Raw genomic sequence first — 72,089 nt, forward strand, 5'->3', positions numbered from 1 at the left:
TTTCCGCAAACATTTTTCCGCAGTTTCCGCTAACCCTAACCCTCGAGTTTGTTTCAAATTGTTTGGGAAAACTCCGATCAGCGACTTCGGGTTTGTGCTATTAAACTGCGATCAGCGACTTCGGCTTTTTTTAATTTTTTCTCTGGATCTTTTCAGGGTACGAACTGACTGTACGAATGGTTCAAGGTACGAACTAGGTTGCACCCGGTTTCATTTAGCCTATGGTAATACCATTTATCGTATGATTTCATAGATAGCCTATAGTCACTTCCTACTTTAACTACCTACTGTATTTATTGCAGTACAATTCCAAATTCAATATTAGCCTAATACCATTTTTTCATAATGCAAGATATTTTAAAACATGTAATCTTTCTGGGATGCTTGGTTGTTGATGGCGTTCTCTCTGATATACTGACTTCAGATTTCTCGGTAAATGTTATTGATTAGGCCTATTGGGCTAACTGTCTTTATTGAACGTTACATATGTATTAAAAGTGCTGTACATAATCATACTTGAGTTGTGTATGCAATATTAATTTTTCAAAACTAGTTATGTGAACGTAGTTTTAGGGTCAATGTGCGTATTTGCAACCATCAAAGTAATTGCTTCCACTTTAGAAATTTAAAAATATTTGCAATTAAAAATAATTTGACAGAAAGAAATTTAACAGTTTGACTGCCAGAAAGAAGCTCTAGTAGGTCATACTTCGTTGCCGGAAAAATAAAAAAGTTTAGAGGCTTCTGAATAATATTTATTGTACATATGCATTAGGGTGGCCAAAAAAAATGGAAATTTTTTATTTTTGTTTGCACACCCTCTCATTTGAGGAGGATTCATGAAAAAATGACACTGTGAAAATTTGAAGTGAATCCGACAAGAGGAAGTGCTCTCCCACCGACCTCAAAGTTTGCTTTCTTTGGCATAATTCGTCAAAATTCCTTGAATATGTGACGTAATTCTTTTTTGACTTATTTACATTGCAGTTGCAGCATTTTTGTGTAAACCATTGTTTTACTCTGAATTTATGATATAATAAGTGTTTCCACATGCAGAAAAACAGAAATAATACACAAAATAGATCACATTAACAAGCGTTTGGTATGAAATAAAATGCACTAAACTTTAGCTAAAACCGCATAAAAGTACGTTCACCAGTCACGATCGCAACACTTCATGTGACAACACATTGCCCAGAAATTGCAAGAGAAATGTTTGTAAAGAGTCAAGCCATTGGTTGACTTTATTGCACTTGTTGGAAGCAGCTTTCTGTGGTGCTTGACCACTTGATAGAGGAGCTGGCGCTGTTGTTCATTTTTTGTATGGACTTCATTGAAGTCAGTAGCTAATTTGACTGCCCGCTCTGCACAATCATTGACGGCTTTGAGATGACGCCAAACTTTGCATGCTTCTTTATAATCATCACGATCACGCCATGTGTCAACAGAAGCAGTGACTCGAAAAGGTTAAGTGAACGCTATGTTACAAACTGTGCCAAAGAGAGACGTTAAAACTTGACAATTTTGTTCGGGGCAACACGACGAACATCTTCGGGAAATGGGTCTTTCTTAAGAGCATTAACGATTGCCTTCTTTTCATCATCTGTGTTATTATCACTGAATAAAGGCAGTGCAGCAAGATCCTCACTGATGTACCACAAGCGCAACCTCAACTTTTTTTTGCCACTTGAGAAATTGCATTGTCAACCTCTTTCTAATCCTCTGTGAGCTGTAACATTGCTAGGTCATTTGTAGGGGCAGATATTGATGAAGGTGCTGCAAACCAAAAAGTGGCATAGATGGTAGTAGTTAATATTACTTCATCTGCAACTGTACTGCATGCAAGTGGCAGTGTAATCTTATTGACCTTCATCTCGTAGTAGACGGCGAAGAACCACACCCCATACAGGCAGCTGACATGGCCCTCAAGAGAGTCAACAAATGGACACCCACTCTCTAGTGTTGACTCCCTTGAGGGGCTATGTCAGCTGCCTGTATGGGGTGTGGTTCTACGAGATGAAGATCAATAAGGTTACACTGCCACTTGCTTGCAGTACAGTTCTTGTGAGTGAAAGCTAATATCGCTACCACTGCAAAGACTCACGTTGTTACCAAACTAAAACGCATCCGTCAAGAGCATATAAGAGAATCAAAGCACAAAGGGAGGCGAAATTCAGCTTCCCAGCTGACCTCAGAAGCTGACTTCACCCAGAGCTTAAGTGCATTATTTGATATTGCACATGCTAACTGGGAATGCCGCATAACAATACCAGAAGATTGCCAGTTTTTGATAGACCAAGGTGGTGCATGACAGATACTGATGACAACAGAGGACCCAATGCATCGGCAAGCTGCTGCAAAGTATAGAAAGCGCAAAGATGATGAACAGAGACGCAACGGAAATCGCATTGATCCAGTACCATCAAGTGCTGCTGCTTTCTCATCTGAAAATGATTAGCAAATGATGAAGATTCTTCCAGTGACCCACTGTTTGCACCGTAAATCCAAATAACACCAAAACAAAACCCAGTAGGAGCAGCCATTACCAAAACGCTGCATTATCGATAATCCACTGTTTAATGCAGCACTGAACAGAACTATAACATCAAGTCGTCAAGCAATGATGATCGTCACTCCTGCTCTTGCTGCAGCTGGAATTGATATAAATGAATTGACAATGTCACATTCCTCTGTCATGAATGCTCGAAACACCTCATGTGAAAGCCTGGCAGCTGCAGTGCTGCAAAAATTTAAACCAACAGTTACAGTTCCACTTGTTGTTCATTTTCATGGTAAATATTTGACTAATGCCAATGGCACAAAGTGCGAATCTTTGGCCATTGTAGTTTCTGGTATGCATGTTGAGATACTGCTTGGCATTCCGAAGCTGCCTGTTGGAACGGGATCACTAATGGGCCAAAAAGTAGTGGAATTCATACACGAGTTGTAGCAGAGCACATAGCTGCACTTTGTTTTGACACGACATCAAGCAATACGGGAATCCACACTGGAGCTATCACTGTCATGCAGCAGGCATTTAATCGAAGGCTGCTAGTTCTTGCATGCCATGATCTCAAAGTCGTCAATGATTGTGCAGAGCGGGCACTGGGCAGTCAAATTAGCTACTGACTTCAATGAAGTCCTTACGGAAAATGAACAACAGCGCCAGCTCCTCTATCAGGTGATCGAGCACCACAGAAAGCTGCTTCCAACAAGTGCAAGTAAACGCCAACATGCCAACAGCTCCATTAAATAAAATCAATGGCTTGACTCTTTACAAACATTTCTTTTGCTTTTTCTGGGCAATGTGTTATCACCTGAAGCGTTGCGATTGTGACTGGTGAACGTACTTTTATACGGTTTTCGCTAAAGTTCAGTGCATGTAATTTCATTCCAAACGCTTGTTAATGTGATCTATTTTGTGCATTATTTATGTTTTTCTGCATGTGGAAACACTTATTATATCATAAATTCAGAGTAAAACAATGGTTAACACAAAAATGCTGCAACTGCAATGTAAATAAGTCAAAAAAGAATTACGTCACATATTCAAGGAATTTTGATGAATTATGCCAAAGAAAGCAAATTTAGAGGTCGGTGGGAGAGCACTTCCTCTTGTCGGATTCACTTCAAATTTTCACAGTGTCATTTTTTCATGAATCCTCCTCAAATGAGAGGGTGTGCAAACAAAAATAAAAAATTTCCATTTTTTTTGGCCACCCTAATATGCATAAATAACCTAGTACCGTACTCTAATGTTATAAGTATCATCAGTAACCTATTGGCTAGATGCATGTTAACTCATATGATGCAGAAACTTACGTGCAAAACATGTTGAGTGTTGCTCAATTGCTTGAAATACAGTGATAGGATGTGTGAATGAAGGCTCTTGTGTTAAGAGTTTTGAATTGTATTATGCAAAAAATAACAATTTATTCTATTTTTCATGTACTGTATTCAGAATGAAAAGAGGGAGGTGATGCCCCTAACTACGTTTGGATATTTGCAACGTGGATACTTCAACATGTCAATATCATTAACTCTGGCCAAGAGTGACTATACAGTATGACGTCTTGTTACGATTGATTCTGTTTTTAAAGTTTTGTTGACATAACTGTAAAATAGAGAATCAGTGTGGCCTGGCTGGCTTGTGTAATGTTGCAATAGCCAATATGTGGGCCTGTTTGGTCCTAATGTAGACCACATCTGACTACATTTCATTTATTTTATGACCTCATGCGACACATTTTATCTGTCCCAACTAATTACGGTCAAAAATTCGGGTCCAAGTCTATTAGGCGCAGACAGTTAGGCGCTGGTTAAATAGGCGCGCACACTGTGGCGTCTGGATATTTAGGTGCGGAGCACTGTGGCGCCTGTTCATTTAGGTGCTATTGTTAGTAAAGTCTGCAGATTGTATCAGCTCAGCTTTGGCAAAACCTGGTCGGGGTTTTGATGGAAAACTAAGTTACTCTTCACTCAAGCCTACCACCTGCTTGAATATAGGCTACGGTATATTTTTACTGATGTTTAGTGTTGTTATTATTTGACTTATATAACTAAAAGTGAACTCATTCATGTTCGGAAACTTGAATAATTTATTGATAAAGCTTTCACCAACGCAAACCTGGACTAGCAACAAATACCGTATTTATCCGTGTGTAAGTCGCAAAATTTTACACCAAATCTTGCCCAAAAAGGTTGGGGTGTGACTTATACACGAGGGTGCGATTTATACACAAGGTTCTGAACTTCTGACAAACAAATGCTACAGATCGCGCGTTAGCACTGCTATTAAGCGTTTGTATTTTGCGTGCGAGCATTTCCAACAATCTCGATGGGAGTGAAGAGGATTATCTGTGAGATCACCAGGATGATGATGAGGGTGAAGAAGAAAGTAACGAAGAAGACATCCCACCTTCATGGGATGCAGATGAAGAAATGCCCCAAGAACAATGGGACAAACTATTTGCAGTATTTGGCATCAGTGAAGATGAAAACGAGTTTGAAGGCTTTTAAAATTTTGATTGTTGTTTTTCAATAAAATTTGCTAAAAAAAATTTTGTACCAATATTTGAGCCAAATTTTGGGGTGCGAATTATACATGGATAAATACGGTAAATGCCAAACACGCCCATTAAAAAAACTATATATATATTTTCTGTTCAATATAAGATTTAGTGTGAAAAGCATTGCCGGTTTAAGCAGCATCACTCACCGAAGCCATGACATATTTTTTCTGGTCAATACAACATTTTGTAAGAAAAGCGTTGCCCGTTTAAGCAGCTTCATTCACTGAAGCCATGACTAACAACAAATAAATGCACGCGCATTAACAAAACAACATTTTGTGTGAAAAGCATTGCCAGGTACAGCAGCTTGACTCACTGAAGCCATGACTAACAACAAATAAATGCACGTGCAATGACAAAACAACATATTTTTCTGTTCAATATAACATTTTGCCCTCCCTGCCAAGCTGATACAATCTGCAGACTTTACTATGAATAGCACCTACTAAATGAACGGGCGCCACAGTGCTCCGCACCTAAATATCCAGACGGCACAGTGTGTGCACCTATTTGACCAGCGCCTAACTATCTGCCCCTAAAAGACTTGCTCCCAAAAATTCCCAGAGCTTTTAATGACTGGAAGGAAGTAATTTTATCTTGAAATATAGTTTGGTGTGTACTAAGTTTAAAGTCAGTGCTACAACATGCTTTTGTCTTTTTGGAAATCTATGATACTTAATATTAAAGTAATGAAAGTAAAGAATGTGTGATACCAGACAGCTTTACTAATCACATCATCAAGATGGTCTGCTATTTTGATCATGCCCGTTTTAGTTGTTTGGTAGTTATGACAATATCTCGCAATTTTGTTTGATTTTGAATCCACTCAGCAGATTTTTTTTCTCGCCATGTTAAACCCATCATGATTCAAACTAAGATTCAAAAATATGTCAAACATTTAGCAAATTTAAAGCTTTGGTAGAGAGTTTGCTTTCTTGAACCATAGACAAATAAAACAAAGTAACCTTAGCGGGTTTAACATGTTTTATGACTTGGAGATATAACATTATAATTAAAAAAAAATCGTGTCCTCATCAGAAATTACTTATATCTACAATATACATAAAATGAAAATTATAAGATAGATCTGACTATGCACTATATCTGTAATGCCACTCTGGACTGAAAAGCACAAACTGAACAAATGATACAGGAATGATAACGAGTAAATTATACGGTGGGAAACAGATCACATGAGGTGTAAACTACAGGCATATGACAAACAATTAGAACACACACAAAAGAAACGATGAGCCACAAGCAAATAACTGCTGGTTGAGAGACGGATTGTTACGTTTGATTCTTAAGGCTTTCATGATCTTAATTAGATATATATGTTATATCTTTGTGTAATAAAATATGTTAAACCCGCTAAGGTTACTTTGTTTTGTTTGTCTATGGTTCAATTTAGCAAATTAAAAAGAAATAGTGAGGTTGCTTGAGATATTGTTTGAACTTTTCAGATTGGACTAAGATTTGAAAAGTCGAACAGCGGTGGAAGAGTTGATTACATGGTAAGTGGGGTGCGAAAACTGGTTTAATATTTGTTGTGTTTTAAGTTAAAGCTTTTCAGTGTAAGTAAACTTTGGAAACTTAACATGATCATCAATTATCTTGAGCGACAATGGGGTTTTAAAGTAAGATGAGACATTTTAAGTCATTGATCATAGTTATTCATTACTAACGTGGTGCACATAGCTTGCTAGTTGTAACATCTCAGTATCTGACCTGAGAAACAGAGCATCCTACTAAACGTAGCAACTCGCCTTGATGTATGCGATATTTGAACATTGCACACGAGAAAGAGCAAGTTGTTCCTTTGCTAGGAGATAAAAATCGAAACATAATGTGACAGACAGTTAGTATGAGAAGAGATTGTATTCTCATTCCAAAACTTTTGTTCCATCCCAGGACTTGTACGGGAAATGTCCGTTGTCCATCATATCGGATGGTAGTTTGTCGAAGGCCGAGCTGGAGGTATCGCGATGTATCGTGCTGTTTCCCACAAAGGGTTCATCAAAAATACAGGTATACGGTACCAGTACTTCGTTTATTTTTTAGTTTCTTAATTATTTTCTTTTATATCATTGAAGAGCAACAGTCTTCAAACTGAAAGCATCTTTGCTTAATCCTGGCAGTTTCGCATGACCTGAAAAGCTTGAAGCACTGACGCAGGCCCGGTTGCCGAGTACGGTATGTCCTAACTGGTAATTTTATATCGAAATCCACTGATGAGTTGAGCTATGGTTGTCTGACTGAACTGATAGTTTTTTAACCTTTTACTTTGGAAATAGACAATTTGCGAACATTGCAGTTTTTATTTACAAATTTAGCCGTAAATGTTCGTTATTTTTATTCAGATTTATCAACACAAGTTTTCCGACCTTGTTTTCTACGCGAACGAGACTTCGTATAAAGCCAACACCAACACGACAGCGCCGTCTGAACTGAAGAAAAGTAATTGTTTTGTTTTCCACATTAGTTACGTACCGTATAACTGAATGTTTTGTGAAGGATAGTGTGGGAAGCTTTTCAACTTAGAGAGCGATGTTGAGATAGTTAGTTTGTTGCACCGTATATAGACTGTGCTTCAGCCATTTCACTTCCAGCTCGAGACTGTTTGAATGAAATGGCTATGAAACCAGTATCCGTACTTTTAGTGGCTGGTTGCATTGAATGAATACAATATTTTGCTTAGCTTGCTTGTTAGTGCGCCATGCTTTGTTCTATCAGTACAAAGCACTCACCTTTATCTCTGACTATTAAACGAGCTTCGCTAGTGGCCACATTACAAATCTCTGCATCAGGCGCATTGCTGTGATGAGCGACAAAACCATTCTTGTTGTTTTTGGTTTGCGTCGCTGCGGCCACACCATGAGCTCCATTCATGTTACTGGTTTGATATTTCTAAGGTTTGTCACCGCTTGTGTTCGCTTATAGATGGGCTGGGATTCACCATTATTTTGCAATAATTTAATTTCTGGAAGGATCTAATTTTGCTTCAATTGTGTGGAATAACATTGTTTAAAAAACAACAAATTGTTGGCCTGGTCATTGTTTTAATCGCATTAGAAAATTAGTGTTAATTAATTCGTGACGTGTTCCCAGATGTCACAAAAGATAGAGAAGATAAAGGTTTCGTAGAAGTAGGCAGCCTCCCTGCCACGCTGACCGAGAAAGAGGGCAAGATTACAGTCACCACCTCCATGTACTTTCAAATTGATAGTGAAGAACAAACTGGACTGTATGAGTTGTATTTGCACAACTGCAAGGAGACTAAGATCATCAAGGGGAAGGTAGGTAGTACGCCCTGCGCTTATTCAAGTCGGGTAACTATGCGCTTATTCAAGTCGGGTAACTATCGTATGCCGGAATGGCCCGTTTCGGTGGGTCCAATTCGGTGAGTCCGATTCGGTGAGGAGTCCGATTCGGTGATTTTTTCAATTTTTTTTTAAATTATTGGGTACCGTAGCCTAATTATCATTGCCGTTTTAGGGGTTAGAGCAGGGGTTCTTAACCTTTTTTGTCTCGTTTACCCCTTTCCGAATAAAAAAAGTCAAATTTACCCCCACCGTTTTGGTGGCTCCTTGTGATGTCATCGTGTCCAGTCAACCATGCGAAGAAATGCAAAACATTCTTTTTTGTCTGGATGTATCTTGGCAAATATCAAAAACAAGCTGTTTATTTGCCGAAGACACAATTGTTCTTGACGGGGTCCTGTGAAAATAATGTCTACTCAAATGTCCTAAATAACTATGATAAAAGCACACAAGAATGTAGGCCTAAGTGTTTTTCTTTTATCAATAACTGACACCTAATTTCAACAGTCAATCAGTGAGACTTTTGTGCTTGCTATCCACGAACAATTTTGGAGATTCTTGGAACAGTCGTTGAAAGAGCTACTCGCATGTCGTCTTTGAAAACTAAGCGAGACCGATGTAATGTTTTAATAATAGTTTTAATAACAATGAAGAGAACCCTGCTTCACACAGATAAGTAGTTGGAGTAGATATAATAACTTCAAATGCTCGCTTAGTCAGCGAAGGAAACTTTTCGACTAATCCACACCAAAACTTGAAAAAGTCACCATCGCACGATAGGAATTTGGAACAAAGCGTTGTTGAACATTGAAGATCAATCAATTCATCTTTGCAAATATCATGGTCAGCAATACTTTCTAACTTGGCTTCGAAGAGATGAGTTATCCAAAGAAAACTTTCACCTTCGAAGTAACCGCAAAAGTTGTTTTTTAAGGCGGCAAGGTGCTGGCATACTTCGACTTCAAGGTCAGAAATCTCGTTGCGACTTCTATTGACTTTCCAATCATCAAATGTTGGAAAATTTGCGTAAATTCCTTTTTGAACTCTTCTACTCCACAGATCTAATTTTGTCTGAAAGCCCTGAATTTTATCATGTAGGCTACATCTATAACGGTAACAACTTTTCCTTGCATTTGCATATTGAGCTGGTTCAAACTTGAAAAAATGTCTGTCAAGTAAGCCAATGCACCAATAACTTTGTTGTTGCCAAAGTGCTTACTCAACGGGGATTTGCGTTCTCGAAGATAAAATCTCGATTTCACCATGTAGTTCGAAAACTCGAGACAACGCAAGACCCTCAGAGAGCCACCGAACTTCAGTGTGATAAAGGAGATCAATTTGAATCAAATTCGAATGCAACATTACTAGTTTTTTATTAACTGAAAAAATGAAGTTTGCTTTAATTTATGATTCAGTAAATTTACCCCCTCGGTAGGTGAAATTTACCCCCGGTTAAGAACCCCTGGGTTAGAGGTTAGGAACTCACCAAATCGGACTTACCGACTAGTAGCAGACCCATCGTATGCTGTAGCTTGATAGGTATCGTCTTGAAAACATTGGTAGTGAAGAAATGTGATTACTGATCATCGTTCGAATGAACTTGGATAATTTTTAACGAATTGGGAAACTCTATTGACCATGACGGCTTCAAATGTCTAGTTTGGCGTGGCGAAGTGATTTGATTTGTAGCTGGCAGCTAGTTGTGGAGCATTGCTCATCATCGATGGATGCAGCGCCATATAAACGCACTCATATTATCATTATGTTGAATGTTGATGTGCGTGTACCAACAGCTGCTATGTTCTCGAACAAACTGTGTTCTTCTGACACCTCTCACCATTGATTTTGTTCATCTCTCCTTTAGATTGAAATCACCGAGAGAAACGCCGAAAGTTACCTCTCCGCCGGTGAAATCGCGCTGCCAGCCCTCTACGCCGTCATGGCCGTCGCTGCTTTCCTGACCAGCCTCGTTTGGTCTGTAGTTTTGTGGAGCAACAGAAGCAAAGTATTCGCTATCCACTATCTGATGGCAACGTTCATGTTCATCAAAGCTATTTCTATCACATTTCACTCAGTGAGTGACCAGCAAAAGCATCAAAACAATTTGTTTTTTTTGTGGTGTAGTTGAACTGTTACAATATATTCACAAGAATCCTAAGATACCTTTAATTGATAAATACTGGTAATTATTAAATTTCAGTAGTGGCAATGCTTTTACACTTATATGAATTTTCATCAAAAGCCTTGTACCTCTACCGGGCACGTCAAAGACTTTATGCATATACGACGTACCTGTGTGGCTGAGAGAATGTGTTGTTTAACGATTATAGAATTCTTGGCCCTTTTTCTATCATTCTAAATTGTTATTGTGAGTTGTGACCCTGCAAGATAATGAGTTGCAAACCTTTTGTGTAACTATTCACATCAGGTCGACTACTATTACATCAGCAAGGATGGCAAGCAGGAAGCGTGGGCGCTCATATTCTACATTGTTCATTTGTGAGTACAACATTTCCACGTTATCGTTTTGTTGGTGGCGTACAGTTGGCTTGCGAATATCATGGCTTGTTAACTTCAACCAATAATTAGATGATCATTCTTTTGCTGCGGTTCAACTTTGTAGCTTTTGCTTGATGAACAACGTACAAGTACATGTTTGCGTGGTCTTCATTATGTAGAAATGATTGAAGAGCTTTGATTGATTGATTTGTGAGGCAACTCCTTGCAATACATTGCTCGTGTGCGGTATGCTTGTATGGCGCACAGTCTCACATTCAATTTAAACGTCTATGTCGTCATCGAGCACAACAAACAACGCTTTGTTCGGACAAAGGCGAAGTTTACTATAAAAGCCTTTCATGTCACAATCAAGTGTTTGTTGCGTAGTGTCGGTCGTTTCTCTTGATTGTTCGCTCCATTTAGATTGAAGGGGATTCTATTGTTCATCTGCTTGCTGTTGATCGGCACTGGCTGGGCCTTCATCAAGTACGTGCTCACAGACAGAGAGAAGAAGTTGTTCATGATTGTCATCCCGTTGCAGGTTGGTTTGCAGGTTGGTTTGCAGGTTGGTTTGCGTTGGTGAAAACCTTTCATGAGTTTTAATTTTGTTCTATGGACATAGTGTTTCACGGACCACGATTGCGCAATGTATTGGTGCTACCAATCTACCAATACTGGTACATACGTAGTTGCTCCTTATTTTGCGTGCAGCAACCTCGATACACGTACAGCTACATAGCCGGCATGCAAACATGAGCAGGGGTGAAACACTTCACCTGATGTTTGATATCATGATGATACGTTTGCGTTACTTGTTTTGTTGTTGAATCAAGCTTTACACATGAGGAGTGTGCGATTGAAAAGCTTTTCTGCATGAGACACTGGTGGTTTGTTTGCTTGTTATTCCTTCAAATAAATATTCTTCTCGCTAGGTGGTAGCAAACATCGGCTACATGATTCGAGGGGAGGAGCAGGGGATGATGACCTTTAACGCCATCACGTGGACGGAAGTAATGTTCCTCATCGACATCCTTTGCTTCGGAGTCATCCTGATATCAGTTGTGTGGTACGATACCAACCTAATCTCTTGTGATCACTCGGGAAGTGACCTCTAAGAGCCTCGAACCGTCATTCCTCATGCTTGCAGAACCTCTCAACTTCAGACGGGCCACAGATCACAGTATTGGTCACACTGTGGTTATGTTAACGCATAATTGTATCCTGTATGCTTGAAACTTGATGAGGTGATACTTCTTGAACACCCCCCCTCCCCCCGAGAAAGTATTTGTCAAAACATTTTGTCGGCTGTGTAAAAAAGTGGTGCGAGCGTTTACACGACTTTTAAAAGGATGCCGGTTCACCACCGCTCCAGGGCACGTAACTGTGTCTCGGTAAGACGTTTAACGCCCAACATAATTGGGAGCAGCTGACTTGACTGCATGTTCCTTCGTTGCTTCCAGTTGTCTGTTGTGTTACATGTGTGATTAGCAGTCTACTGTATGTTGTCATAATGGGTACAAAATAATACTTCACTGGTATACAAAAAAAGATTTTTTTTCTGCTATTTGGACTTTGAAAACTGATTGAAGGTAATTTTTGGGTGCTGAATCCGAATCTGAACTCAGATTTTCGCTATCACATCAGATTTTTGAGATATGATATAACAAAAATGCTTTATTTTGCCAAAAGTGGAAGATTTGAAGTTGTGTTTACCACCAGCATATACAGTGCTATAACGAAAGGTTAGTGTTAGACAGGCCAAAACAGCCTAAATAAGGTTACTGGACAAGCATTGCCATAGGCGTGCTTAAATCTTTGAGGTTTCATGCAAAACATTGACGGAGGAGGGGGGCGGGTGGTCAGTTATACCTTTAGCCTCCTTTTTAGCTTGTTTTTACTATCTAGTTAATAATGTTGCTTAGAAAACAAATTGGTATCAAAATTATAGTTTGTGGGTGTATTTCAGCTATTTATGCAAAACATGACCTGGATTTCGGGATATAGCACAATGTGTATGTGTGATAAACGCAATGTGAAATTTTCCACTTTTGACAAAAGTGACAATTTGTTGTTATCGTATCTCACAAACCTGACGTGATAGGATAAATCTGAGGTCAGATTCGGATTCAGCATCCCAAAATTACTCTAAATCAGTTCTAAAAGTTGATACAGCAAAAATCGTGTAGACCAGTGATTAGCACAAGTAGTACTTTCGAACGCGTCGTTGTCTTAAATATTTTAGTCCTTTTCGCGACGCAGACGTGAAGATATTTTAATCCTAGATTAAACACATAATCGAACCATTGAACCCCCAGGTCAGTGCGGCACTTACAGGAGGCCTCAGCTACCGATGGGAAAGCCGCTGTAAGTCTCACCAAGCTAAAGCTCTTCCAACATTTCTACGTCATGGTAAGTGGGAACGGAAAGAAGAAGTTGATCTCATGTGATGTTGGAAAATGAAATATTTTGTTCAGTTTGTCCATGTCCGCAGTCGTTGAGTCGATGTAAAAAGTTCTTATTTTGAGAGGTGGACCTGTTTCGTTTGCGTCTGCTTTATTTTATCCGTGGAAGCTTTCCTGCGTGCAAATTGAAGACTGTTTCTGTTACTCGACGTCACCCTTGCTCTTGAAGCTTTCTATTGACTGCTAGCTTTGTAGATGAGGCAAACTGCATCTGGATCTTCACTAGCATCGTCTTCATCACCCAATTAATCGATTATGTTGCTCTTAGGTGATCTGCTACCTCTACTTCCGCCGTGTCCTCGTCTACCTCCTCAAGATCACTCTTCCATTTCACTATTCCTGGTTGTATCATGTAAGCTCAGTGGTAGCGGTTTTTATAACTCTCGAAAATGGTCCGGTCCATTTGAAAAATCCATTCTTTTTTACATTAATTCAACGTCTAGTAACGTTGAATCGATGCAAAAAGAACGAGTTTTGCAGGCTGGGATGTTAGTGGACAAAGTATTTTCGAGTGATTGCTGATCAATGTTCATTAACTTTGTCCACAAGAAATGGTTTGGCCTCCTGCGATCGGTTTGTTCTGGCTGACTGCCGCCTACAATTCCGATCATCATATTGTAGTTATGCATAACCCAAATATCGTGATAGATCAAAACTAACATGTCGTGAGCGCAACTTGCAAAAGGTCAGGGATTCCTCAACAGCCTTTCATAGAATAATTAGGCCCGGTGTCAATGGGAACAACCAAGACAGTTTCATAGAAAAGAATGTGACTCCAAAAAATTGAGATATTTTCTTCTTTCCCCCCTAAAAAGATTCCTGGTTCAAAATTAATCCTTGCCAACGTTACTGACATTTTTTGCGCTGATATTTGTTTATCTTTTCATCCTTAGTTTTTTTACGAAGCTGTCTCCTTAATATTCTTCATCATCACTGGATACAAGTTCCGTCCTGGATGCGACAATCCTTACCTCTCTGTTCCTCAATATGATGAGGAGGCTCCCGAGAGCCAAGCGTGAGTGGATTGTTATTAAGATTCACCATGGCAACTGTTGCTATGACTAACGGCGATATAACAACTGGTATCCAACTACCGTACATAACTCCCCAGCCAGAAAGTCGGTCCTTTTTTTTACATTGATTCTGTTTGCAGACGTTGAATCAATGTAAAAAAAAGGCTTATGTGCTGACTGAGCCGCAGCTATGTTGCTGCAATGGGTTAATGCAGGGGTGTGCAACCTTTATTACAGGAGGGCCAGATGTAAATATCTGTGTGAAACCGCGGGCCGCACGTTTATTTAACATATGCTTGCTAGTAGTTGCAGGCACAAAAAAGTAGTTTTTTTGTTATTCATGTTATTCTTATGGTATTATTTGGGGTTATCTCCTTCCAAAAATAATAAGTTAACACGCATAAACGCATTTCTGAAAAAAAAACTGCTATTCAAGTTTATTGTCACACCGTCTTTATTGTAAACGAGTTCAGTGAGAAAATTGTAGCTGGCTTCTTTTCCCGACGACTTTTTTCAAATTTGCTTTAATGCAAGTGCTCGCCTTTTAAAGTCCATTTTCCAAGTGTTCGTCTGTTACGACGCCCGTTTTAGAAAAAAATTGTCGGCACAAATACGTTGAGCCAAAAAGAGCCATTTTTGAAGCCATGAATATTTTCAGATGTGGAGAGTCATCTTGGTTGAGATGTTTTCGATAAAAATCGCCAAGATTTATTTCAAACCCGTTTTCTCTTAAGGATCAATCAGTTCAAGTTGGATAACAGCTGCTGCTTTGTCAATATCTCTGTTGAATGGCGAAGAAAATTTATCAAACAAATGCTCATGAGATTTGAAGTCCTTGAAACGAGCCAAAAATTCATACAATAATTTTTAAGTTTGTCTGCAAATTCATTTTTCTTGTCATGATGCATTCCATTGTCTTTCAAAGTTGGAAAGTGGAAAAGATTTCATCGCATATCCAATTTTTGTCTTCCATTTCAGCTACTGGCTGCCCTTTAAGTTTCAAAATATCAGGACTTCTTTCCGCAGTTCGTAATATCGTCGCAACATGCAACCCTAATTGTTTTACCAACTCACCTCGGAAAAGTACAGTAGATCTTTATGTGCCGTGTTGAGATCATCCAGAAAGTTTTGAAACTGACGATGGTGGAGCCCTCGAGCTGGAATAAAATTTACTGCCTTAACAACCGGGATCAAGACGTGTTTAAACTTCAAGAATTTTGCGCACAGGTTTTTCTGGTGAATGATCCAATGAAAAATTACTATGTCATCATCGATTTTTCTCACCCTCAAGGCAGACTTCAAGAGACTTATGCATCCAATGCCATTTCCGGACATGGATCAAAGCACCATCAGTTGCGATTCCGCATAAGCTGGACAAGTCCAGTTCGAACTTGTCAAAAGAATTAATTACTTCAGTAAAGATGTCAGCCCCAGTTGTCGTGCCTTCATTGACTGTAGTGACAGAAGCTCTTCCGTTTCGTTCAAGTTTTTGTCCACTCCTTTTACAAATATGGCCAACTGTGCTATGTCCTTCTGGTCCGTACTTTCATCGATCGTAAAACTCCATGAAACAAAGTTCTTCACCTTATCCCTGAGAGTGTCACTGATATCACAAGCAAAATCATCGATACGCCTCGCTATCATCCACCGTAACAGACTTATTTTCTCGAACCCACTCTTCATTTCAGGGCACATCTTTTCTGCGACATCGATAAGACACTGCTTCACAAAATTACCGTCGGAATACGGTTTCTTAGTTTGAGCTATTCTTTGCGCAATTCTGTGCCTCTGATCTACTGACGTTCCAAATAATTAAATACAATCGGATTAGCTAGATTTTTAAAATGGTTAACAGAAGGTGCAAAATGTACAATGAATTGTTCTCACGTACCAGACTAAATAAATTATAAACACGCCGCACATAATTCAAAATCGCTACATCTTTGCGGGCCGCATTTGGCCCGCGGGCCGCACATTGCACACCCCTGGGTTAATGGTTTGACGTCAAATTGTGATGATGGGGGATTCCCTCAAGTGGGTACGGGTTCGAATCTAGGCTGGAATATTGATTTATAAAGTCACACCTCGTTGATCCGACCTACATTGTTTTGCGGAATGCTGCCCTTTTACTGGATACTTTACTTGAAGGATATTTGTGTCAAAAAGTGAGAAATAGATCGCGATCCATTGTTATCTTAGTCCATGCATTGCTCATTGACAGCTTTCGCTAGACCTCTGCTAAGTTTAAAACGTTTTGTTTTTGTTGTGATCGTCAGAAATTAAAACAAGATGAACAGGATATTTTGTTTCAGTTTAACGGAATCCGGTCTGACGGAGAACGTGACAAAGGTGAATCAGCATGAGAGGGACATCTCCTCAGATGAGGAGGGAGAACAAGTTGTTCTCTTGCAGAGGAACAAAACGTCTGTCATGTAATTGAAATCTTTCATCATATGCTCGTAATGGTTCCCTGTCGGTCCGGTAGTTTTGTGAAATCGTTCCGTCATGTTACGTTGAACCGACGTGGATCCTGCTTGTTACAGCATGCGGGAATAGGTGATGTTTAATTACAACACAACAATGAAGGTGCATGTTGTGATGCCTAGCGAAACGTGCAAACAGCACCTTGCCAATAATCCCTCAAAGCAATGGTTCAACCTTTTTGACCCACATTGTTTTAAATTGCTTTAGGTCCCCTACCACAGGGGTGGCCAGACCCGCTTCATGCTCGTCCGTTACAAAAAGAATCAACCAGAGTTTACTCTGAATGATAAAAATTTGCAATTTAGGTATTCGACAACGACACTTTTCTTGATAAAACTTTAATACCGTACTCTGCAATGATACTATTTTTTAGCTTTGAAAAGTTATGACGCAAAGTATTCAAATTATGTTGTTAGTTTTGGCCACCCTTGCTCTATCAGAACCATTTTATGTCGAGAATGTTACTTTTCGCATGCAATATCTGCATTTTGCGCAAAGTGTAACTGGAATTTATTTCTGTTGTTCATGATCTTCGTTCTCTGGTCTTTTTGTCACTCCAGAGTGTTGCAGTCAGGGCCGGATTTAGCTGATGGGGGGCCCGGGGCACTTTTAGATCGGGGGGCCCCCCTGCAAAAAAAAATTTTCGCGCCTACGGCGCGAAAAACCACCTCTGCGTCTACAGTAGCATCAATCCAGCACTGCACAGCATTTTGCAGAAACTTCAAAGGCTGAAAGGAAGAAAAAATCACATTTTTTCCACGTAAGGGGGCCCTTCAGAGTCGGGGGGCCCGGGGCACCTGCCCCCTCTGCCCCCCCCTAAATCCGGGCCTGGTTGCAGTTAACCTAACGTTAACTTCTGGTTATTTTTGTTCTTCAATTGTTTTTGTGAGAGCTCTTCTCCCGTTGCAGATTACACATTTATTTAAGCTAGTCTATCAAATCATTTGATTTCTAGTTGATTGTCTTAAACCAGAGTTCGCCAGCACACACGTGCATTTACAGTATTTCATTTAGATTTGACTGACGTCCCAGATTGAGCAAAATATTACAGTTATTGTGACGTAATTTAAATATAAAGCTGTTCTTGTCTGCAACATGAGAGCAACTCACCACCCGTGCTTCCTGCCAAGGTTGTTTCAGACGTCGCTTTGCAAACCTAAATTCGTTTTCTCTCCCCGTAACACACTGTGGCCATGACAATCTCTGACACCAACCAGGTATTGTCATCGCAAGCTGGGCAGCTTAACTAGCAGGAACGGGTTGTTGGTTCGAATCCCGCTTACCCAAAAACTTTTTCTTCCTCATGCCATGGTCAATGTAGTTGCTTCCAGTAGTGACAACTTTGTCGGTATCGAATGATTAGTAGGATATACAATTGAAGCAATGTTACGTATGAATGTGTTTGTGTCATTATTTATCAAGGATTGTTGCTCATAATGGGTTTAGTTTGTGGGGTGCTAGTTACTGGGTGACGTGGGGTTAGCTTGTACCCATACAGCAGATCAGTCACTTTTTACATTATTTAATTTGGGATGGTAGAAGCAGGGGATTGCTCACTCAAAAGAATTTGAACACTTGGAGAATCATGATATGACAAAATTTGGTGTAACTACAGCTTGAGGTCTACCGCCATATGTCGCATACCAGGTGCGGCTGTATGACCTGCGTACAAAGTGTGTATTGCCAAAATAAATGCATGAAAATTTGTCATATCATGTTTGTATAATAGCCTACTATTTAAGTCATGATGATGTAACGGTAGACGTCACGCTACAGTGGTGACGGTAGGTAGCCTCACACTGCTGCAGTATGGTTCTGCCAATGTTTTAACACCCAAAATTTCAAGCAAAATATAGCATTTCATTTGATGAAGATGAATTTACGTAAAAGAAAAAAAAGCTTTTGCATTTCTGGCAATTTCGCAGTGACCCTCCAGTTGTCCATATCGCCAGAAAAATCCGTAAAATTGTCCCTGTAGTTCAGTTCAGTTTATTTTTGTTTTGTTGGCGAAAAAGAAAGACACAAAAAGCAAAAACACAAATAATTCGCACAACAAGGATGGCAGCGAAAGACCAAAAGGTCACCAAAGTCAGCTGCCACCCAAACATTTAAACAAAAGACCCAAAATTAAGAACATTAACACATACGGTATATAATATATAGCACAATACCAGCACTTTAACTTGTAAAAATTAACAATGGAATTAACAATACATTAACAATGGAATAACACAGGGCAACATAAAAAAAACATTGTGCAGAGAAATAAGCGGATGATACGTTTCAGGAGTGATCATTGTACAAATTCCTTAATAAACATTTATATTTAAATTTAAAAACATTGTAAGACTTTTCTTTTATTTCTTTTGGTACTTGATTCCATAGTTTCACTCCATTAAAACATAGCATCTTCTTACCAGAGTTTGACGTTGTAGAAGGCAAATATAAATCATTTTTTTGGTTCTGACGGGTTTTATGATGGTGAATTTCATTTACAAAAATAAAGCAGCCAGCAAAGGCCCGGGGCAGCATTTTGTGCACATATTTGTACATAAATTTTGCAGTTTCTAATTTAATAATATCGTCAATTTTGAGCACATTTCCACTGTAGTCCACTGTCCCCAGATTCAACGCCTATTAACAATGTAAAAAGCGACTGATTTGCTGTCAGTGATAGTTTCTTTTGTTACACAAGATAGATCGTTGTTACTGGAGAACTTGTTTATGAATAAGCTTGTGTATTTATTAGTGTTTGTATTTTGTTCTAGAGAAATGTAATAATATTCCTATTAAGTTATGCTACGATTTTCAAAATACTTTTGCGTGGCGGTATTTAGATTGCCCATAAACGGTTTGTACGAATGTAGTTATGGCTACTATTTGTTTAAATATTATATGGTGGTTTCTGAGAGAGGAAAGCCAGAATCCCCTTAAAGGTAAACGCACATTATAGCACCATATGATGTTTAAATAGCATTTTCAAATGACCAGTTCGACCGTAATTTGTAACACTTCAGAGATATTCTACTTGATACGCTGGTCAAATTCATTTGCCCGTTACATACCGATTAGTCGCTACTTTATTTAACGCGGAGTTACCAAATGAAATATATCTGGTGAATAAAGTTTGAGAAGGCTCTTGGCTATCTGGTGCAATAAACGCTCATAAACAGAATTGGGTAGCTAGCCAGGTGCTGCTACGAGTTGGACAGTGTGTTCTGAGTAAAAAAGGTTGAATTAAATGATCGAAACATTCAACACATTTGAGAAATGCCACGTCTGCTGTTAATGCCACACTAACAATTTCGAACAATCTTTATGTGAACAGATGGGATGGCTTGTTGGTTTCAACTTCTAAAAAATGATTAGCCTTTCGTTGAAGGACGCAACACGGCTCTAGGAGGTTAACGCACGACGTTGGGCAGATTCTGTGTCGTTTAAGAGACGACAACACAAAGTATTGTGTCGGGTTGCTGTTCACGTTTGGTTTGTAGAAATAACGTAGACATCACGCACCGTATTTGGAAGCATTCATATAAAGTTTGTGTGCTGACATCAGTGCAACAAATAATCTGAATAAGGAGATCAATTGAACTTTTGTTTGAGTGATCTCCTCCGAATAAAAAAGCCCTTTTAAGTTTCATCCTGACAGCCCCGCATCTACGTCCATAGAGCCACTGACGAAGGCCCTGCCATTGGTTGGTTGCAATAATCATCCATCCACTGGATGAAGAGCGGTGCCAGCAGTGTTTTGCTCAGTTGATAAGCGAATGAAACGGCAAAATGATCAAGCCTCAACACGATCCAAGACCAGCTCTCCACTCATCACCTTTGGGATGAAGATATTGGCAAGAAAGCCAAGTCTTCACTCTGTTGCCTCGATGACCAGGTCTGCCTCACCAGTTCAAAGCCTCCACAATAGGGTGTACGGTTTTTTACAACCTATAGTAAAACCATTGTTTTTTGACGGAAAATAAGTAGTTATGACCACATGTGAAATATTTTTTCTTAACTCCATGGTTTCGAGGTCCAAACTGCCACTTTTCTACATTTAAACAAACCTTATCTACAGTGGGTAACAAAAAAATAAACGCATCTCTTCTTCTTCTTCGTTTGAACCTTCTTCGCCACTCCAAGGGTCGAGGGGCTCTGCCTTTTACCACCCTTGGGCAGTGGCGGCGACGCGGTCTAGATGTTTGGGCAGGTGTCGAGCAGCCATTCAATTGATTTGTCATCCAGTTCACGCAGACCACGCACACCATTTGGCGCATGGTAGATGGCGCAATTACAAATGGTGTGGTTTACGGTTTGTTCCTCCTTGCCACACTCACAAATCGCGGATGGAGCCATCCCCCATTTGTGCATGTTCGAGCGGAATAGTCCGACGCCAGTACGCAGGCGGTTGAGCCGCACCCAGGCCTTCCTTGGCAAATGCATTCCGGTTGGGTGGTTGCTGGTGTCGGAGATGAAACTTTGGAGTCTTGAGGAGTTCTTCTTCCACTCCGAGCTCCATTGATGGTCCGCCCAGGTAGCCGCACTGATGGATTGGTCTTCAGCAGTTTTCATCAGGAGTTGTGCGGCACGTACAAATGGGTGTCTCGATTTCAGTCGCTGAGGTTTCTCGTTCACAGACTCATGGAGACTTGAGTAGAGCAAGTGGTTGGGGTTCGTAGCGCGACGAGAAAGAGACAGGATAGCTTCTTCGCGACGAAGCTCAGCTGGTTGGATGCCTGCAAGGACAGGGAGATTTTCCGATGGTGTAGGTCGCAGGCATCCTGTCACGATACGCAAGGCGTCATTTATGGCAGTGTCGATTTGATGGCAGTGGGCACTGCGGCTCCAGACAGGTGCACAGTATTCTGCTGGAGCGTGAACTAGCGCGATGGTGGAAATGCGCAGGGTATCGACTCCGGCTCCCCAGCCTGAGCCGGCCAGACGCCTTAGCAAAGCTGTGCGTGTTGAGATCTTTTTTGCGTAGTGACTCCAAATGTTGACGGTAAGTGAGCGACCTGTCCAGGACTACCCCTAGATATTTAGGGTTTGGGCAGAAGGGCAGGGTTTTTCCATCGGTGTTGATCTTGAGCTCACGCTTCGCTTCCCGGTTGTTTAAGTGGAAGGCTGTCGTCACTGTTTTGATTTCGCTGAGCTTCAGTCTCCATCTCTGGAGGTATGCCGAAAGTGTCGACATGTCCTGGTTTAGAGACTCTTCTAATGTATCCCATTGATTCGACAAGTGTAAAATGGCCAAATCATCGGCGTAGGCGTACTTTGCGGATACCGTGATTGGCAAGTCGTGGATGTAGATGTTAAACAGAAGGGGGGCCAGGACAGATCCCTGAGGGACGCCATTCTTAAGGCGTCGTAACCTGCTTGGTTTACCACTTCCGGTGGTGAGGGTAAAGCTTCTATTGTAAACGAGCTCCATGATCATGCGGACCATGTGCCTGTCCGGGAGCAGGCGGAGGAGTTTGCAGGTGAGGCCTTGGTGCCATACGGTGTCGTATGCGGCTGTGAGGTCAAGGAACACAGCACCAGCCTTCTTCTTTGCCTCAAAGCAGTCTTCGATGTCTTGAGTCATGAGAGTGACTTGGTCTACAGTAGATCTTCCACGTCGAAAACCAGCTTGTTCCCGGGGCAAGAGTGGGTCTATAATTGGTTCGACTCTAGTGTAGATAAGACGTTCGAAGATTTTAAAAGGGATACAGAGAAGAGATATAGGTCGATAGCTCTTCGGATCCTCTTGTGGCTTATGAGGCTTAGGGATCGCGACTACTTTGGCTCGTCTCCAAATTTTGGGGATTTTGAGTTGGCATAAGCAGGAAGACAGGAATTTGCGCAGCCAAGACTTCATGGCGGTGCCAGCATGGAGTACAAGTTCGGGGCAGATGTTATCGGGACCAGGGGCCTTACGGGTCTTAGTTGATTGTAGGGCAGCGGTAAACTCATCGGACGTAAATTCACCAGAAATGCTTTCCTCGTCTGGTGTTGGGATTTTCCAGAGATCAGACGTTTCCCTCTTTACAAGTTTGGAGAACTTGCGGTCGCCTATTTTGTACGTCCCGTTTTTCACAAGTTCTGATGCGATGTTATTGGAAGTAACGGGGCATTGGCGGGAAGGGCGTGCTGAACGGCCCGTAAGGTTGTTGACAGTACTCCATGCTATCCGGCTAGAGTGTGTAAAGTCGATAGTGTTGACGGTGTTTTTCCATCGCTCTAGCCTCCGTGAGTCCAGCCGATCAAGCAGTCTTGTTGCGGCTGAGATAGAGGCAGCACCTGGTGAGGCACGAACATAAGAGCGGTATAAAGTTTCGCACTCTGAATCCCAGCACGGCGTGTAGTTCTTTCGGCGGCCGCGAGGGATAGCTTGTTTAGCTGCGGATTTGATAGCACGGCAGAAGTCTTGGTAAGCCTCATCCACGTTGGCGGTAGAAGGTGAGGGTAGTTGCGCCGCGGTTTGATTGGTTATGAGGCTGTAGCGATTCCAATTGGCCTTTCTGAAGTTCCATCGCTTCACTGGGGCACTTGGGATGGGAGAGACAAGCTTAGGAGCAGTGATAAGCGAAGGTCGGTGTTGGGAACGTGGGAACTTCTCTAGCACACGTCTGTCAGGAAGAGAGCTGTCTGTGTCCATGCTTGCAAAGGCCAGGTCAGGGTTTGTGCCCGTTCCCCAGCGTCCGGACCAGAAGCTGGCTGGATCTTTTGGATTGTAAAGGAGGGCGAGGTTGTTGTTTGCAGCCCAAGCAGCCAGGCATTCTCCGTCGCTGTTGATGTACTTGTAACCCCAGTCGGTGTGCTGGCAGTTAAAGTCACCAGCATAGATACTGGGTGAGGGGAATGCGGGTATAGATGATGGGTTTAGGTGTGAGGATGGTGGCTTGTATACATTGATGATGTTGTAATTTTCAATGCTCACACAAACCCATTCTATTTCCTCATTGGCGGAGGAGTTCGCAAGCGTCCAGTTTAAGCTCTCATGGACAAACGTGGCAAGGCCATGCTTCCTGCTTTGGGTAAACCCAGCTAGTGAGTAGTGTGGAATTACTAGCTTATCTGCAGAAGTGCAGTGGGTCTCCTGGAGGAGGATGACAAGAGCTCGGTCCTTATGAGCGAGCTGCTCGATCACATCAATCTTGCTGGATGTGATGCCCTCAGCGTTCAGCTGTAAGATGGTGGGACGACGGTACTTGTCGACAGTGGAACTGCCGCGCTCTGAAAAGAGCGGTTCTCGTGGGGTCCTGTACTGAGCGTTCCGGGTCGAGGTTCGGTTTTGACAGTCTTCGTTTCGCATTTTTTATGATGCTACTTACAGGGGGGACCGCGTGAAGGTGACTGTTTTTCCCCCCCGAAATCTTGAAATCTAGAAATCTTGAACGCATCTCTTGATTTTTATTAACTGATATATTTTTCTGCTTCAAAGGCACCAAACCCAATATGTTAGCAAGTGCAACAATAACTTCTGTCCATTTTTTTATTATTACGAGAACATGTAAGTTGAGTACTGAGCACACAAAAAAGTAGATACATTTTTTGGTACACACTGTATGAAACCGTCAACACTACTACAATGTCCAATGTACTCCTTTGATGCTTGTCTTAGTTGTCTACACCAAAAGTTTGAAATATCAGTCAGAAAACAAACATTTTAAACACTACCATAACACAAAAAGCACATAATCACATCAAACACGAACAACAAGATTGAAATTTATTGCAGCAACATTCAGGCTTGTAGAGCCGGAGCTACAAAAATTTTATCTGCTCCAGCTTCAGGGTTGGGTAGCCTAATCTTGATTAGCTTAAAATGAAGTAGTAATACTGATAAACTGATGACATGAAGCTGCAAAATTACTACTTTAGTGTGCTTGCCCCTTTAAACAGAAATTTATATATAATAGGCCTACTAACTTACAATGCAAATTACTAAACCGTTGTGTCCTACTGTGGTAAATGCTATAAACAATAAACATACTTAATGGAGCCGGAGCTGGAGCAATTTTTAAAAAATCTGCAGCTCCCGAGCTATTGCATGAATACTTGATGGCTCCGAAGCTAGAGCTATTTGTTAAATGCTTGATGGCGCTGGAGACGAAGCCAATGCTCTCTTACAGTGGCTTCACAGCCCTGGCAACATTGAATGCTGCAAGTAGGGCAAAGTGGGGCGTGTTGTCACAAGGGCGTGTTGTCACAGCACGATTTCCATGTGATAACCCAAGCGTATAACCACGAGTTTTCAATGGAACGCATAGTTTTCAGTTCTCTTTCGCACAAGCAGTGAAGGTTAATAAATTTGTCACCACAGCAGAAATTATGAGGAGTGCCATTGAATTTTGGGCAAAATCAGGTTTTATAACTAAACTAAAAAATGGTCTGGCAAACTAAGGTATGATCATAACTGATCAGGAAAGGTACCATTCGTTAGCTTTAAGCCTGTTCTTTTCATCATACCAAACAGATAAGACATGCAAGTAGAGATGTACACATGGTTGTTGAAACCACGTGATTTCATACCATGGGGCGTGTTGTCACAGCTGTGACTACACGGCTATAGCCGTGTAGTCACAGTCAAGTTAAATATATTGGGCCAATGCTGGCTGTGTACAGGCAGCATACGGCTACCCCGTACAAAGACTGTATCGGCCCAAGTTGTTGCCCGGGTGCAAGAATATACGGGGCCGGTATTGACGCCAGTACAGTGCCAATACAAGTTGCCTATACAAGCTGATATTGGGCCAGTATTGGCCTAATGCTATGATGTTTGCGGGGTACACGCCCCGTGGTGTGCATTTTTAATGTTAAGAAACATAACAAATTATTTATGCTTATACAACGAGGTAATATGCGTATTTGTTAAAATACAACGCTTTTTTAGGTAATAAAAATTAATATTAGATAATGATACACACATATATTCGATAGTGACACATAATTCGATCTCAAGATGACATTTCTATTGTTTTTGACAATGGGCATAAAATTTTTACCAATATGTTGAAATTAAATTTTTTTGCATTTCGAATATTTTTTTATTCGTTTAGCCTGTATTAAAACCATTTTTTGTTGGTTTCTGTCATATTTTAGTCATAAAGCATGTGCAGAAATTTTGTGACAACACGCCCCATGCTCTGTGACAACACGCCCCGGGGTGGGGCGTGTTGTCACAGCCCATTCACTTGCATTAAACATGCATTTATGTAAAGACGAAATAATCCAGAAAAACTTTAGCTGTAGCTAAAAGAAGTCGAATGATACTTCTTTCAATTGCACTATCTAGCATCTCGATACCATTGGTGCAGAACGAGATATATGCTGATTTGCAAAAATTCTGACAACACGCCCCACTTTGCCCTAATCAGTGCATCATCGAAATAAGCTAACCTTATTCTGTCATCAACCTCATTAATTTTTTCCTGTGCCTGCATATTATTACTATTCTTTACTTTTCCTTCAGTAATGCCTTTTTTCACAAAACCAAATGCTCTTTCATGTGACATCTGGTTCTTTTTTAATGAATGCCAGATGTTTGGGGTAGCGAGTGATAAACATGGTGAACATTGCATGGTAATGTCATAAAAAGAGGCAAGTTTCTTTTTACTTCTCAACAACATTGGGTTGTTTCTATATTTAATGGGTTGGTAGTTATTTTATGGACATTCGGCTGCTAGTAGCTGAAGTTGCCATTTTACAGAGTTACAAAACTAACATAAAATAATCTGTGAATGAATTGAATAAGGAAAGTATAGTGACATGCTGCAAGTACAATAGCTGTTTTTTTTTAATAATTAATCTATAAAACTCTTAGTTTCAGAAACTACCGAGTAACTCATTCTAAGTCACAAAACGGCTGCTGGGATGTGAAGCTGGCACATGCAGGCAACAGCACTTCATGTTTGTCAATTTTGAGTGACCCGTTTGAGTTGACTACCTACCAGCTAACAGTGCTGGACCCTGTCAGCGACAATCTGTAAACCAAACAGTTTAATATGTTATTCCTAATAACATTCAAGCAAGGCTAAAGTATCTTTGGCTTGGTAATGAGATTAATTATTGAACTTGCAATTATAGTGCAAGTCGACCCCCGTCGTTTTCATAAAGCTGACTTGGACACATTTAGGGCCCTTGCAGCCACTGTTTGGGGCCCTTCCAGCCCCATAGCTCTTTGAACCCTAAGCTAGTGACCACTGTGGCACACTTTTTTATATCTAACTCTTAATGTTACTCATACTCAGCGTTTTTTTTAAGGTTTGGTTTGGGTGACCGCTAAGTAGTTTTAAGAGACCGCAAGTGTTTCATTTAAATACCAAAAAATAGCCATATTTGCTTAAACGAATTATTAAACGCACAGCTTAAATGAATTATTCGACAAGGGACAGCTTGAATGATTGTGACAGCGACCAAACAGCCTGCCCAACACGGCCGCCAAACAAGTTTGCTGCACAATCAAACAAAGTGTGCTTGTTGGCTTCTGCTTGTTATGTTTCCACACGTAAAAACTGATCATTATGCGCCATAAATCAGAAATAAACATTGACGAGTATCGAAGGTGCACTTTTTTTGTGAATAACTCTTTGATTCAGCTGTTAGCTGTACCTCCACTTATTCTTTTTTTCGGACGTGAACTATTGATCGTAGGCTATATTTGTATTATCGACAAGACATAGCGAGAAACAACCATTACTTTTCTACTGTAGTTGCAAGTCCAAACTTTGGGAAACCGCTGGAGAAATTTGGGGGACCGTTTCGGTCCCCCAAAACACCTTAAAAAAAACACTGCTCATACTAACTGCAAAAAGCTTCAAAGTCTTTTTTAGTGGTTAAAATTCCCATCGCCGGTACCACGATTTTACACCAAATTTCTTTCTTGAGTTGGGACCTTGAATTGTTCGAGTAGGAAAAAAATATTTGAGATAATGAGTTTTCAGCTTATTTCCCGACAAAAAAAATTGGTTTCGTTGGAAAATTTGAAAAAACAGTTTTGAAACCGTACACCCTACTCCACAAGTGGCCAAAATGAAACTGCCAGGATGAAGCTCGCAGAAACTTTCTCAGCCCAAGAATAAATATTTCCACAATGAATCACAGAACGTCCTTAACAAGTAACGGAAACCAGCCAGGTTCGAAAACTTGTAGTTTATTGATAAAGCTTTCGCCACCGTTAATGCGACTTCTTCAGAATCTTATTCAAATAGATTGTTTGCGAAGTCGGTACAGAAATTTATCGATTGAATGACAACGTTTGAAATTTTGAAGGGAGATAAAAAAGTAGCCACATGAAATGGCAGACTTCAGTGTGATGGTCAAATCATCATTTAATCATTTGCGAGATACGTTTGCACTGATATTTAATGTAAGTTTTTATACGTAGTAACATAATCAATTATGCCTAGAAGCAATCACAACTCACAAGAACTCCCTTTATCAAGGAGTGGGAGGCGTAAATACAAGCAACGTTACAATAGAAAAGCACTCGAAGTTATCGGCGCCCTCACGATCGGCACAGTTAAACAAAACACAAATATTTGGCTCTAAACAAAATATAAGATCACATATAAGGAAGTAAACAGCAGAATAAATTAAAATAAAATATTATATGGTGGGATTCGTTGGCGACTTCATGAGAACTGGCCTCCTCCCTTCAACGACGTCTTCTATGGAGATGATTCAAACTAAAGCTTCACAATCATCCCACGTGACCTCGCCACCGTCCAAGTTGGTTGTTCGCTTTTGATTGTGACGTCAGAATCTCCTCACGTTCGCCTGCGAGTTGAGGGTCACCTGCATGTTCTCCATCATCTGTTTGATCATCTGCCCCATCGGCCTGAGAATGAAAAGTAACATTAACTTTATAATTAGCCGACCCGCACGCTCTTCATAGTTGAGATTCCAAGGGCAACAAAAGGGTTTCGCTTGTGTCACATTCCGAGTAGGCGGCTGCACAATTCAATTTTTTGCATTGATTAAATGTGTACAGACATTGAATCAATGGAAAAAGGACAAATTTGTGGTTAAAATGGACTTCAAAATAAATCACAATAAATAAATGCCAGCTTTCCTGCACTGGGGAACAGGAATTCGGGTGGACGGTGAAACGGCAGCAGCAGATGAGACGATGCATGACCCAAGAACATTGCCCGAAAACGCGATTGATCGTGAGGTTTTAAACGAAAACATTTGAATGAGTTATGTTAAAGAACCAGATGGCAATACTCGAAAGTTTTGGCAAATTGAAATACAACTTCATCAGCCTCTGTTAGTGACTTACGATGCCAAGACTTGGGTGGGAAGGTCGGTGATGTGGGATGGTATCTCAGCTCCAGTGAGGAAGAGTGACGCTTCGGCGCTGAAGTTGTTGCAATTGTGTTCGAACAAGGAATACTTTGCAGGTCTGTATCAATGAAATGGTGACAATGATGAGAAAGTTACTTCATAATATGGGTAGCAAACTGCAGTAATTAGACCCTAGTAACAATATAATAACTTGGCGCCTCATTGCCTCCAACCCTCGGCGAGAGGAAGGAACTTAATGATTATAAACAATATCATCATCATTTTCAGCCCGTAAGAGCCCACTGCAGAGCGTAAGCCTTCACCTTTTCATGCCAATTTACATGATTATGTGCTAGTTGGTACCATCTGATTATGTGCTAGTTGGTACCACCAATTGGTTGTATTGTATTGTTTGTCAATGTCGTCCCTCCATCTTACTTTTGGTTTTCCTTTCTTTCTTTTGGTTTCTCGTGGTGTCCATGTTGTTAATTTTTTAGTCCATCTATTGTCCTGATATCTTGCTATATGACCTGCCCACGACCATTTTAGTTTCTTGATTGTGCTTAATATCTCTCATAATTTCGTTTGATTTCTGATCCATTCGGCAGTCTTTTTATCTCGCCATGTTAAACCCATCATGATTCGTTCATGTGCTCTCTGCATAGTTCTTAGTTTAAGTGTTAATTTCTTTGTAAGGTTACAAGTTCCTGCACCATATGTAGCGGTTGGAAGGATGCATTGATCGTAGACTTGTTTCTTGAGAGAAAGAGGCAGTTTTGACTTAAATATCGAACTTGCTCTTCCGAAGGCTTGCCATCCAAGTGATGTTCTTCTTTTGATTTCATCTTCTTTATTGGAGTTGGTTGTAATTTTTTGGCTAAGATATATATAGTGATTAACTTTTTCGATAATCGCTCCGTCCAAAAGAATATTGTTGTCGATGTCTGCCAGTTTGTTAAACATAACTTTCGTTTTGTTAAAGTTCATATGAAGGCCAGTCTTTTTGCTTTCTGTATTGAGTTCACTTAACATTGTTTGTAGTTGTTTAGGTTGCTCAGATATAAAGATGATGTCATCAGCAAAACGTAAATAGTTTATGTATTCACCATCAATTTTGATTTCTTTTTCTTCCCAGTTAAGTTGCTTTAAAATTTCTTCTAAGGTTGCTGTAAAAAGTTTTGGAGATATTGTGTCACCTTGACGTACCCCTTTTTGAATCTGAAATGGTTCAGAGTCTTTGTGCAGCCGAATTATAGATGTATTTTCCGCGTAAGTGTTTTTGAGAAGTTGAGTGTATGATTGGTCAATTCCCTGTTTTTCCAGTGCTGAAATGACAGCTGATGTTTCAACAGAGTAAACAATATAATCATGTTTAATTTTGCACCCATTGCAACAACATGATACAGTGGAACCAAATGCAACACAACAGACAAAAGGAAGGGTCATATGGGCTTCTGGAGCGGTACCGAACCGAGGTCCTTTCGAACGTCACGCAGGCTTCTCACCACTCGGCCTGGCACGATCATTAATTCAACTTTCCAGATAGATATAGTCCTTTACTTTTGAAAAGATCAAGAAAACAAAAGTAGGCCTTTTATAAATTGCTTACAAAATGTGACATAGCTCGCCGTAACTCTAAAAGCCCTGCTCGCAATATGAAACCACATGCAACATCGGTTGTATCAGTGTTTGCTTCTAAGCTAAATCAAAGCACAGGTAAGATCTGACGTGCTCTAAAAGTTATATATTTAAAATTAAGAGTTTTTGAAAATTGTCACAAAACAGTTGAATTTTTAAAACGAAAATAACTGATGAATTATGACTAAGTTGGCCAGCGACGACGACGACCAGCATTACCACGAAAAGTAAGAATAGCTTTGGTTACTTTTTCATTATATTTGCATATGAAACCTCTTACAGGAATGCATCTTCTCCTAGTTGAGAGAGGTATTCATGGAACATATCTGATGGAACGTCTGTGGACCCCAAGTCAACTTCCTGATCGGGTGGGCCCAGTATCGTCCCGCTCTGGAAAGATGAAGGGTTGAATGGAGCAGACAATCAGTTAGCTAATCCATTTAACAACACTCTGTTGGGAAACCTACAAAGGGAAATATTCCCTTACACACAGAAGACATGCTTAATTACTTATGAAGCGAGCCAATGATATGCAACAACAAAATGAAACATTAATCAACCGACAAAACATATAGGCTACAGTACCACATATTTGCAAACATCACTTATATAAAACATTGATCATATTTGGAGTCATGTAGAGAAGAATGGAGAAAACCAAAGATTATATATGTCATACGACATAGATTATAGAAGCATACTTTAAGTATAATGAGAAATTTTACTATTAGTATACAAAAACGTTTTGACAAACTTGATTATGATTAGCATGTCACAATGTATCAGGGTTTACAGAAGTATATGTAGTTCTATTAAATGGAAATTGTTAAAAGTAGATTATACTAGACTAGGCCAAGAAATGGAAGATTTTTCTGATGTTGCAGTTGTAAAATTGGGAAACGCTACTCACAGGGCAACTCTCAATACCCATTCCACCATAAAAAAATTCTTGACCATAAACAACAACAGATGTATGCCTGAAAAGTTGAAGACACAAATTGTTACATGACAGCGTTAAGCAGCAGTGGTGCCATTGGTGCTTTCAAACCATGTGCTACTATGTAAAACTTAGCATCTCACAAAATAGAAATGATATCAAAGCGAAAGCAGGAACCCTGGATGAAATTACAACTTTGTTCCTTTGTAACGGTTAGCCTAGGCAAATATACTTCTGATTTTATTGTACTCTGTGATCTGTTCAAATGGTGCACGTTTTCTCTCAATATCTCTACATACTACAACTGTTGTTTGTCGTATCACTAACATTGCAGCCAACAACTACAGTAGATGAGAATTTATTTTATAATAAGAATTATCATCATCTTTCAACAATAACGATCATATTGATTGAGGGAATGTTTATTTTTCAACTGTGAGGCCTCTTTGGAAGTTTATTCCTCGCGGTTTTGCATACTTGTACAGGCTCAGTCACAGAGATTTACACAGTGAAGTTTCAACATCAAGAGCAGATCTCAAAAGTTGAAGCAGCAGCACATTGCTGGATCTTGCCAAACAAGCAATGAGTTCATAGTTAGTTTAGTTGTTTCATTCAACATTATGACATTAACTTTCAAGTTTCACAAAAGGAAATGCTCACCAGATGCCATTGATCTGTTGCCCTAGAAATACAAAAAAGCAGCTGATGTTGGATTCTGTCATTATATACTGTATGTGTATATGTATATATATATTCTACAGACATCATATTTCTTACAATTATTACAGTTCTCAATCCAAATATGACCGTTTTTTTAATCAAAATTTCTGTATACTTTTTACTCTTTATTAATTTGAATAAATATGATTCGGCAGCAAAGTACCTAGAGATCAAACCTAAGAAGCCCAGTTTTCTTATGGTAAAATGTCGAATCTACAATTAAGAATTATGGTTATTTACAATGATAGCCTTTATCCTTGACACTGCTAACGCAGTCACTGCTTTATTATAATTTAAACAATAACTCATCGACTGTTTTATTTAGTCAGGGTAGTTAGCAGTTTTGTTTTATAGGCTAATCAAAGTTTAATCAATCAAGTTTATTTTGGCATAGCTCCACATTCATTTCAATGTGCAAATAGTAGAAAATATGGGTCTGCTACTATTCGGTGAGTTCCTAACCTCTAATCCCTAACCCTAAAACGGCAATGATAATTAGGCTACGGTACCCAATAATTAAAAAAAAAAAAAATGAAAAAAAAACCGTTAAGGGATCGGACTCACCGAAACGGGCCATTCCGAGAAAATATAGATAAAAAATACAAAACTTTTGAAAAGTTTTCAAAAACAAAAGCAAAACCATGAGGTTAAAGAATCTATATATAAATCCAAAAGTTGCATAATACCGTAGCCTATTACATATATGATATTATATATATTATATAGTTCACCTAATAATGCATTGGAAAGTGATCTTGCCATTCCTTTGGAAATGTCATAAACAAACAACTTCACTGAATGTGCCATACTGGACTTAAAGCTACTAAACAATTGATAGCTTTCTAGAAAGTTATATATATATATAGGCTAATTATAATAGGCAGTGGCCATTTGACCGGCTCCGGTCTTTTAATCTGAAACCTTATTTGACCGGTCATGACGTGTTCTTTTTTCTTTCAAAGCAAAAGACGAGAGGAGAAGAAAAAAGTGCCTATATAACTTCTAAATTCAATTGTTTTATTTAACTGAGTCAGCGGCGCATGCGATCTTTCTCGGACCGGTATCCCCAAGGGTACGAGTTTGATGGGCCTACTACCCAGAAGCGTTTCGTTTTAAACTAAAATTGCCTGCTAAAAAAACTGCCTAATAGTTAACTGAACATTGATGAAACCATTTTTTAAAAAAAAAGTATTGTCACTTTTTACAGCCATCAAACTAACTTGTTGAGAGCAAAAATGTAATGCATCGTTCGGCAAACACGGTCACATCCTCTTAATCTTATGACGAACGGAAACATACGCAGAGAAATTCTCAAATTCCAGCAAATTAAAAATACTCTAACTTTATTACTTATATTTGAAAAGACATAAAAATGCTACTTGAATTAAAAATTGACCGCAAAACTGCAGCAGCCTAACAATTGGGTTACTTCGATTATATTATTATTTATATTATATCATATATTTTTATTATTTTTATTTCGGGTCAAAATTTAGTTAAAGAAAAAAGAATGCTTCTAGGATCTAGGTAGTATCGAATTCATTCCATCGGGAACTCCAGCCCGAGAAACATCGTACGCACCACTGATTCAGTGGAATAAAATTGTTGAATTGAGAACTTATAATATATATATAGCACTTTTTTCTTCTCCTCTCGTCTTTTGCTTTGAAAGAGAAAAAAGAACACGTTATGACCGGTCAAATAGTGTTTCAGATTACAAGACCAGAGCCGGTTAAATAGCTACTGCCTGTATAATATGCAAGTTAACATTTCAAACCATCCACGCAACAAACTATCCTGGTCTAAACGCTAACTTAATAGGCGGTCTTGCTTGTATTGACAGGCATACCCGAAAAATTATTTTAGATTAAACAGGAATGCAAAATATACATACAGTGGTTTTTCATTCAGAAATAGACAAAAAGGCTATAGCCTAGCCCTAACAATTCCTGCATTTCTAGCAGCATGACAAAAAGGAATTTCTTTTTTTTTTTGGAGCAAATTATCTTTTTTTCTCAATTTTAGTCATTAACTCATGCTTCATTATTTCTTCTTTCATCAAATTTGAAGTCAGATTTCCTCAAATAAGGAAACTTCCTCACAAATAGAAGCTTTAACTTAACTTAACTAGGCTAGCCCTATTTCATTTTTACAATTTCATGCTGACATAACAATTTTGAAACAAAATATAGAGTTGCCAATAAAAATTACAAAATTATTTAGGTTGATATGGAAAGTTGGTCTAATTTAATTGTTAAATTGTTTTATAAATGATTGAATCTTCATCCTCGAATTGCAAAAGCTTCTTTGAAAGCTTAATCCTGGCATTTTTTTTACTTGTAGAGTCGTTGAACCACTGACGCAGGCCCTTACCGCAGACATAACAAAGCCTATTGAGCTGTTTTGACGTAAATACCTACGTTACACCTAATGGATACACTCCGGCTCATGAGCAGCCACCCGCAATGATCTTTTTTCACTCTTCCAGTGACTAGTTATGCAAGCTCCAACTTAGCCTACCCCTACAAAAATTTACTTTGTTAAAGATGTCACTAATAAGCTACATCGTAATTATTTTGTCGCTACTAGCATTTTGAGTGCTTCGTCAACCTATTTTTTTTTTTTTTCATTTTATATTTTTATAACCAGTTTGGAGCGCTGAATGGGTGACCAAATGATCTTTCACTGCTGCTGGCTCATCAGCTTGAATTATTCTACATTGAGCGTAATTATGCGTTCCTCTGTATTTATGAATTGCATATTATTGTGATGTAAGCTTATTGTGTACCGTAATATATTATACAATCTGATTGGCAAATAAAGCTATTTCTCTCTATTTGAAAACATAAACTTTTATGTAATTTTGACTTTAGTGCATAACAAGCATCACCAGATAAGAATCAAAGCACGTAGTGAGAGTAGCCTACTAAAAGTACAATATGTTTATTCATGTCGAAAAAAGTTACAAAACAATCAGACGATAGTTTCCCATTCATTGAGCGTTTCACAACGTTGCATTAATGCAGGGGTCACCAAACTACGGCCCGCAGGCCAGAACCGGCCCGCGAACTGATTTCATCCGGCCCGCCACGTGCTGCGGAAATTACAGCAGCACTACAATTCTGTAGCCTACATGTGCTTCCCTTGGCATTAGCAACAGTCTTTGGCTTTGCCTTTTTGTGTAATAGAGACTTCTTTGTTAAAATTGTTCGTTCTTAGGCTATAGTTCGTTGTTGTAAGTTGATTTTGTACATTTTTCCACCAGGCAGCCTACATGTTGGTGTTCTGTTTTTATTATTAGGCCACCACAAATGGGCAGGACATGGGATGGAATGGAAGACGTTTTTTCCATCTTCCATCCTGAGATTTTCTTCCATTCCATCTCAGAAATCTCTTCCATCTTCACATTTTGTGATCTCCACGTTGAATATGCCACAAATAAACCTAAAAACCACAGGTTAAATTAAAGCTAAAAATTTAACAGCAGTATTTTCCTAAGGATTACGTACCGTTTAGTGTTAGGCGTTGGTTTAATACGAACCGAAAATTGAATTATTTCATCAAGCAACGTAATATTTTGCATGTCTTGATAAAGCGTTAAAAAGTTAATGATGGAATTGGGATGGAATGATGGAAGATTGTCTTCCATCCCATCATCAAGATCTTCCATTCCTTTCCATCCTTCACATCTTCCATCCCAAAATCTGTCTTCCATTCCATCCCATCCCATTCCCTGCAGATGGGGACAGCCTAGACCAAATTTGGAAAGATGTAATGTTTTTTCAAGAGCACGATGCCCTGTAGTGTATCACAGCAGGGGATAACTTTTCCAGCAACTTTTCGATTTTCATCACAACTTTGCTATTTATTGTGCTCAATTCAAGTCAATGGAGATTCTAAATAGTTGTATATCTTTTCGCAATTTGCATCCGGCCCGCAGCTGTTAATCTCGCAGCAATCCGGCCCTCAGAGAAAAAAGTTTGGTGACCCCTGCATTAATGTAAAGGTAAAACTCAGTCGTCATTCCTTCATCATACAATAAAGGCAGTAAAGTTTCTGACAAATGTTTTTGTCTGTTCATGGCGCAATAAAAATATACGGTAGGCTACAAGCACTTGATAAAAGCTTAGGCTGGTCACCAAAAGTAGGCTATTAATTACCGGTAGTTCAAACTTTGCTGTTTTTTTCTTTAGGCCAATTCATCACTGATAAGTTCATCATTTCTTTTAAATCAACAATCATTTAAAAGAATATGGGTGCATGCCCACAAAACCATTTTTATTAATTTGTAATTTCATGCCCCTTTTCACACTTATGAAAAAACATAAAATCGTGGTTTTCCAAAACAACCAAAATATAAGTTATTCAATAAACTTGGCTTTTTAGGGAACATGATTTTTGAATCTGATCAGTTTAATTCACATAGTTTATTAATTACAACATACGCCATCAAAACAATATAAACAATATCGGAAGATGGGTAGCATAGGCCTACAATAAACTTCCTCAGCTAATGCCTTTTATTAATGAATTTTCGAATTGACTAGCATCGCTGTGAGGACTAACTATACCCTCTGCTTGCATTTAGAGCAGTGGTTCTCAAACTGCGGTCCGCGGTCCTTTTGGGGTCCGCGAGACAATTTTCTGGGACCGCGAAGCACCTTCCAAAAAAATTAACATGATCTCAAAGAAAAAAAAAATCTTGAAAGTAAAAATTTTCAGACAAGTTATTTTCCAAACCAAAGTTAAAAGATATAATATAGTAAGCTGGCTTGGCATCCCTCCACACAGGTTTTTAAGCCTGGCTAGGCGAAGTTGATTAAGGCTGGTTATTTTTACTGATTTAAACTTTGAATTGAATGCCTCTCCGAACTTTTAGCTTTTTTAGCCTTGGTCAAATTAGCCAAACATTAATAACCGTTTAACTTTACTAATTGAATTTTTAACTTAAATTTGAGAACAAAACGTGAAAATGGCTCAGCCTCGAAAAAAATTAAGATTCAATGATTCCTATGTTCAATTTGGTTTCACTGTGATACATTCTGGAGGAGAAGAAAAGCCGCAGTGCGTGCTAGCCTATGCTGTGAAGTTTTAGCAAGTTCTACTCTAAAACCTAGCAAGCTGAAAAAACATTTGGTAACACATCATCCAGATTATCAAACAAAGATGCAGAGTTTTTTAAACGGCAAGCTAATAGTTTAGTTATTAGGTCAAGATTTGATAGCACTGGTGATCAATGTAAGGAAAATACTGCAGGTTTAAGGGCCTCCTACGACGTTGCAAGAAAAATAGTTATCGCTAAGAAGCCTCACACCATCGGAGAACAATTGATCTTGTCTTGTTGCCAAGTTATTGTATTAAACGTTATGAGAATCTGAAGCTCAAAAGCTGAAGCAAGTGTCTCTGTCAAACGACACTGTGAGTAGGAGAATATCTGAGCTATATATCGGAAAACATTTTGTCGCAGGTGGTGTCAAAGATACAGAAGTCAATGTCACGTTGATACCTAGCTCAAAACATGTTGGATGTAATGCATAATATCAAGATCGTATTGAACCAAACGGAACCTAACATAGAACTGTTAACACCCAAGCAGGTGCACCCATTTTATTGAAGTGTGCATTTTTAATTGCATGTAACAAATAAATAATTATTTACTGTTTTTGCTCTAATTTGCCTTAAGTTTTTGGTGGACGTGAGCCGTTGAAAAAATTGCAAGGGGACCGTTCAACAAATTTTTTGAAAAAGTTTGAGAACCACTGATTAGAGCAAGGCCACCTTTTAGTGACAGCATAGTAGCACTACCCAGCAACATACGTAATAATCGACATATAGTTTTGTGATGAAAAAAAATCGTCTTGACAAACAGTAACCTAACTAAAGCTCCATTCCTATCGTTTGATTTGTCAATAAACTCATTCCAATTTAGTGAGAACTTTGAAAATTTTTTTTCCCGATTTCTGAAGATAACAGATTAATTTATCAAATTTCATTCATGAGTTTGACGAATTGGCCACGAAACCGTGTAACCACCAAATAAAATTATATTTGAATAAGGACCTTCTGATGATCCCCTTTTAGGGTGAAGCAGGCTGTAAAGGGTTTAGAGCAGTGGTTCCCAACCTTTTAGTTGTCACGGACCCTTTTAGACAAATTATTAATTCTGCGGACCCCTATCTAAATTTTGCCTGAAACTCAATTAACATACTATATTGACTATTGTAATAATTATGCTACTCAATTACTCTACTGTGTCACAGTGGCGTAACTACCCATTGGATCTTGTGGATAAATCCAGAGGCGGCACGTTGCTGGAGGGCGGCAAGATGTAATAGCATTTTAAACGAATAAAGACCATATCATTAATTTATTCTCAAAGAGACTCATACTTTAACGACCTCAGTTTACACTGATCTAGATTGTGACTCACGATGTAGTATTTTTGACGGTAATGATAGGCCTACTCATGCTGTGAAATTATAATAGAATATCGGTTGTAACTTGTAAGTTATAGCATTGTTCAGTCTTAGCTTTATTAGTTAAGTTTAGATTTGTTTTCAGTTTATTTGTGAGGAGACAGGAAAGGACCTTGAGGTCATTGAGTCAACTGCCACCTTTACTATCTGCCTGTGGTAGTTAGACGGGATTCGTTCATCTTCATGAGTGAAGATGGGTTAGGTTTGTGAAAGGTTTAAAGTTTCAGGTCTGAAATAGATCACTTAGCTTAACTCAGCAAATTTGCAATTATGATTATTGTTTTTTAACTGTTGTGCTGCAGATTCCAGAACAACATTAAGTTGCAAATTTTTAAAGTTAATTTTTGTTTATGAGAGAGTAAAAAAAAGTGGAGCTTTTTCAGAAAAAAAAAAAGAAAGCTAGAGAAGGGGAACTAAAAAAGAATGAAGGAGCCATTTTGAAGTTCGTACAAATTGCCTCTGCCAAAGAAACAGAAGAGGTTAGCAGCCACAGAAAATCGCTACCTCAAGTTGAGATGGAAGAAGAAATGTACCTCGAGCAATACAATAACAAAGTGATCATTGAAAGAAGTCAGCCTATGAATGATAATAATAACGATATAATTTCTGAATTTGCTTCAATGAAAGCTAGACGTATTGAATTGGGATCTTTCAATAAAACTAAACAAACACTGCTTTAATTCTTCTGTTGTATGGAATTTTAATCAGCTTTTACGACGGTGTTAAAGGCGTGCGACACTTCGTGCAAAAATCCAAGGACGGTATGTTGCGTTGCTACGCCACTGCTGTGTCCATAGCCGTACGAGACCAAACCATTTTGGGGGGGCAGAACGAAATTTGCCCAAATCTGCACGCTTTTATAGAAATTGCCCAAATATAATGTATGCGGTGCATGATAACAGTGAAAAACTAACATAACAAGATCACCAGCTAGCTAGAATTTCTTACCCAAGTAATCAAGATAGAACAACTGAATTCATCTTTGAATATACCTTGCTTGTGCAATGTGCATTGCTCGATGCTTCTGCACTTTGACACGGTATGGTAGGAGTAACATTTAGGAGTATTATATACTTCAGCAGTAGCATTTTAAATGTTGTTGAAATGAACATGACACAGTTGCATATACAAACTAAATATTTATTTTTTATTTTGGGGCGCAACCGCATCATTTTAATTTGGGTAGTTTTATAAAAGTAACCAAACAAAGCTAAGCAACACCACTACATTAACATTACATTTAACAGGTACAGTATAACATTTTTTCGTTAAATGTTGTGGTGTTGCTTAGCTATGTTCGTTTATGTTTGAAAAAGTACTGTAACCTCTCCACCCGAATTGTTTTATAAAAGTATTCATCAGATTTATATAAATTCATATTTTGTAGTTGCCCAAATCAAGATGATGCATTTATGGATATTATGAAAAAAATTAAAGACTTTGTAAATTTTGATGCCGAGGCAACTGGATCATGCCAATTTGAGAGTTTTATAAAAGACTATGATCAGATAATTTCATATTTTTTTGTTGCCCAAATCTAAACGATACAGTTATGTAAATGGGAAAAATTAATGAATTTGTTTATTTTGGGGAAACTGCCTCACGCTAATTTGGGCAGTTGCATAAACAGACTAATCAGATAATGTCATGTTTTCAGCTGCCCAAATCAACACGATACATTTGTGAAAAGTATAGGCTAATACAATTAGCTATAGCAAATTTTGTGTATTGATTTGGGAAGATTCATAAAAGTATTAGAGACATATTTTGGTGGCTGCCCAAATTGGCATGATGCAGTTGGTTAAATGCATTTCGTACTACAGTTTGATCACCATACAATACATTAATACGGGTGTGCCAAATGAAAATTTTGCGGCATATTTCTTGTGCAAATAAGAGGCAGTACCGTACTTAGTTTAATAGATAAAAGATATTAATTTGTAGTTTTTCTTAATTCATGCAATTTTGAAGCTTTTCATATTGCCTAGCAATTTTTGCCCTAATAAATGCAAGATTTTGCCCGAACACGCGACGTTTTGAAACAACAGGGGGGCAGCTGCCCCCCCTGCTCCCCTGGCTCGTACGGCTATGGCTGTGTCATATTGCATTGAACATTGAACATATTGCATTGAACAAATATCAGGTTAAACAGTTGCTCAAATAAGAAAATGAACGAATTATTTAAGAAATTTCAGCAGTATTTGAATATAAAGGTGACCTAAAGTGCCATGCCGAAACTTTTTCAACCTAAGCAAATTTAATGAGAGAAAAGAAAGTAAAAAGATCGCTTTTCGTTTTTTTTTCTTTCCAAAATTCATCAAGGTAATCACGGACCCCCAAATGCTTTCTCACGTACTCCCAAAGGGTCCGCAAACCCCAGGTTGGGAACCACTGGTTTAGAGAGTAATGACTATATACAGTATTTGATTCGCTTTGCTTGGCTTTTTGCTTTGCATTGAGCACTTTTTGTAGTATTAATAGTTTTTATTCTTTAATAATGGTTTAGGCCTATATTTAATTGATTAAATTATAGCTATTTGATGACAGTTCTATCTAATTCAGCTATATGCCTCCGAAGTCCAAATCTTAAAGCACAGAATACAAGATTATTTTAGCGTTCTTTTTCTCGTCTCCTTTTGACTCCAAACGCTTATCGAACTTCTAACTAACAAATACTTCAAACGCCTCCAAATCCTAAAATCGTTATGGCTATAAGCTTTACCGGTAAGGCAGCAAACAGGATGTATAGTGTAGCAGAGTTGAGCATAATGGAGTCGAAGTGGATCCAGCCGGAGTTTGCCCGAATTTCATAAAATGGAGTGGATTCGAAGTTTCATTTTTCACAAAAATTTTGAAGTGGCGTGGATTCGGAGTTTGGAACAGCGATTTTGTAGTTTAAATCAAATAAATCTCGTATAAGTAGTTATGTTTGTAGAATAAAAAGCTTTCCTCATGATTGTCGAACCAGCGGTGAAATTCTTATAAGTGTGCGCCACAGAAACGTTTATGTGCTACTAAGTTAACAAAGATTTTTCCACCCCTGAGCTATTTCGTGTCATAGCCTATACTTATTGGTTAGTAGTATAGTCTATCATGGTAACTCAGAATTTGGTTTTGGAGTGGATTCGGAATCTAAAATGATGAAAATTTTTAAAGTCGGATTGGAGGGGAATCTTGTTTCGTGGAGTAGGAATGGAGTAGGGTCTCAAAAATCACATTCCGATCCACTGTAGAGTAGTATATGGCAGCACTAGACGAACCAGACAGTTTGATTAAGCCGAATATATTACAAACAAAGTAAGACGAAACTCAAAGTATTTTAATTGAAATCTGGTATAGGCTACATTTGTTTATATTGAATAAAACTGCCGTGCTAATGTTACAGAAATTTATTGTGAATTCATCCGATCGGAAATATTTGTCTGCAAGCGTAAAACTAGCTCGAGATATCCCACATTCAATGAAAACCATATCAAGAGTCGAACCTGGAACCTTCGGGACTGGTTCCAGCGTAACATACTTTGAAGTTCAATGTTTAGAGATTGTGGGTTCGATACCTTGTCCGATCATATCAATAACTTAACCAGCGAATCTGTTATTTCAAACAAATTTAACACAAAACATAGCCTAAACAATACTCGGTAATTTACAGGACAGTCATCTTCTTCACATGGTAGGCCTATAGGAAGCTAACATATGAGAAAAAAAGTAAGTAAGTTGTTAATGGTTGTTGCTAGAAACTCCGGGTCCGATGATCTACTCTTTTGCCACCCGGAGTTGTCATTGTTTTTCAAAATTACAAGAGAAGCTTTAAGAGAGCAAACAATGTCTAACAATCATCATATGTAGCAATCATAAATTTTTTCAAGATGAATTGACAATATAAAACAGCAACAAATCATAAATTACAGCAATATATAGCCTATATAGCATAATTTTTCCTTTTGCTTTTTATTAATTTTTTTACATTTTTTTGACAGTTTTTATTTTTTTAAAGCTTATGGCGAGATTCACACCGAACATACAAAACTGTCTTCAGCATGCAATAACGTCATACGAAAAATAAACAACAAAAAAAAAAATAAGGACTACAATTTCTGGTGTGAATGGTAAAAATACAATTTGGGTAGAGAGGTAACTCGTTTAAACCATAAACAGACATAACTAAGCAACAACACTACATTTAACATTATAAAAACAAAAAACAACAAGCGAACGTTTTCGGCTAGTCATATAGCCCTTTTCAAGCCTATAAGAAAAATACATTATTGAAAGAAATGCTAAAGAATCATATAGTATCACAGCAAAAAATATGGTCAAATCTGACCATATCAGATTTGAGATTCAGATATGAGATATCAGATATCAGATATCAGATTTTATCAGATAATCAGATTTGACCATATTTTTTGCTGTGATACTATATGATTCTTTAGCATTTCTTTCAATAATGTATTTTTCTTATAGGCTTGAAAAGGGCTATATGACTAGCCGAAAACGTTCGCTTGTTGTTTTTTGTTTTTATAATGATAAATGTAGTGTTGTTGAATGGTAAAAAGGAAACAAACATGCACCATTTTTCGTGCAACGTTATTTTGTTTGTTTGTTTGTTTATCTTTATCCTGCATTGCGGGAAAGCGGACTTGAGCGCTAGGCATCGGTGTACGCCTTCCGACATACACCTGACCCACGCTGCAGCCGACAGCAATGTCTGTTTCAGGTTGTCTACTTTACTTATGACTTAAATTTGGTACTACCCATTACTCGAAATCGATCACTAGGTAGAGGCAATTATCGTAAAGTTTCTTGCCCAGAGAAGCAACAGCAAGTGCGGGTGGCTGGAGTCGAACATGCAGGCTCTCGACTGCGATATGCTGAAGACAGTTTTGTATGTTCGGTGTGAATCTTGCCTTAACAACCGCAAAACAATATTTTTCAATTCTTTTCGAGAAAGTCTTTGGTTGAAGCAAATTATTGCTCAATTATTGAAAAAATTGATTTCAAAACATTAATATTTGAAATACAAATGTAGTTTATACGACATTCAACAGGATTTGTTAAATGGTGTTGAAATGTCAGGCTGACAATCGAAAAGTTCTAAGTTCGAAACCAGGCGATAACTTCAACTGTGGTGTCTTTAATCAAGACACATTCAGATGCACTTGATAAAAATAAACATCGCTATTCAAGTAAACTTTTGTACAAAAGAATTCACAAGAAAATTGTGTAGGCACATGATAGCCAACAGGTATTGAAGTAAGTCTGTAAAAAAGATGCCATATTGAAAGTTAATAACAAAGTTAGTAAGATGTCACTGTATTTTACAATGTTGGAGGTTTCTGCATGAGAAGTTTATCGCTTTTAAAATAAAAGATAACCGTATTTTTGATCTGCATGATGGTGTCTCCAAATAAGCAAACTGTAAATGTCATTATAGCTGGTATCCAACACAATATTCAAGTGGGTATGGATTATTGTGAGCTTGTTTGACTACAAAAGAACTGGCAAACTGTTTGTATTCGCGACAGCAAAATCGACGTTGAATCAATGTAAAAATAACAGATTTTGCTGTCTGGGATGTTAATGGATCTTATGGGAATCTCAAAAGTAACGTTGATTCAACGTCAGTCTACAGCAAATAGTAACGTCCTAGCTGACACTCAAAGCGATGTTCATAGATCAATGTCACACTGGACATGATTGATAGTACAGTTCAGTTCAGCAGGTCATGGCCCTAAGAAGGGACGTAGACAATAGACATTTCTCTCTAGAGCAGCTTGCTGTTCATAATCATGGAAGAAATCAAGGGCTATAGTCGAAGGAGCGCCACTCCACAATCGACGGCATGCCTTTGAGTGTTTTGCTAAAGACACAGCCACATGCTTTTGAGCATTGTCGAACCGGCGCCCTTTCGAACGTTGAACCATGGCTCAAAGTACAGTAGGCTTACCATAAAATACTGAAACACAGGCCAACTTAATTAGAATCGAAAATAAGCTGTCACACATTCTGGATGATATGTAGGCCTGTGCATTGCAGCGATAGACAAAAAAATAAATAAATGCGACAAAGGGAACCGAATAAAAGCGCCTTCAATAACAAAGCAGTATGCTACAAGCTGTGAACCATACCACACAGTAGCGGATCGTAAAAGGATGTTGGGGGACACCAATAATTCGAAAAATCAAAAAGTTTGTACAAAAAATGTAGATTTTAGGTTTAAAGGTGAAAATAAGTCAGTTGGAGGTCTGGGATCTTATCCCCAGAAAAATGTGACTAATTTAACTTTGTTTTGGTAAATTTTGCATACTTTGTGGCTAGATAATAATTTATACATTGAAAGGCATTCTTTGCATTTGGCCATTTTCATCAAAGCTAGATTTCTGGAAAAATTAGAATTAAAAGTTTTACTTTAACTGCAAAGTTAAATGACTTGCTGTATCTGTTTATTTTTCTAATTTAATTTTTTTTTATGAAAACTGCAATTATTTGGACTGTTTTTTTCACAATGATATTTTAAGACATGAACATTAAGTTTTCCTAATTTTCACACAACAGAAAAGTTTCGAAAATGTTTTGAAGGTGTCCTCCACTTTCCCATCTAATAGTGTTTCTCAAGCCCTTTTTGGGTGCAGCCCAAAATTTACTTGTTTATTTTCTGAAATGACTTCCCGCCTACTTATCATGACTACTTATTTTTACACTTCTCTCACAATCAAAGGCAATATTTTTACTTCGAAATTGGAGGTAGGTCTATTGTATCAATTTTTTTTCCGTTTTTTTTGAACGAAATTTTACCCTTGAAACAGCTGCTGATTCGACATGTGAAGAATAAAATTGTTCATTCTTTGATGTGATTGTTACGACTTTGTAATATAAACAGAAAAAAAAATCAATTTGGAATCTCATCGAAACACAGTTACGTTCAACATGAGCTACTGTGTATGTGCCACTGCATTTGGTAAACGCTGGATCCTAATGTAACGTGGTAGAATATTGAAGTGAGCTTACACAAACAAATTGAAGGCATGGTAAAGACAATGCATATAGGCTACGTACTTATTTACTTCACTTCAATCAAGTTTTGTTGACAATAACCACAAATATTTTCAAGGTGAATTGAAAATATAAAATAGCAACAAATTATAAATTACAGCAATGGAGAAAATAATACAAAGCCTACCATAATTTTTTATTTTGTTTTTTATTATTTTTTTTTACATTTTTTTGACACTTTTCATATTTTTTAAAGCCTAAGGCGAGATTCACACCGAACATACAAAAACGTTGCACGAAAATGGCGCATGTTTGTTTCCTTTCACCATTTACACCAGAAATTGTATTCCTGGTGTAAATGGTAAAAACAAACAAACACGAGCCATTTTTCGCTTTTGTATGCTGAAGATAGTTTTGTATGTCCGGTGTGAATCTCGCCTTAAACAATCGCAAAACTCATTGAAACACAATTGCGTTCAACATGAGCGATTGTATGTGCCGCTGCATTTTATGATAAAGACAATGCGCATAGGACAATACTTATTTACTTCACTTCAATGAAGTTTTGCTGACAATCAACAAACCAATCGAAGCTGTTTCCTCATTTCTGTTCAAATCATTTACCATGAACTGAAAGGTAGAAAAAGATTTTTTGCACCGAAAGTCGTTAATGTTCGGGCGTTATCAGTAAGTTGGTACTTTGCATTAAATTAGTTGTCGTCATCTGATGTAAATACTATTGCAAAGTGGCGAGTATGGGATCGGGCTGAGACCCAGTTGTAAAAGAATTGACAAGTAGCCAAACAACCACATTTAATGCAATCAGTCTAGCACATTAGGCTACAAGGAATCTGATTGTGATTTAGGTTATGTTATTTAAAACATAGAACATGTAGGCTAACCGTCTTAGACTTAAAGAATTTTTTTGCATCTGAGAAATGTCCAGCAGTCGTTATCTCAACCTACGCATGTTTCTAAGAGCCAGATTTTGTCTTTGTCTCTTGTTACTCGAGCTCGGGTTCAAATATTCAGCCTGACACACACTAAATCTTAGGCTTACAAATATATCATGTTTACATGTCATAAATTACTCATTATTTCTTACGAACTAGATTAAAGATCGTCCTGGAGTCATCCCTGATATCGCAACAATGAACATTGAATTAAAACCGAACAAGTAATATTTAGACGTGCGTTGAAAGCTTTAAATTGTACGTGCGTCATAACATGTTATTTGTTACGCACTATTTGTCAATATACTGTGAGTAAACAAAGTCTTTTCTTTTGCCAACTTGTTGCTCATGAACTTTGCCTTTGCTGCATGTGGATGCGTATCAATGACGGAATCCCCTTCATCTTTCTTGCTAGAAACGACGAGTATATCCACGGGTTCACTGCGCTGTTGATAGGGATGAGAAAGATGGCGGTTATCAGGTAAACAAAATCCGGTATTTGATATCCATCAAACGACAGGAAAGACATAATGCAAATAGGAATCCAACACAAGAAGTCAGTGATTATAATTCGCATGATTGTTCCCGATAAGTCTTTGCTTCTTTTGGCTTGTGCTTGACTGACGGTGTTGACATTGCCTTGTCTAGCAGCAGCTATAATCCACAAAAGTGAAATTTCATAGCTACTTCGTACATGAATGTAGATTAGACTAAACAACAAGTAAACAAACCAAACAAATGAACGGGATACAACACAGCCTCTAGCCCAGTGGTTTCCACTAGTGGTACACGAAGGTCTTTTAGATGGTACACGAGAAACTCACTTAAGTTGACACTTGGACGTCCACCGTTGACAGTAGTTAAGTAAAATGGAATAAGACAGTTTGCGCAAACTTTCAGATTACTCAAATGTGCATTATTGCGTCATCATTAATTTTATTCGTAGGAGGTTCAAGTGTTTATGACGCAACATCTAGGTCGTGGTTCTAAATTTGATTCGTTGCGACGTTTTTGAAAAAAATTGTTGTTTTGGACTTCATCAGCACCTTTCAAGCCCACAAGAAAAATATTTGTTTTTAGTATTTCTTAACAAAAAATCTTTCTTATAGGCTTGAAAAGGGATGTATGACTAGCCGAAAACGTTCGTTTTCTGTTTTTATAATGATAAATGAGGCGTTGTTGCTGAGATATGCCGGATTATTAAATTAAAAAAGTTTGAGATTCACTGCTCTAGCCTATTGGTAGGATGATTGCATGTAAAATTAAAACAGTAATAAATAACTAAATTATGATCAACGGTAACGCAAGTAGGCCAGGATTCGATTCCAGGTTGAGACATACTAAAAACCTTAATAACAGTAGGCCCATCGATTATGAGCAAAATAGGTGTAACTCCTGATCAAATTAATGAAAAAATAGAAAGCCCAAAATGTAGATAAACTGATGTTCAGCAAACATTTCGAAAACTGAACTGGTTTTATTTTCAGTGCTATTGAATAAAAGCAATCCCTGGTGCGGCTAAGCTATAAATTAATGCGGCTGACATTATAGAAATATTCAAAAAACTTCTGTATTATGAGAAAAAAACGTTAACTTGTAATTTCAAAACGTAAAACAACCTTTGCAGCAATGCAGTATCTACATTTTCGACTTTATTTTATGTGTATAGGTAGCGATTGTGTTCTTTCTTATATAAAGCAATGTGAACAAGTCAGGTGATATGGAAGGTACATCGCATAGCGATCTGTATACACAGGCCTTGACAACGTGCGAACTGGGGGTCTGACTGAAGGCCGACGTAGTTTTGATTTTGAACTTTAAGCTAAATTTACTTTATATCCCTTTAAAATGATAGTTTTGAGAATCCAAATTGCAGAAGTGTAATTACTGAATTTCCAATCACCACAAAACTCTTAATTTTACTTTCAAAAAAATGACAAATTTTCCCTATTACCAGTGATGCCAGACGCTTTTTCGGATTTCCAACACAAGTGGCAAAATCTAGTCCCTTATATAAATGGTAACAATAGCACAAAAGTGACTTAAAATCACACAAAATATACACAAAAGTTATAGTTTTTAACTAATACTGAAACCAGCATCAACGTATTCTAGCAATTTTGGCTACTAACAGATTGGCCTTCAGTCAAAATTTAAGCTGCACGTTGTCATGGCTGCACGTTGTTGTCATGGCCTGTGTATAAAGGTTGCCATGATACATCGCAAATGAGATCCAAATGGAAAAAGAGACACTTTGCAGACAACCCTAGCAGTTGTAGGTTAGAAAGACATAAAATAAATCTTCATTAAACATTACTTTTATTATTTATTAGAAGAACACATTACCTTGTTTCTTTTTGTAACTTGCAGAATAGTAAAGTACCATATAAACAATGAACATGTAGAAGAATGCTGCAAAATTCATCATTACAACCACAAATGAATACATGAATGCAGGTTCGTTTGAAGCTCCATAGTATCTGATATATATAAAAAAAAAAACAACAAGCTTGGCATAAAAAACATATCAGTATCACTATCACAAGCACATATTTCATCACTCCAGATAGAATGAACATAAGTAGAAGAAAAAATTAGTTTTCGAAAAACAAATGTTGTCGAAAAAGTGAAAAAGTCTCTCAAAGCTTCCTATCCCACAATGGATCTGTAGGGTACTGGTCCCTAAGCAGGAGAAATTTAATGATTCAAGAAAGGAACTTTAACTGTGAAAGCAATTTTGTATTCAAATTGACATTAGCTTTATCAATTAGATGCACTATTTTGTATTGTAACCTACAATTAGGTAAAATTTTTGTACTTATGCTGTCGTATGCCCATTGAAAGAAAATTATTACAATATGCCCATTTAAAGAAAGATATAAAGCGTCCTGTGTTATACTCCTACGGCATGCCTACGATGGGTGGTAAATTAACATTCTGGCGTCGTAGCGTAGCCCCAAAGGCGCTTTTTACTTTCAACTGAAAAGCTAAATCGTCAAATTGATTGTTAAATTTTCCACTGCTAGATCTGTTCATGCTTATTTTTAAGAAGGGAGGCTATAATAAATTGTCTTACATTATTGACACAATTTTGTCATAAACAATTAAATTTTCTGTCAGCAAAAGTCAAAAACAAAAACGCTTTTGAAAGTTTATTTTTTTCTAACAAGCGTGTTTTTATAACGTTGTGTGGTATTCTATGTTATGAAAATGCTGGCTTGTGCACAGCCCCAGTAGAGTAGCCAGGAATTTTGAAGGGGGGGGAGGGAGAGGTTGACCACCAAGCGGTGGGGGGTCTGGGGGGCCTCCCCCAGAAAATTTTGAAAAATTACTTTGAATTTGGTGCATTCTGAGAGCATTTGCAACAAAAATGTGGGTATAAATATTCCCTTAAGATGGTGCTGTCTGGTGGCATGGCAAAAGGATAAGATCATATTTTCTTGGGCATTTTTCGGAAATAAAGTTAAGTTTCTATGTTTTCTTGTTGCTAATTCTTGGCTGAGTTATTTGAATGTTTGGTATTGGCAAAACTCGCTCTTTTAATGCAGTTTCGTTTAAAATTAGGCAAACTTTGTTTTAGAGACATAGAGACTGAAAGCATCATTCTCAATATCATGACGTCACATGCGTGCCAAAGGGGGGGGGGGTTGTAACCCCCAAAACCCCCCCCCACCTTGGCTACGCCACTGCACAGCCCCAACAATTTGACGAACAATAATTCAGGGAGTGAAATGGATGATTTTAAAAAGTAACACTTCAATCCTTCAGCGATTAGCTGTCAACTTAACGCCTTCTTTTTCGCGTATTGTCGCTGAATATCAAGGCACCTTTCGGATGAGCCACTGCCTGGTACCAACTTTGTGATAACATAGAAAGGAAAGCGCCAGCATAAACAAAAAGAGAATCCGTCAAAAAAGGTTGGAAACCACTGCTGCAGGGGATGAAGCTTCATCACATGGCTCTTAAAAATCGAAACACGTTTTTCACTCACACGCATCGATTTGCTGATTAAAATTATCTACTTTAAAGCAGTAGGGGTAAGTTAAAACGAAGGTGAGAAAGCGAATTAACGAGATGAAGACAGTATTTTTGGATAAGTCAAACAAGCTTGCAACAATTACAAAAACGTAACAATATGAATCGGTTATCGGTAATTGCTGGAGCGTCTCTTACTGAGCAGACTCGAACCAATCGTTGACCCAAAACTGTCAAAAAAACAAGCTGGATTCCGACGCGGCCGATGCACAACTGACCAGGTTGTCAAGCTTACTGATGACATCGAAAGTGGTTTTGAAGCCCGTGAGAAGGTGGGTGTTGTCCTAGTGGATCTTACAGCAGCCTATGACACTGTGTGGCACCGTGGTCTTACTATGAAACTATTACAACTCATTCCTGACCGACACATTGTTAAGTTTCTGGTAGAGACCATCTCGAACCGTACCTCCATACTGCACACCAACGAGGGAAAACCCAGCAGACCACGCCGCCTGAAAAATGGCGTCCCCCAAGGGTCAACAGTCAACACTATCGCCACTCCTATCTAATATCTATATAAGTGACCTCCCATGCACTACATCGCAACAGTATGGCTATGCGGATGATCTAGCTCTTCTATACGCTCACAGGAACTGGCATGAGGTGGAAAGAAAACTTGAAACTGACCTGAAACTGGTGGCTGACTATCTGGACAAGTGGAGGCTCAAACTGAATGCGTCGAAAACAACAATCTCCGCTTTCTATCTAGATAATCGAAAATCTCAGCGTCAACTGTCTGTCTCACTAAAAGAAAATCCTTTACCATATACAGCAAACCCAACTTACCTTGGAGTAAAACATGACCGGCAGTTGACCTACAGACCCCACACCGAGTCACTCCGTGCCAAGGTTACCTCGCGAAATAACCTCTTGAGAAGCTTTGCAGGAACAGGATGGGAAGCCCGAGCATCAACCTTGCGTACAACTGCACTAGCCTTAATCTACAGCTCAGCCGAATATGCCTCAGCTGTGTGGAACCGCAGCAGACAGACAAAAACAGATGGATGTATGCATTAACGACACCTTGCGCATCATCACTGGCTGTCTCCACCCCACACCTACTGCTTATCTGCCAACTTTGGCTGGCATTGCTCCTGCTCATATCCGTAGGGAAGAAGCCTTTCACAAACTGGCTTTGCATGCAAGACTCGATCCTCAACACCTTCTCCACAGTCACTCCCAAAGAAATGGACTAGTCAGACCTCAACGCCTATCATCAAGGCGCCCATTCCATCGATATGCTACACAGCTTGTGGATAAGAACTTCAGCTGCATGGAGACATGAGCCCAGGAATGGAACGATCGGCCACATATCCCTCCCCAGTTTTCAGCTCAACCAGCACTCTCCATCCCTCCTGGAGCAGACCTCACACAAAAGGCATGGGTCACATTGAACAGGATCAGATTTGACGTTGGCTGCACCGGAGCTAATCTGTTTAGGTGGGAGTTGCATAATCCGCCGATATGTGTCTGCGGAGCGGTAGAACAAACAATGCAACACATACTCCACAAATGTTCCATCTTACGGCCCCCAAGTTGGTATTCGACAACTGGACCCAACTACCGTATCTTGGCTGCATGAGGAGGTATTGCCAATATCTAAGCTACTACAAGTCAATCGAGAGAAGAAGTGGAAAACATGAAAATGAATCTGTTGTAGCTTATTTTGAAATCGCAAACCAATTCCATTTGATACCCGATTACTAGTATTTTCACAAAAGCTTAAAAATTTTGAAAACGATTATTGAATCTTAATCAACATGGCGTCAGGTCACGTGCTTTGAGATTTTTCCAGCAATTCCAGAGTTTTGGGATTTTGGCTTTTTTTTCACAATCATACGGTATGCAAAATACAAAAGTAGGCTACTTAAATTTACAAACCGAATAAAACATTTTTTTTGAACCTTCAGTTAGTGTCTACAAAATCAATCAATATTATGGACTTTTGCATCCAAGGAAACAAAATTTAAGATAACTATTCGAGGTGAGAAATTTTGTTTCAAACCAATTCAGCTGCACAGTAAAAGTGTTTAATGTTTGGCACTCACCTTGGCAAGCAAACTCCATCTGTGCTGTAATATCCAAGTGATCCAAATGTGGTTTGGGAAGACTGCTCACAAAAAGATGGAACAACTGAAGACTTGTTGAATATTTTGCAAAAACTTGAAATGGACAGAGATGCGACTTCTCGAATGACTTGTCTTTCACCGGGGAGCTTGTTCACTGCTTTAGTAAAGCTCTTTAGTTTACTAATGTTGAAAGATTTTCGTGTATAAGGTTGATCTATGACTATTCCAGTTGCCAGATTGTTGGAGATTGATGGGAAAGTTGGAATGACAGCAAGAAGTATTGACAAGACCCACAAGCATGCGATTATGAAACTGAGACGCTTCCAACTCATGAACTTTGCTTTGAAAGGTTTCAAAACTACATACAATCGATAAGATGACATCACAACCAACATGCAAACCGACATTTGACTTGAAACTACAGCAAGGACACCAGCGAACACACATTGATTGCTGAGTAACCAATTTTGCCTCTGCTGACAATAAAATCCAGAGAATTCAAGTGATTTTGAAGCAATAAATAAAAGATAGAATCCCATCAGAAAATCTGACACTGCTAAGTTTAGGAGCATGATGTTGAAACAGAGTCCAGCTGTACTTGAAGAAGCGTTTGCGTTTCGATTGGTTTCACCAATGTCCACAGATGTTTTGATGATTACAATCAAGTTTCCCACCACCGCTAAAATCATTATAATCCACAAAGCAACATAAAAGAATATGTTTCCAATCAGTTCTGTTTGTGAAGAAATAATTGAGTTTGTAATAGGGCATTCGTCCGTGTAATCGTCACAATCAAAAACTCCATCGAACACTTTACGCGTTGGAATGAATGTTTTGTCGTTGTCGCAATAAAAATGTGTCACAAATGAACAATTCAACTCATCAGCCAAATTGTCGCAAGTCTCCACGAAGTTGCATCTGCAAGCGTTTCGCGATGAAGGAAAAGCAAATTTTAAATTTAATTGCATTTTATGTTAGTGTGTTTAAACTTTTGTTTGCATCAAAATATTTTTATTGCAATAAATAAAAAAACATATGAAAAAAATTATGATAATGTCTAAAACACTGTTGCACCCACTGCTGTTGTTGTGGCTTAGCTTTTGCAGATTGATTGCAGCAGGCCCAATAAGTGAAGCTGGCGCAACTATCCAAATAAGTTTATGCTCTACAAGGGCAAATCTGAAAACTCCATGTAGCTTATAGAAGGGACTACGATCTAAATGACCTAGAGCAGTATGGGCAGAGCAATTGCCTCGTACGAAAAGGATGTGATGTCACCCCAAACAAGGGAAGTAATGTTGATTTCTCTGATAATGTAGCTTAGTACAAAAAGTAAACCAGGTTATTAGGAGAACAAAATATCTCACAATAAAAACACGGATGCTACCACACCTTGCCATTAAAAAAGCAAAATAACCATAAAATTATTACATTTGCTAGAACAACGACAAGGGCAGAAGCTTTTTGTTCCAAAAAGCAAATTGAAAGCTGATGATGGTCTTAAACTGGGCTGTCAATCATTGTGAGGTGCTTCTGAGAAAACATGTGTGTGTGACGAAAAGATAATTGGATAATTATTAAATCCATGTGCCAAACAATACTTGTTTAACTGCTTTGCTGAATGGTATATGGACTGTATATACTCCGTCTTGGGTTAGGGTTACAATAACTTACCTAACTTACTTAAACAATACTTACCTAAATGCTTTGCTGAGTGGTATATGAACTGTATACTCCGTCTTGTTCTGTGTCACGTCTTCAAAATACCCAGATCACTGCTGAGTTAGTGACTCTCGCTCGTGAACAAAATCACTTTATGGGCTTCTTGTGTTGTAGGCTATTGCCTGCTCTTCAAGATGTGTCTGTTTTTGTTTAAAGTTTTGCCTTGTCTGGCACCTAGTGAACTTTCTGTTTTAATTATACATGGTAAGCCTGTTAAAGCTTTATGCTCTCAACATTTACTGTATAGTATTGCTGGTATGCAATTGTAAATACAAAATGCATAATGGAAGAGGGCCAGGCAGTTTCTGAACTGTCGGTATCACTCGCCTATTTATATTATGGAAGCGGAAATATTGTAAGAATCGAATATTTACCATTATGAGTAATTCTCTCATGAATTTTGTTTGCCTCGTACCCTTTATTAGTTAAATCATCCATTCGGGCGTGCCCGGACACCATTAACATAGTTTCTTCATACATCCCTGTCCATCATCAAATTTCAAAACTCGTGTTTCTGTACTTCAACGTCTTGTTCTAATTGATGAATAAAGGTTTTTCCTGTCGACTGTTTTCTTATTGCCATAGCTTAGTTCCTAAAAAAGAATATTACTAATTTCCTGTTGGCTTTTAAAGCAATGACCTGCCAGATGTAGTCTTCGTCGTCTGACTGTCTTAGTGAGAGGTGGCAGGTCACCGTAATTTTTATTTTATTTGTGACGTGTTGCTTCCAGCTAATGTTGAGTGCCTTTCTTAGAAGTCTGGTGTAGCATCCATTGAGGCGATTCTCCATGCTCTTCATTAGAATCCAACTTTCACCACCGATAGGTCAAGACGCTTTCAACTGTTGCTCGAAAAAATCGTATTTTTAGTCTTTTTGTAATGTTTGACTTTCATAGTTAATCAATCAGCTGCTGCTTATATCACAAACAATCAAATCTCTACCAAAGCTCTATAATTTACTTGTAGCCTACATCACCTAAACATATGATGGTTACATGGACGTGACGCTATGGAATGTTTTATTATTATTTTCAAAGGTACAAGCCCTAAGTTTTTACACAATCATTTAATTACTATTCCATTCACCTGTCTCCTATGCAATGATCATGATAGACTGGTGATAAAGGATCGCTTTCGTCACAATGCTTCAGAAGAGGACACAACAACTCATCACTTTTATCGTCGCAGTGTACCTCTTTATCGCATGCACTCAAGGGATGTGGCCCGCAACGATAACCACATCGACCTTGTAGTTGTGAGTTTGGTTGACTAAAATTTAGATGGCAATTCAACCAATCGCAGTAAGGTGATTTTTCTGTAATAGAAACACACAGTGAAGTTAATTCGATGTATTTTATAATTATAAGTGATAAAAAATAAACAAACGTTAGATTCTCTAATAATCCAATCAATTTATTGTAAACTGAATAACCGATGTTTCCCATTTTTCAATAGAATATCGCTATTAACTTAGCTATTTTTTTTTTGTTCACTTAATATCGTAATTTGATAAAGTTTCTGAGCAGAAATCATATTTTCATTGTTCGTTATTCATGACCAATGCAGGCAATGCACCCACTTTCTTTTACCTAAAAAGACTTGATGTTTTAAAATTATGTTTCACAAATTTTGAACTAATTTTGTTAAATAACATTTTATGTTTGCAACTCAAATACGAAATAAAAGCATTTTAGAAATTGAATCGTTATGTAAAAACATCTTCTATTTTGATTTGAATAATAGAAAAATATGAAGACTCAACGACACCATAGGTAACAAACAGCTAACAAAAGTCATTCGAAAAACGCACGAGATAAATATGAAATGTCTTTAAATATCATGAAATTACTAAGAGAGTTCTGCCGTGTTATACTTCAACATCAAGTATGTTGCTTCATGTTATTGCTTTTGAAGTTCTTGTATCTTTCCTTTATTTTCGAATATTTAGGCTTATTTAACTGATACAGAGGTTGCTTCGTATAGTGCCTTCGCAGGCTATGCATATTAAAATGTCATCGCCAAAATACCTGCCTAACCTGCTATGCAATCGCCTTAACTATTAGTTCAAAAAACATGATCACTACATTAAAAATTGTAACAAACGAATAATTAGGCCGACGATAGAACTGCAATAAAGTAGTAAAAGAAATCAATAAAACGTCTAATCGGTTGTAGCTTTAATAAAATATCACAAAAGGGAAGAAAAACTAATCAAATTTCTTTTTAACTAACGATAAAATTAGACTTTTTCACTGAATAAGTTTGAAGTTTCTAGTGTAGGGCTTCCGATTTCTCGGTTTTGAAACAATTCCAAAAAATTGCAAAAATGTTAACCCAATTTTGAGATTCCTAAAGGCGCGTCTATACGACGACTATTTTCTTGTACCCTTTCCTTCACGAATTATTTTCCCGTATTTCAAAAAGTTTTAAATTTAGGCTATGATTTATTTTTAACTTCCGCATATAAAATCCAAAAAAAAAAATTAAGAAATGTTGGTTGCTATAGCAACAGCAAAATGTTGCCACTTGGCAACATTGGTAAGAAATGGCATGGATATCTGTAATATTTCACAAAAACAGTTTATAATTTCTGAAAAATATTTCAATGCTTCCGTGTAGCCTACTGCATGTTGAGAAATTAAACATAAACACATGTAACCGCAGTGGGCACAGCAATTAAAATGAATTCAGTGCCAGTAATGTCTTTTGCCAAAGGGTGTCCCCACTGGCCACTATGTCTCGCTGACCGAAATCACTTTGTGTGAAAGGCAAAAAAGCGGTTGTTTCTTTCATTCAAGCAGAGTCCCACGAGGCATTTGCTGCACTGCACCCCGGTGTAGCCAGACAGTGTTGTACGCGTCAATGAAATAAATTGACGGTGTCAGCGTCAGCGCAAATTGACTAAAAACTTTACAGCGTAAAGTATTGCGTCAGCTCTTGAAGAAGTTGACGGCGTCAGCGTCAGCGCTAATTTTCAGCGCTATTTTAGCCAGGGTCTCACAAAACGGAAGTATTGCCACCAAGTTTAGGCGAACAATGGCTATATATAAAGAGCAGGTTTATGTTTTGAGACTGTATTGTAATTAGCTGCTTAGCCTATTATTTATTTACTTGTAGAAACACAAGCATTTCAAAACGTTTGTCTGACAATCTGCTGCGTTTGGGACGCATAATGTCCTTTCCAAGTGAAAACATGCGTTCCACAGCAGCGCTGAATGGTAATGGTATTAGAAACAAGTCTTGAAAACGTTTACTCAGAAAGGGATCACTGTTCCAAGCGTGCTGTGATGGTTTAGCATATATAAATCTTTTAACGAGGTCCACTGCACCAACATCGCTGTTTTCAAGGGTATAGAGCCAGGACCGTTGACAGGGGGGTCTAGGTGGTACATTTGGATCCGAGCCCGGAGTATTTAAAGGGCCCGGATTTAAAAAATTCCCCGCGACTTCAAACATCATCAAGATCTTAATATAATCAGATCTAAAGGAATTGCCATCAGAGGTTAAAACAGCCATTTCAGCCATCAGATGGTGAAGTACCTGGCCCACTTCAGCTTTCTGGTGGTAAAATAACCACTTCAACCACCAAACAGTAGAATAAGAATTTAGTCTAGTGTATTGATTTCCCTAACCACGAATATTACCCGAAACACGAATTTCAAAAAAACCAAGCTAATATTTGTTCAAACTCAAAAACTGAAATGGCACAGGTAAGAAGATTGATATCCCTATTTCTACACTAAAATTTAGACCAAAACCGCTTTTCAGATTGCAACCATCAGCAAATGTTTAACCTAGGCCCAAACACCTTTCCCAAATCAAATTGAAAACTTTCTGACTGTCTGCAGTGCTGTGAATTTTCTTTTGGTGAGCCTAGAATGACCAGTGAAACATCAATGGAATCGAGAAGTAATACTTTTGCGCCATGTGACAAATAAAAGTTCAAAAAAGCAACCGCTAAATAGAGATAATAAGTTTTGCGATTTAATAAATTTTAAGATTACGCAAGATTTGTTAAATGACAATGCTTAAACGACATCAATAAAAGTTTGTACACAACCTTTATATTCATAACATTGTCGATGAAGGGGGCCCGAAAATAAATTGGTATCGGGCCCGAGAAATCCTGTCAACGGCCTTGTATAGAGCTCTTGAAATAATATATCTTCAACCTCCGCGATGACATTCACTGATTTTCCTCTTTCTCTCTTTGATCCCTCGTTTTCGATACTGCTCACGATATGAGTGATCACCATTTGGCGAACTTCTTCCGCTTGTATTCCAGGTAGCCATTCCAACCAACGCGAAAGCGGGTAATTCGGATAAGTCGCGATGGCCAGAATACATCGTGAAACTCTGATTGTGAAACGAGATTTTCCATGAAAACAAAAAATGACGCATAGCGCTTGACGCTTAAAATCGGCAAAATAGTTGACGGCGCTATCACTTCTGTCAACAAAAAAATAAACTGATGGCGCTAGTCTCAGCGTCAACAAAAAGTTGACGCCGTCAACGTGCAACACTGTAGCCTGATGGGCAGTATCTGCACCGCATCCTTATTGCGCCAGGAAGGGGCCAGTGGTGCAAGTCATCATATTGCACATCTGAAACAGGTAGAGTTTTTTGGTCTTCTTTGATGAAGATGAGCTTTCATCATTCAGAAATGGTCTTCCACGCTTCTTCATCCTACTCTTTTCTGCCAAAGTTAGAGCAGAAGCGATACTGCTGCGGAAATCTTTCAGTTGAAGATGCCTTGACTGGCTGCTCTGTGCCAAATGTCTTCTAAGGGTGACACAAAAAAAACGTTCATCACCTAAACTTGAATAACTTTTGAAATAATTAATCAATTAATCAATTATTTTTATTTTTCAGATTTACCAATAAGAATTAATGTTCTAAAAGTTTAAAAAATTTCAACTTCGAGATGCCATGGACTACTGAACAAAAGACATTTATAATTGAGGCCTATTTTTGGCTGAATTCTAACAACAGCATGGCGTTTTTCGGGCTGAAGCTGTGACATGGCATCACACAGTCTATTCAGAAAGAGGAGACACATTGAAATATGGATCATAGTCTGCGTGGTCTCGGGCCCTCATGTCGGCATTATCATTGAAGTGAATATACCTGAGAAGATCTTGAAAGCGATTTCTTGACATTACGTCTGCTATCAAAGGAAAGCCTAAAAAAATTGGACCAGTACATGGTATCAGCTCTGCATGGAAAAATCCCTGTAAATAGCAATATCCCAAAAAACTGCTCTATTTCCTTTGCTGATGTACCAATGACTTTTCCATCTTCAGCTGGAGCATAGCGGTTCGTTTGCTCTGCAGTGTACATCACGCAATTATCGTTTAGAAATAATTTAAATTACTGCAACGGCGTCAGAATTTCATCTGGTGGACTTGAAAATTCACCTTCGAAAGTAACGTCTGGAAATGTATATGGTTGTTTCATCCATCTGTAGTTTTTTTTTTCTGCGCAATGTTGCTTTGGTTCTCCACGCCCGTTTGACTAGAACTACAACTTGCCGATGCTTGTTCTTCTTTCTCATCGACAGAGACTGCCACTTCTTCGATTTCAATTTCTAATGTTCCAGCAGTTATATCTTGATCTTGATTATAAACCGGGTCAACAACATCATCATCAAGATACATTTCCTCATCTCCATTGCCATCTTCCACATCTGACTCGATCCCATCAGTGAGCAAAATGTAATTAATTGCATCATCAACTCCAAATCTCTTCGCCATTTCATATAAAGGTAGCATCAGTAACTAAACAGTAATTTTTGACAGATAAGCTGCAATAAACAAAGCTAACATCAATCCTTAAAGTATCAGCAAAACACTTACAGTCACTTCCCTAACTTCCCATTGTTGCCAAACGGCATCGGAATTTCCGAACGGCAACATCGAAAAACAAATAATTCCAGAAAGAGAAGCACATGAAACGGGAGTGTGCTCCTCCAATTATATACCTATTATATCTTACTAATCAACAAGTTCTCAAGTAAATTGCCAAATATAGCCTGTCTATCCTTCACAAATTATCATTTACAATACTGCATTTTCAGGAGCTTCAACTATCACGCTGAACAAGTGTTTTACATTCCTATAGCCATAGCCTACATAGAACAACATTTGTCAAAGTGATGATTTTATGCTTTAATTCAATAATATTCATTTTAATTATTATCATGTCTTCTTTCAGTAAAAATGCAATAAACAAGTTTGATTTTGGTCTTCTATTGAAATTGTCAATGTCTGCAACTCACCAGGACAACCAACTCCACATTCATCCTCACCATGCTGGCATTCGAAACGTCCATCGCATTTTGTAGCTTTGATGCTTGTTCCAATCCAACTGAAGTTAAACGAGGCAACAAATAAAATGATCAAAAGAATGAAATCAGAACATGGTTTCAGCCAAGCAATTAAAATGTTATCACGTAAACTGCCATGTATTATGAGGGAAAGTGGAAATGTGTTTTATAAATTTACTGCAGGGTGACAATGTTCGTAAGAAACTATGCTAAGTAGAAAATATTTTCTTGGTTGTTTTTTTCTCAATCATTTTATTTTTAGTTTTAAAATTTTGCAAATATCACCAATTAGCTAAAGGCCAGCTCAGTGACAAACTGGTTAGTCTCATCGGCTAAAATGCAGGTAAGTCTGGGTTCGATTCCAGGTCTGGTTTTATCAAAGAGGTAAAAAACGCTACCGATGTGTTCTTTTTATATAAAATAATAAGAGCAAGTTGTAAGAACAAGTTATAAGTTGTCGAGTAACAATAGATAAGCTACTCCACAGTGTAATATTTGTGCAAAAGGCGATGAATGATACATTTTCCAGCCAGTGGCGTAGGCTACCTAGGATTTTCACAAGGGTGGGTGGGAGCGTTCAAATTTTTTTTCGAATGAAAAGTAAAACGAATTGAAAAAATGCCCATTTGCTAATCACAACCAGTAAGTCATATTGTGTAATATTAGCCTAGCATTCTAAGCTTGCATTGACGATAACGTTTTAGTTTGCAGCAACTAGTTTAGTCATTTAGATAGATTTTGTATTGAAAACAAAACTTGTGATATAACACTCTTGACGTCGCATATAATGTTTTACGCAGACGACGTAGTTACGTTACTCAACTTAGTGAACCACTCGTATTGAGGATACGTTCAGTAGCGTACGTAGGATTTCTTACTGGGAGAGGGGAGCGTTCGATATAATTTGACATTTTTTATCAAGAGTAGCCTCATGCTACTTTACAGTCTGATCAAAGTTCGAGTCTATCTGTTGGTGAATTATAAACTCTCACGGTCTTTGCGTATGTCACTGTACTTTTGGATTGAATTATTAGATATGTGAATATGAAAAACATAATATCAGGCCCAAAAAACGAATATGTAAAAACTGTAATAATTCGATTAACAGGCAATGTCCTCAGATTAAAGCATAAATCGAACCTCTTTGTGAAAGCGTAAATATTGAATGCAATTTATTACGGTACCGTACTTTAAACAAAAATTATTGCACTCTGAACATATATAACAAAAATGAAGGTCTATCCTATGGGGTTGTGTAAACACCATTTCGTCGCTCCTCCTTCAAAATTCACTAGTGGACCTCTAGTTTTTAGTAAAGGTCTCTAAAATGTTTTTCAACCCATAGGTTGTGAATTTGGATCAAAAACATCAGACTGACCCCACAATCTGTTGGGACTCCATCTTTGACTACGTAATAATGCGAAGGGCTATGGAGTTTAACTAAAAAAACAAAACAAATGATGTTATACATGCAGTTTTCAGAGTATAATTTGGCAATGGAAAAGGCCAGCTCTAAAACATGTATAATTGCATCACTCTTGAAATACAAAAACAAAAAACTAGAGAAAAGAAAGACGCAGTGTTTGTCTTAAAAAAATTAGACGCTATAGGTTGAATGCAGAACAGCCCACTGAAACAAGGTAGTTACAAAAAAAATTGGCAAATTGAGTTTCCTCCCATATGCAAGCCCCCTTTCCTCTTAAAATGTTTTTTTATTTAAAAAAAAAACTCGAATGCAAAAGTATACGCTGGATAATCTCCGTCAACGCTTCTGGATGCCATTATTAAACATCTTCGTCGTTTCATGAGCATTTAATTTTGGACAAGTTTTATGCTGTCAACTGTTGAAACACATTTTCTAAGAAAGCGAGAGCGTAGTAGGCTGGTGTTATTTCTTCAATATATTCCAACCAAATAACATAGATTTACTGGTTTCGCTGATTTAAAATAGTCATTCCACATGATGATCAGAATATAAAACCGATCAATGCATCCTAAACTATAAAGTTCGAGTTTTTATAACAGTATTGTCGCACTTTTAATTTAAAATCTACGAAAAGCGTTGCACCAACTAAATATGAATATGGGTGGGCTGGGCCCCTAAACAGAGATGTGATCCCACTAACCGAAGCGGTAAATCCGGCCTTGCGTCAGTGGCGTGGCCAGAAAAAAAATTTTGGAGGTGCCGAATATTTGATGAATTGAAGAGAACGACAAAGTGTTTGATTTAAGACATCGCCACTTAATGTGCAGTGACGTATCCTGGTGGGTTAAGCAAGGGAAGCAATAAAGCTGGTAAACAATTAGCAGATAAACAGCTATTAACTTATTAAAGGTAGCTGTTACACACAAACGGGAAAAAACTGCGGCTAAAATTAGAGAACACAAAAACTCAGCTACACAAAAACTACACAAAACCCAACAGAGTAAGCGATTCTGAAATTGCTTCCACAGATTAGTTAAAAGAAGCCTAAATCGCGTAAACTTTGCGCGATTTACGATTTGAAAAATTTATTGGTGTCTTTCTGTGTGTTTAAAACAAGTCTTGGTGGGTGTTAATAGCCAGATGTCTTGGAAAACGATATAAATTTATACAAATTATATTATATTTTCAACAAAGGGTTCAACTTCGGAATCCAAACTTTGAAAATTTGGGGGGGGCCATGGCCCTTTTCGCCCCCCCTGGCTACGCCTATGCCTTGCGTGATTTAATTATCTATTGCACCTATTTTTCACAGTGAAACTTTACCAGTTCCAAGACTACCTCCAAACGCAAGCAGTGTGGTGTTTTCAAAATAACGGTAGCTTTCTTTGCTGTAGAACACCTTATACTCTACATCTTATACACAAGTAAATTGTTCAAAGCCATACCTTCCATCTAAAAGGGAATTTAGTGATTTAATAAGCGACCTCAATCTAATAAAATTTGCAGCACATGTATTCATATCGAGATTAAATGACTGGAATTTTCTACGTGATGTTTGAAAAATAACAATGCAGGAATATGCATATGGACTTCTTTGTTTAGTTTGATGTACGGTAGTTCAAGACCTTTACCATTGCAAAGATGTGAATGGTTTGATTAATTTTGTTGACATAGAACATGACCAAACTCAGTGGCAACTTTTTATTGACAGTTTTACTAAAATCCTTAAAGAAATTTTACTGCATAATGGGAATAAACACCCGCATTTCAGCTTCACACTTTCCACAGACCACTAAAAAAATTGTTAGTTTAGGACTTGTAGTTGCAAAAAAATTTCGTTCTTTCACCAGTAGGCTTTAAACACACACTAGGTTTTCCATTTTTTCAATAGCTGTTCAGATCGTACCAAAATAAACTGATGTGATATAAAGAGTCACTGTGCAAATCAAGCTTGACCTTTGAAACTTTCAAAAAATGTTAACACCCAAAAAATGGTCACCATACGCCACTGGTTGGAAACCTTATTCTGTTGTTAAAGTGCAACTGCACAATCGAATTAACATTGGCTAGAATCCATTGCCAAGACATCCGGTACCGGTTTCTTAACTTACTGTCTTACAATTGAGGCCTCCAGCCAAGAAACCGACTTTTTTTCCACGCTCTTTCACGCTACCTAGAAGTGGCTACCCTGAAGGCTACCCTGAAGAGATAACCACGTAACCCCGATTCAAAGGAGCACAATTTTCTTCGAGATGAAACGTATGTAGATGAAACTTAAAAACCAGCTAAAGCAAGAATTTCTAAGCAAGAATACTTTTTCGTGTCGACTCACGCTTAAGGACAGTATTGAGTTGGCTACCTGCTTAGAATGTCCGTTTTTGTGTCGGGAGTTGAGTTTTAATTCTCAATCGGGTCAAAATACAGGAGCAACTTTTGGAGCTCAGCATCAAGGTGGTTCGGAGAAATAAATTCTGTTTTGCTTCTGATAACAGCAAATCAACATCGTAATAATACAAACAGTAGAGAGTAGGAGGCTACATCGAATCAACAAAATAAAAATGCGTCAAAGTTTGTTTTATTTATTTTTTCTGGAATGACTGGGTTGAAATCACAAGGGCATTAGTAGATTTGTCACTTAGCCGTCATCGTAGTTTCGTGGAAAACAATTCTGCTACAGATAATGCTTCTTCTGCCTCCACTGGAGTTGGTGGGATGCTCAATAAGGCATTGAAAAGCTGCTCCAGGTTGCTTGGCCTTTATCCAGCAGTTTATAGTAATTTCATCTCTTGCTTTATCATGGCTTGGAGCCAGCTTCTACCATAAAACAATACTCCAGACTGTATGTCTGAGTCTGTGGAATGCCTAGTTATATGCTCCTAAAGCTTTTCAGAAATGCTATTAACTTACTCTAAACCAGTTGGATTTGATTGTTTCCATCCTGAATTTTTGCTTAAACAAACCGGGAATTTTTACTGAAACAAAACGGGAAGCGGGAAACGGGAAATCGAAAAAGGAAAACACCGCGAGAACAGGGATTCCGGTTCTCAACAAACCCTACTCTCGTCGTATTAGCCTAAAATTGAATTTATGGATGTTTCATAAACTTTGAACAAGGCAAAAAAAATTGTGACTATTGACTTTTGGCTCCTCTTGCTGTATAATGACCAAAACAATGGCTTTATCCGACTACTGAAACGTTTAGATGTTTATCAGTGTCACAATTTCTTCCAGGTATTACACGTAAAGAGACTCTGGGAAGATTGATGACGCAAATTTATTGGGATATCAAACGTTAAACAGTCAGATAAATGGTCGAATAGTTTTAGTTGTGAGATGATGGATGAAATGCTTGAACTGACCAATAGTTCATCACTTCATACATCATAACATATCATAGATACATACATCATAGATAAACATAACCTTAAAATGTAACGGCGAGGTTGGCATTTATAGATTGAATAATGCTCTTTCAAATAAAGTGTGGTCAAAGTCATCGTGCAATTGTACTTTACGCGATACAATCTTCAGTGATACAAAAATTAACAACTAAAGTAATTTGTCAGTTTCTTAGCCTAACAAGCAATCAAAAAAATTTGCGGACACTGAATAAGTGTAAAATGTAGCATACTGTGTGAACTTTTGAAAAACAATTTGAAAAAAAATGTAGAGTTTTATTTATTAAACTATGGAATAATAATGATGCAATACATGTTGCTTCCAGTACTAAAGTATTTGGTATAATATTGAAAGATGAGTGGCCTGTTATGGAAGTATGGTAACATTTACTGTATATAAAGAAAAACACATTTGTCACAAGAATGAATTTTTATTTTTGTTAGCAAAGATAAATTGTCAATGTTAAGCATTTTGACATTTGGTGATCTGAAAAAATTATAACACGTTATTTCTAAAAAGACTGCATGGTCCTATAAATGGTGCAATATAATAATCTTAGTACTGGAACGTAGTAGTAGTAATGTGTGGATACTGCATCTAAACATGGTTGATACAAGACTGAAGTTCTTGCTGTTTGTTGTAACATTGCAATGTTAAATATTTGTAAATGGATGTTTTAAATAATCGGGGCCCCATATTTCTTTTAATTACACAAGCTTAGATGTGGCATTACATGGTAGTTTAGTCCCAAAAGTAACCTTCATTGCATCTAAATATACTAACAAGACTGAAGTTATAGCATTCTATTGTCACAGTGCAATGTTAAATATTTGGTACGCGGTATTTTGAAAAATTCTGGTCCCTTAAAATAAGCCCGGGCCCGGGTCCACAAGTACTTCTTGCGCCCCCTGTCAACGTCTCTGATCACTGTTGGTAGCTATGGAAACACATCAAATTTGTAATGCATCGTGACATAGTTTATCAATCAGGATTTTTAGACGCTTTTTGGTCTTCGAATAAATCGAGGCCTAAAGTAAATTTGAACGAGCTCCTATCAAAGCAAGTAGCCTACCTTCGAATAGATTGTTCTTCAAATAGCATGTGACACCATTACCTTATTTTTTTATGTTCAACCGCTAGCCAGACAGCAAATCAGAGATTTTTACTTCGATTTAACGTCTCTAGACGTTGAGACAATGTTAACAACTACCAAATAGCTCACTGGGATGTGCTGCAAAATACAAAATTTTTCTTCATCATGTATGACCAAACTGAACAGTTGTGAGAAGTGAGAACCACCACAGTGTGTGAATTCTTTTGTACATTTTGTACTTACAGTAGAACAGTCAGACATGAACCTACACTTCACATTATTCTGAGCATAACCGATTGACCGTGTGAGTTTAAAAAGAAAATTGGATTAAAGACAATTGACACAAATGAAATGTTTACTAAAGCTCATTGCTTGATTTAGTTCTAGTATCAAGTGATGACAGTACATTTGAAAAAGTGTAAACTATGGCTTGATATTTTTTTATGCAAATGATGAGACAAAACTAACGATATCTACAATAGTGATGCAAGCCGCGGCCGCTTTTGACCTTTTTGCCGCGTGCCGCGCCGCGTGGAAGGTTGAAATGACAAAGCCGCGCCGCTTGCCGCGTAAACTTTCAAAAAATTCAACTTTCGTAAACGTAAACTTTCAACTTTTCAAGATAATCAGTTATGAAACTTCAAATTTATATTGGAAACACGGATCAGTTTTTTTTCCTTCGGAAACCCTAAGCTGGAAACTGGAAAGCTATGCAAATGCAAATGGCTTGCAGTTGACAGGGTTTTGGGGCTGGCTTGTCAGGGAATAGGATAATAGCCTAGCTGAAAAGCTCAGCTCCCAGTTACCAGGCTATAGGCCTAGCGCAACTACCGCATTAGTTACTATAACAGTGAGTTCAGGCTATAAGTTTTACTCTTGTGTGTAGTTCATATTGCCACTGACATTAAAATTGCATTATTGCTTACAAAAAGTGTTCAAAAGTCCTGATACTGGATCCAGGAACATTCTATTTGTCTTAGTTTGTATTATGTCTTAGAACTTAGATGCATTGCTAATAAGAGAATATGATGTGGTTAGCCTAGTCAATTAGTGCCCAACTGTACTGGTAGGTTACCAGTTGTATGACATGGGTGCTTTTTGCTACAATTGACTTTTTAAAAAAATAACGCGTTAAAATATTTTTTAAAATTTTTGTAATTTGCGGTGTGCGGTGCAGTGCAGTGTCAAAGTTCCAGATAAATTGCGGTGTGCGGTGCGGTGCGGTGCGCGGATAGATGAGTCAGTTGCGGTGCGGTGTGCGGATAAAAATTTTGGGTTCGCTGCATCTCTAATCTACAATGCCTCCGGCAAAACAACAGCAATTGCAAGTCGGAAGCCAACTGCGCTTTCATTTGTGTGAAGCGTGGATGACGTCCACGTGTAAAAGATTAAAATCGAAGACAAAAATTGGTCTGGCACACTCAATTAGAAGGTAATTGAGAAGCGATTTCTCAAGTGAAATAAATACATATGACCAACTATCATATAAATTCATTTTTCAAGTTGTGCTGTTAAACAAATTGAAAAAGATTTTTGATGCTGCGTCTTCAAATAAATTATCTGCACCATGTGAAATTTGATTAATTTACCTTGTGTAGTTCATGAGTTACACAAGCTCAAAGTGCTTATGTCGAACCGACCTCCGCGTCCACAGGTCAACTTGCCAAGAAGGTCACAGGAAATAAGCTTAATGCCATAAACAAAAAAAATAACGTCCATACAATATAATTTTACTCGAAAAGTAATTTTCAAGGTAGGGAGGAAGGTTTTAGACCAAAATTATTTATTTTATACCAGAGCTTTTAGAATGCACTGTATGTTGTGTAGTAAAACCAGGGCTGAAGCTGGATTTGAAAAAAAGTTGATTAACCCCTGTCTCCTATTAAACGTAACTTATATGGTAGTGTACTTTTGATAATTTAGTTATTGTAGTTAGTGCAGTTAAAAATTGTTAACAACAAAGGTATGAAATAACTTTCTTACCTCCAACATTCAATTGTTGCAGTTGTGCAATCAGGAGTATCTTTGCAACGCATTTCATCACTTCCATCAGAACAGTCGTTCGAGCCATCACATATTTGATGAACATCGATGCATTTGGTTCCTGACGCACATGGCACTTCGTTTCGAGAGCAATAGTTATCACGAAGCAAAGGATCGCAAATCTCGCTGGTAAATTGTCTCTCGCATAAACATTCGTCCGATAAGTCAGCGCAATCAAACACAGTATCGCACACTTGCTGACGTTGTATAATTGTTCCATCAAGACAAGGCCAGCATTTGAAAATGTTTAAGATTGGATTCCCATCTTCATTGAACGTATAACAATCATCTTCATTGTTGAAACAGACGGAGTGTCTTCTATCAAATTTGCTTGACATCGGTAGCATAGATTGTTGTGGAACAATGCATCGATACGGAACAGCTGTAGAGTTTGGAACACGGTAGCCTGTGTTGGTAGAAATACCATTGCACTTGAAACCAAATCCGATTTGTTTCTCATCTGATTCATCACGACAATCAACATCCCCATTGCATAACCAAGTTAATAGTCTGCACGTGGTTTCGTCATCGCAGCGAAGATAGTTGCGTCTGACTGGATCAGTGCAATTGTCTTCATCGAAGCAATTGAGGCAGTTTGCGAAACCATCGCATTTATGTTCTTCTGTGAAATAGTCATTGCCATCATGGCATGAATTGTTGAACTGACCTCCATAGAAAGGATCGCACCAGCGCTCATCATCCCCACTAACGCATTCGTAAGTTCCTGAACATCTCAAGTTGTCCGCAATGATTTCTCCACTCCAGCATCTAAGCCCACCAGTGGTTACCATCAAATTAACAAACACCAAATAACCAGTTAATAACTCAAACATGATTATTCTGATCATAATCGCTCTAACAAATCAAGAAAAGTACAATTTGACGTTAGCACCTCATTAAATGATGCATTCTAACTTGAACAAAGTCATGAAATAAATTGCCCGTTGCAGTTTCCCAAAACAATGTTGAGTTTACAGATTTATCAGAGAAACTGTAGAAAACTATGCAAATGTAATGGTGATGTTTAATTTGAAAATTTTGTGTATTTTACTACAGTGCTTTGTTTTCCATACATTAATTTTTATAATTTTTATATTAACATTTCCATACCATAATAGTTTTGAACAAATTGAAGTTTGGATTGTTAAAATAGTTGAGACAAACATTCAGGTTTAGATTCTCGAGAAAAAGCAATGTCTATAATTTTAGAAAAGTTATTATTTACATTTATTTGCAAGCAGTTCCATAAAATCTCGGTTAGCCTAAATGCGAAGCATTAACCCTATCTGTAGCGACACGCGGCTTTATGAGGACGCCCCACTCTAGTAGTGAAATATTTCACAAAAGGAAATATGATAGAAAGGTGAAATTTCTTGACTTTTAGTTTTTGTTCTTTGCGAATTTTCTAAACCTAAACTGGTCATTTTTCTACCTTCCTGCCTTTCACAACAAGCATTTCGTCTCAGGTGGATGGACATTTTCGTGCAATGCTAGTTATATTATATGTTAATGTTAGTGCAATATAAATGTTAGAGCAATATAAATGTTAGTGCAATTACTTTGAAATGTAAAAACGACTAAAAATGGCTTATGTTATGAGAAAAAGTAATTTTTTGTTTAGTTTAGCATTACTTTATGTTATAATTCAAAAATTTCAATTTTGAAGCTATTTTCGAGAAATTAGAATAAAAACCGACTTTCTGACGTTTTTTCATCTCAAACAATTTATTTCAATAAATTTGTTGAATAAAAATTTAATTTCTATTCGCACAATACACGTGGCTGTTATTTCGTAAAATATTTTGGCTCTTTGATCTTCATAGCTTCCGTTATTAGCGATTAATTAGCACGGGGCTAAGATAGCCGTGACGTGCTTTCCGCGCACGAAAACAGCTCGAATTAAGATAGGGTTAAAGCAAGAAAGTATACACGCTTTGCATTCAATGTTATGACGTCACTTTTGTAACAACCAAGCTTTAACTGCCCACTTCATTTTTATATTTTGCCCACATTACAGCAGCATACAGTACACTGCGATCACCGATGCGATACAACAGACTACAGGAAGCAGCGAAGGGACAGATAGTCTTCGAGTTAGCTGCTCCCCTTCTTTTGGTATGCCGTTAAGTGGTTTTGTCGAGACACAGTCACTCAGCCACACAGACGACTTCCAGTTGCAATTTGCGTTTTATTTTTACCACTGAAAAAATAGAATAATTTTTTGTTGTTGATGAGTTTAAAATTTGCGATTAAAACTCGCAACTCTTCGCAACCCCTATCACAACCTACTGCTATTGATAAAACTACAATTTTCGTTTCGATCCATTTCACAGTTTTCTGGTGTCTCAAAGTGGTACCATGCAACTTAACGAAACGTAATGCCGCAAGGCTGCGCTGTGGTGTGCTGTAGAATTAACATTGGTATAAAATTGTTGTTTAAAAGTTACATTTTGCATAAATAAGCTCCGATACAATTGAAATGTTTCAATAAAGTCATAATTTATATTAGTAGAAAACAATCTCTAAATAAGTTCTTATCATAGTTGGAGGACAACCTCAAAGATGAAGCATAGCAGGAAAGAACACTTAGCCTGGAAGGCTGTGTCGACAAAATGTTGACAGAAATGAAGACGAGATTTTAATAATTGCAAACAAGAGAATGCAAGAAAAGTCCAGAGATGCTTCCATGAATGCTGCTAAAAGATTTTCTCGAACCAGTAAAAAGAGCATTCGTTTATAAAAATGCACATCTGGAAAGTGGCTTGATGCAAATCTCTATGACAACGGGGCGTTGATGTTGCCAGTAAGGTTGGACTATCAGGATAGAGGATAACCGAATAATCATTTAATCGGCACAATTTTCTTACCTTTATCCGAATATAATTTCGTCAGTTAACCGGATAGCATAAAAGTAACGTTGATAACAGTTTTTACACCTTGTTTTGCAAGCTTGGATATCCTCATGTGACTGTGACAATCATGAGTTTTTGTGACTCACAAAAGAAACATAACCAACTGAAATTATTATTCTTCGTCGTATGAGCTGTTCTTCCGGACTATATGTTTGGGCATGATGTCATCAGCCACTCGACAGTCTCGTCATCCAGGGCCTTCAGTCCAAGCGTTCCATGTGGTGGTTGATG

At 38.1% G+C, this 72,089-nt stretch overlaps 2 protein-coding genes across 3 annotated transcripts; one reads left to right on the forward strand and one right to left on the reverse strand.

Annotated features, from left to right (window-relative positions):
* The first annotated feature begins 302 nt into the window (after positions 1-302).
* LOC145774320 (protein GPR107-like) lies at positions 303-20,009 on the forward strand. Of its 2 annotated transcripts, none has more exons than XM_082585535.1 (14): positions 303-432; positions 3,962-4,063; positions 6,536-6,586; positions 6,984-7,100; positions 7,433-7,529; positions 8,181-8,368; positions 10,257-10,466; positions 10,821-10,891; positions 11,315-11,444; positions 11,824-11,957; positions 13,207-13,300; positions 13,622-13,705; positions 14,247-14,368; positions 16,679-20,009. In XM_082585535.1, the coding sequence occupies exons 1-14, from the start codon at positions 346-348 to the stop codon at positions 16,800-16,802; spliced, it is 1,611 nt and encodes a 536-aa protein (XP_082441661.1). In that variant the 5' UTR covers positions 303-345; the 3' UTR covers positions 16,803-20,009. The 2 variants fall into 2 exon arrangements, with proteins under 2 accessions (XP_082441661.1, XP_082441662.1); XM_082585536.1 differs by having other exon boundaries at positions 11,315-11,432.
* Positions 20,010-27,846: 7,837 nt separating this feature from the next.
* Positions 27,847-33,247, reverse strand: LOC145774496 (desumoylating isopeptidase 1-like). Its single transcript, XM_082585753.1, has 6 exons — positions 33,141-33,247; positions 32,350-32,371; positions 31,663-31,729; positions 31,033-31,142; positions 29,110-29,232; positions 27,847-28,665 (listed from the first exon to the last, which is right to left on the reverse strand). The coding sequence occupies exons 1-6, from the start codon at positions 33,214-33,216 to the stop codon at positions 28,584-28,586; spliced, it is 480 nt and encodes a 159-aa protein (XP_082441879.1). The 5' UTR covers positions 33,217-33,247; the 3' UTR covers positions 27,847-28,583.
* Between the last annotated feature and the right edge of the window lie 38,842 nt (positions 33,248-72,089).

The sequence above is a fragment of the Aplidium turbinatum genome, chromosome 7 (assembly GCF_918807975.1).
Source record: "Aplidium turbinatum chromosome 7, kaAplTurb1.1, whole genome shotgun sequence".
NCBI lineage: Eukaryota > Metazoa > Chordata > Ascidiacea > Aplousobranchia > Polyclinidae > Aplidium > Aplidium turbinatum.

Excerpts from the sequence above, each read along its gene's own strand:
- LOC145774320 (XM_082585535.1), top strand. The coding sequence starts at position 346 with ATGCAAGATATTTTAAAACATGTAATCTTTCTGGGATGCTTGGTTGTT. Across the intron at positions 433-3,961 it reads TACTGACTTCAGATTTCTCG|AATGAAAAGAGGGAGGTGAT; the intron begins GTAAATGTTATT and ends TACTGTATTCAG. Across the intron at positions 4,064-6,535 it reads TGGCCAAGAGTGACTATACA|ATTGGACTAAGATTTGAAAA; the intron begins GTATGACGTCTT and ends TGAACTTTTCAG.
- LOC145774496 (XM_082585753.1), bottom strand. The coding sequence starts at position 33,216 with ATGGCACATTCAGTGAAGTTGTTTGTTTATGACATTTCCAAAGGAATG. Across the intron at positions 29,233-31,032 it reads CTAGGAGAAGATGCATTCCT|ACCTGCAAAGTATTCCTTGT; the intron begins GTAAGAGGTTTC and ends TCATTGATACAG. Across the intron at positions 28,666-29,109 it reads CCCACCCAAGTCTTGGCATC|GCCGATGGGGCAGATGATCA; the intron begins GTAAGTCACTAA and ends TTTCATTCTCAG.